General features: G+C 41.9%; 2 protein-coding genes and 3 long non-coding RNA genes across 9 annotated transcripts; 2 read left to right on the top strand and 3 right to left on the bottom strand.

Annotated features, from left to right (window-relative positions):
• Positions 1 to 14,216: 14,216 nt before the first annotated feature.
• LOC124268509 lies at positions 14,217 to 29,676 on the bottom strand. Its single transcript, XR_006896300.1, has 3 exons — positions 29,665 to 29,676; positions 16,209 to 16,211; positions 14,217 to 14,332 (listed from the first exon to the last, which is right to left on the bottom strand). It is a non-coding gene; the product is annotated as an uncharacterized LOC124268509 (long non-coding RNA).
• On the top strand, positions 15,813 to 35,764 carry LOC124268510. Its single transcript, XR_006896301.1, has 3 exons — positions 15,813 to 15,899; positions 24,794 to 24,798; positions 35,753 to 35,764. It is a non-coding gene; the product is annotated as an uncharacterized LOC124268510 (long non-coding RNA).
• A 4,803-nt stretch (positions 35,765 to 40,567) lies between these two features.
• Positions 40,568 to 41,272, bottom strand: LOC124268513 (uncharacterized protein F54H12.2-like). The gene has a single exon (XM_046703495.1). The coding sequence runs from the start codon at positions 41,270 to 41,272 to the stop codon at positions 40,568 to 40,570; it is 705 nt and encodes a 234-aa protein (XP_046559451.1).
• A 7,983-nt stretch (positions 41,273 to 49,255) lies between these two features.
• On the top strand, positions 49,256 to 50,019 carry LOC124268511. The gene is made up of 2 exons (XR_006896302.1): positions 49,256 to 49,555; positions 49,822 to 50,019. It is a non-coding gene; the product is annotated as an uncharacterized LOC124268511 (long non-coding RNA).
• A 2,600-nt stretch (positions 50,020 to 52,619) lies between these two features.
• On the bottom strand, positions 52,620 to 56,671 carry LOC124268508 (histone-lysine N-methyltransferase EHMT2-like). Of its 5 annotated transcripts, none has more exons than XM_046703487.1 (5): positions 56,554 to 56,671; positions 55,078 to 55,149; positions 54,716 to 54,772; positions 53,870 to 53,929; positions 52,620 to 53,390 (listed from the first exon to the last, which is right to left on the bottom strand). In XM_046703487.1, exons 4-5 carry the CDS (start codon positions 53,901 to 53,903, stop codon positions 52,774 to 52,776), a joined length of 651 nt encoding a protein of 216 aa, XP_046559443.1. In that variant the 5' UTR covers positions 53,904 to 53,929; positions 54,716 to 54,772; positions 55,078 to 55,149; positions 56,554 to 56,671; the 3' UTR covers positions 52,620 to 52,773. The 5 variants fall into 5 exon arrangements, with proteins under 5 accessions (XP_046559443.1, XP_046559445.1, XP_046559444.1 ...); XM_046703489.1 differs by lacking the exon at positions 56,554 to 56,671 and adding an exon at positions 55,866 to 55,896; XM_046703488.1 differs by lacking the exon at positions 56,554 to 56,671 and adding an exon at positions 55,547 to 55,769.
• Between the last annotated feature and the right edge of the window lie 3,497 nt (positions 56,672 to 60,168).

The following is a 60,168-nucleotide window of genomic DNA, read 5'->3' on the forward strand; positions in this document are numbered from 1 at the left end:
GGGTTAGGATGACCAGAATGTGACTGTAATAGAAATATGCCTATCAACCCAATGTAATATGTAGCATAGCATTTCAACGTTGGCCCAACGTTGGCAGTGGTTGGCAACTAACGGTCGGATTTCCTTCGTTGAACAGAAGAGTGATGTATAATTATTCGCCATGTGCGCGTTTGTCACAAAAATTTTACGATTGACATGCCTTGTTTTCAATTATCTAATCAATTTACATCTGATGTCTTGTCAGAATTCCATCTAATCCCATTTTGAGCCAGTCGAGATTATCACTACTCTCTTATCATACACTGAGGCATTCCAGACGACTCCTGAATCAACTGGGGCTCCGACACTGATATTTGCTCGATGTCTGGTCTGAATACCATTCAAACACAGCCCATTTTGAGCCAGTCGGGACTATTCCCGATCTCTTATCATACACTGAGGTATATCAGACGACTCCTGAATAAACTGGGGCTCCAACACTGATATTTACCTGATGGTCTGAACACCATCTAACCACAACCCATTTTGAGATAGTCGGCACGCTAGATCCGGAAGTGCTAAACCCCCTATTTTTTCCAAATCAGCTTCGCAGACTCCACCATGGAAAATGGAGCCATATTCCACCCCAGTGCCAACCAATGATAGGAACAAGAAAACATTGTAAGTTTAATAATTACTATTTATTAAACCAAATAGTTTTGACATTCGTATTTGCATAACCTTGCAAAAATTGGAAATTTTAACTATAAATTGTATATTTATATACTTATCCTATCTCACGATTTGCACATCTCTCTCTTGCTTCCACGCTGAGTGGAACGAATGAGAACGTTCCCTGTTGGCCTCTCTTGTCCATATGCCTGTGTTCCCCAGGCTGCTCTCCTTACAGGACAGGTCCCATGCCGAGCATGCAGCACGCTCCCCTATCTACCCACGAGGCTACCTCAGAGTGATCATTTTCTTCTTGGAGCTACCGCCGTAATCTGAGTAGCGGGGAGGCTGGCTGGACATACATCGCGTGAGACAGGATAAATATATAAATATACAATATATAGTTAAACTTTCTAAATTTTTAAGCTTATCCTATCTCACGATTTGCAAACAGGTATACATCTGGTCGAGATAACGGGAAGATCATTGTTTGGAATACCAAAGGTAGTAGTTTCCACTCCGTGGGTGACGGGACATGACAGGGCATCAACAAAGACATTCCTCACCTAGGGAATGTGTCAGGCTCTGACCACTATGATGAGTGAATCAATTAGCTGATAATATTGAAACATCCACTGAAGCAGATCTGCTGATCCCTGATGGTTCATGTGTCATACTACCATGGAATTGTCTGATTGAATCAACAGATGGGATGACCGTAGTACTACTGTCCAATGCCGAATTTGTTGATATGAAGGGCCTTTTCTCCCGATGACCACTGCTTGGCCACTCGATGATGGAGAAAGTGAGCACCCCAGCCCTCAAGAGATGTGTCGACGAACAGGTGTTGAGGACTGAATGAAGTTGTGCAAGAAGACAAATCAACTCCCTGGGGTTGTCGTCCCAGATGTGTTACCTCCAAATTCAGCTGCCACCCTAATTGCGTGAGCAATTTGATGGTGAACTACCTGTGGAGATGAAGGACAACTGGATCCTGCTGGGCTTGAACACAGTCGTCGATATAGCTCTCGAAGGCCACACCTCGACAATGCAGGTAGCTTGTAATGTTATCAGTTTGGTAACCCGAGTAAAACACGACAGGGCCGTAGATATGCCAAACGGCAGGAGCCTCCATTGGTAATGACGCCTCTTAAAAGTGAATAGAAGATACTTCTGATAGTCTGGATGTATCGGGATGTGAAGGTAGGCATCTCGCAGGTCGAGGGAAATGAGAGGTCTAGCAACTCTTGCCTTTGAGTCTGACAAACGGATATCTCCTGAGATAGGAACGTTCAATTATTGTGAGCTATCATGACAGTACTAATGGAGTGCTGAATGTTGTAGGTTCGGCACATGGAGATTGTCAGTCAATCTACAAGAACGTTCACATTGTAAACGAATTGGAAGAAATTGACTTAAAACCATTTGCAAACCTTACGATCGGCGATGTCAGGATTTTTGGTTGACCAAACAAAATGATGGTTCACCAGGGAGAAATATAGATAGTAGATCGCTGCCTGGTGACCGTCCGGACAAAACTGCAGTTACCTCTGAACTCAGTGCTTGAGCTAAGGTAGAAAACGGAGTAACCCCAGTCAAAGTCAAACCGTTTTAGGGTGTTTCTGTCACGCTCGATAACCAGTCTCTCTCGGCTGGCAGATGAAATTCCGACACAATCACTCTCACCGGGAATGGCACCATTCGTTGTTAGTAGCAATTGAAGGCTGTACTTGATATCCTACTCATGGGACCAAGACAAGTCTGCCAGTGCACTTCATAGTCACTCTAATCATCAACATTTCTGGTAAACAAACAGTAGTCCGCCATTTGCAACCGTAACCCACGATGCAACAGTGAAAAACATCCGGACAAAACGGTCTTCGGTTAACCGGTCAAGTCACAACCCATAAAATCCTGGCTAAGCGATGCTGGCTACTTGACGAGATATCACTGCTACCATGTGCAGAAACTTGCCCCTTCTGTCCAGAAACTTGCTGATGATGTAAAGGGAAGGGTGCTGAAGCTGACGAACCAGGCAATAATTGCACCCAGCGATACACCAAAACGCTGTTATGAGTAGTCTGTAGTAACTTGACTCGGGGGAAGCGTCGCAAAATATTGGATAGCAAGCTTATCTAGTAATGCACAAATGGGTGGTTATAGAGCTGATATCTACCCTGAAAGGTAGATTCATTAAACCGAATCATTCATCAAAGATGAAGATCGGAAGGTAGATTAAATCTGGAATGAGATGAGCCCTGGTCATGGAGGAGTCTTGAGATCTGGGATCATCAAAACATCAAGTGCCGAGCTTAATATGTCTAGATGTTTGCGCTACTGATATCAAATGTGAATTCGACATGGTGGCGAAAATCTGTAAATAGCAAAAGGCACCATTTTGATGAAAGACATTGAACAGTTTTTGAGTTGTGCTCCGAAAACGAACCCCATCCCTCCCTTTTGAGACTAAGTCCAAATCGTTTCCATGAAAACCCAGAAAAATAAAAATGCCAAGAATCTGTAAATGGCAAAATGCACCATTGTGGGATCTGCCTCACATATCTGCCAAGTTGGGCCCTTTTAGAAACTTTTGTGGATCGAATGTTTTCCCCTACGGAAACTATAGATACTTATTTGGCAGAATTGACCAAGACGGCTATCCTGTTAGGAAAAACAGATGCAGATTGAATGGACGCCTTCGTTAGGGGACTGGATGACAATACCAGGCGACATGTGTTAATGAAACAACCCACTGTGCTGAACGAGGCAGTCTCATTTGCGCGACTGGCTAGATCAGTCATTCCCCCGTCAGAAGACAGTACGGACGTTATGATTGCAATAGATACGCTGAGAGGACAGATTGCTGAACTTTCGGCAAAACTCGCTCCGGTATCGTCACAGATCAATACTTATGAGTCCCGACAGAATCAATGTCCACAGTTCCCCAGACAATCCAGGTATACAGATCGAGCGTGGCAGCCCACTCATCGATGGACAGACCCCATTCAAGGACACAACATGCCCCGTGGAAGGCAGTGTTACAGATGCGGTGGTGAGTATGATTTTTCTCATTCTGATTTCTGTCCCGCACGGAATATTCAGTGCCATTTTTGTCACAAGATAGGACATTTTCAACGAGTATGCAGGGCTAGGTACCAGTCAGGTAACCCAACTAGCAGATAGCAATTAAAGTCAAGACGACGCAGGAAGTTTTCCCATTGTACTGAACACAGGTTTGACCATACTTATTTGACACCACAAGGTTGTGATTCTCCTCGTTACCATCAGCCGAAATCTAAAGTTTCGCAGACTATATTTGAAAGCGACAACAGGCTTAATACAATTCATGTTGTTTTGGGAGAAAAGTTAGTTTCATCAATTGTAGATTCAGGCGCTGGTTCTAGTGTCTTAAGCCTGGAAGTTTTCAATGATTCAGGCATATGGAAAGAAATCCCTATTCAAAAGTCAGATGTGCCATCTATTCAAGGGATAAGTCAAAATATAGTGCCAGTATTAGGGCAAGTTGTACTTCCCATCACTATTGGTGTTTTTCAGAACAGAACAATGTTTTCTAGTTGTTGCAAATTTTGAGTCTCCCATGATTTTAGGCTTAGTTTTTTTGATACGTCAAGAGGCTGTAATGAATTTTCAATCTTATACTTTGGCTATTCAAAATGGTTCAACAGTTGTTCCAATGAGGGCGAATGGTACTATATTACCACCTGTTGCTGGTAAACAATCAATCCCAACGAATTCAGAACACATTCCTGCTCGCTCGCGGCAAAATGTCACAATTGCTCCCCCATCAAAAATGGAACACTGCCTAGGTTTTACAGTTCAGTATCGACCGGGCAAACACTGGCATCCCACAGAGATTCTGTCAAGCTTTCCGTTTCCAGAATGTTCACCGAATTCAGACAGTGGTCTTCCCCAGTCGGATAACTACAACAAGATATCTATTCCAATCGCAGCAGATTTGTCATCAGACTTGTATGATGACAGCTCACTTAGAGTAACCGCTGTCCCGACAGGAGATTACTCCACATCACACAGACAATATGACGAGTCCAATCAATTGGCACCGTGTAGGAGCAAACGACCACGTTATGACAATCGTAAACGACAGAAAGTTCCTGGCATGCTAAACGGTTTAGACGGTTTGTCAACCACAGACATAGGCCAACTAACCCATTTCCAGTTGTCGGTCATTACAATCAAATTAATAAATTGCATAAATCTGATACGGATACAGACATCATAACCCCCATTTCTCAGCCGTTAACATCGGACATGCATAAAAAGTCACCTTGGATATACAGGAATACTTTGTATAGCAAAATGGATGCGAGCGTAGAATACTCAGTGGAAAGAAATAGTCCAGGATTTACCAGGAGAACTGCACTTTACATGAGGTAACTGCACATTACATGTGGTTACAGATGATCACGAATTCAAAATCCCCGAAGGAGACCTATGATTATAATGATACTGAAGTCGTTTATTGAGAAACGAAAGAGTTAGAATTTTTAACAAAATATTTGAAATATTGTTTCTGACAAATTGTTTTAATTCGTTACCTTTTTAGTTATGACACTGCAAATATCATGCCGAGGACTGATCACCCACACATTGATTTTTGCATGTGTTATATTTCAGGATTATCACTATATGATGCTATACGCATGGTGCTAGCCCATGCTATAGATCATTCTTTACGATGTTACATGATTCAATTGTCACAAGGTTACAAGTAAATAGAAGTGTGCAAAATGTCGAGTATTGGACTAATGTCAGCAAAGATATTAAAATACTTATTCCGCATATTAAAACTTTTCAACAGGATTCACGCACGAAACGAGCAATTCTTCCATTTATCGGATCCATTAGTCGTTCACTTTTTCGTACTGCTACAGTCGAAGAAGTAGAACGGCTGGCGCAGTATGTCAAACAATTATCAATGCATGTAACTAATACTTCTCGTGTTGTACAAGTGCGTCAGAACTCGTCATTTATAGCTAAAACCAATGACCGTATTTCTTCCGCTCTAACAGGTATTGAAACGAATCATAGGGATATTTCTAAGGTCGCCGAACAGGTACAAGATGTAGAAAAAAGTAGTTTTATTTCTATGAAAATTTTGCTAGATCGTCTGACATTTTTAACGAATATTCGACAGGAAATTGACGACATGTATCTTGGTATTCAGCAATTAGTTCTCTAACGTTTGAGTCCATCTTTGCTCCCAGTCACGGCAGTAAAGAAGGCCCTAAATATGATTAAAAAACGTCTCAATGCAGAATATCCGTTGTTTCACGTTGCTCACAAGGATCGAGGCTATTATTATCGGGAATGCACTGTACATTGTTCTAGAACTGGAGATTCAATTTTAATTTCGCTCATTGTTCCTATCCAGACTCATTCAACTCTCCTCGATGTATATCGAATTAATTCATTTGGCTTACCAATTAATCAATCAAGTTCACATGTCACTCAGGTTATGAATTTCGCTGATTATTTGGCAGTTTCGGAAGCGAAAGATCAGTATATTGAATTTTCTACCAGGGATTTTCAAACATGTTTTTCTTAGTCCCAAACCAAACACTGTACTCACCTGCGCACTTGCTCTTTTTAATCAGGACGCAACAGGAATTAAATCCTTGTGTGATGTTAAATTTAGATTAAACGGGCTTGGTTCGATGGCTCTCGAAATCGAACCAGGCCTTGTTCTTCTCAGTGGCATAAAAACTATTATATTAACCTGCAATGGTCGCATTGAGAAGCGTCCAGCTTGTCAGATTTGTATATTCGAAATTCCTTACCGCTGTGGGTTGAAACTGGATAAATTCGACATAGACATGAGAATTCATCACTGTGAGAAAAAGTCAACAACTTCAAAATTATATCCACCCAGTCTTCTACTCTTATCGGAAGTTTTCAGTTCGTCCGTACTGAAACCTCTCCAAACTTTACAGCCTCTTGTAGAAGATTCTGCTTTTAAAATTCTTCATTTATTAATCGAGGATAAAGTTTTCGATGAGATTCGGAAACAGGACGAAAAGTTTCAACTTGACTTACGCCTTATTGCCCAGCGTATGAAAAAGGCACAGGTGATTTCGGATAATTTAATTGAAGATAGTTGGATGGATTCCCTTCCATCCTCTGCTTTGGATTAGTCGTTCAGCGACCCTTATCATTTAACGGCTAGTTTTGCCGCAGGTTTGTCCCTCTTTTTATTAATAATTGTTTTGTATTTATGGTTGAAAGTTCGACGTTTATCTTTTGCTTTAACGATACTTACAGCAGGTTCTCCAACTAATGGTTTGACAAACTGGAAAGCACACCAGACAACCACCCCTCAGAATTATTCCCAACTATCTTTTATGTCTTTGATTAAATGGATGTTTTCCTCATCATATCGACAGTATTTCTGGTGTTTGTTTTACTTCTTCGAAGAGTCAAGAAGTATAATCGACCGGTTACGTCCTTAGTTTAACATTTAACGACTTCTTTTGCTTGTCATGAGATTATTCTCTCACAATTGTATCTCTGCCCCCGTGACCTTACGTTGTCTGCTGCAAACCCTTTAACCAACTTTCGTACTCAACGAGTTTTCTTTACTCATAACTTGTTATTCGATAGTCCCAACCTGCTCGTTCAGACCCCGACTCAATCGATCTATGTCTCTGGTAAGATTGCTATCAGTTGTTTAAAGGCGTGGCAATTAAAGCGATTCCTCCCAATGTTTTTATGGTTTTACAACGTTGCGTTGTTGCTTTTCCATTGTCGGTTAATTAAACCCTAAAACAGATGGGATATCCACTTACCCATTTGATGATTATTGTTACCATTCATCTGTCATTTTTCTGGTACCACTTTTTTCAAAGTGGGCACAAGCCGATTGAGTCACGTGTTCATAATGTTAGACTGTCTCCTGCCAGACACTATGGAAGAATGTTATGGTCACAAAAGGAATATTCAATTACATCTTAATACTCGTTCGTATGACAATATTGTATCACTTTTCTGAGATAATACCAGTATCCCACCAACACGCCTCTACGTCGCGACTATATTGGCCTGATGATTCTGCCTCCAGATTGTAAAAAGGCCAGAATTAGATATTACTGCTTCCTTAAAGCTGAATTGAATATCTTCTTCCAACTCTATTGTCTTTCTTCATTCTTCTCACCAATCAGATGTATTACCCGAATATTTTTCTCGTGGTGCGGATACTAACGGTTTCCCGTTTTCATTTCACTAATGTGATTTTCTTACTTCTGTGTAAATTGAAGTACGGTTAAGTCAGTGTTTTCAACTGTACCTATATTTATATACCTGTTCACGTATCCATGTATACACAAGGAACACAAACAGAATTCTTGTTCTATAGTCGATTTATAACCAAGTTTCAATGTATGCTCTCAGTCCATCACATATTTATAAATGTTGTTCGTTCTTGCTATTTTAACTGCAAAGCATTTACTAAATGTGGTGTTAGTTAGATGTTCTTACCCTCTTACATGTATTACAGGGTTAAAATAACATTTTAATCGGCACGACATCAACAGTCACGAATGTTGATATTGTCTACTGTGATCTGTACACAGGTTGACACATATTTGAGCGTGTCATGTTTAACATGTATTGATGTTGTATCCAATATACATTGTATATTATAACCCTACTCATATTCGTGGTGGTTTAACACTCGTTTCAAGTGTTGTAGATTGATGGCTGGACCCCATTCGGACGGGAGAACAGATAAGCTCCTCCCGACTGTCGTTTGGTCTACGCAACATCGATAATCTGGTTCCAAGCTTATGCTGTTCCCGGCGAAAACTCTCACACGGGATGGGACGCTGAGCATCACGCTGCTTACGAAGGCTCCTCATGAGCGATCAAAACTGCAGTCATCTACGATGATTCCCTGCCTACCAGTTGCGAAAGCAACAGGGTTCCTCTTAGCGAAAGCCAAGTGACTCACATTCGCAGTGTGCAGAACATTTCGTCTCTTCACTTGGATGCATAAGCCAAGAACTATGCTGTGCGATCCGATCAGGCCTTGTGTTTGGAAATTGACTTTGTGGTGGCCTCGCACACAGTGTATTGTGTTCAGTGCATAATGAATGACAATCGGAACATGACTCCTTCCGTAGACATTTGTCAGTGTATTCGATGGACGGGACAGATGGACTTTTTTGTGAATGGTGGTGCCATATTTGGCCATATCAGGGACATTTTAACATTTCGTATTGACTTTAATTGAATGTTGTGTTTTCATCTAATAATATGATATATGATGTTTATGCTTTGTGGTTACCCGAAGTAACATAGGATTCCTCTCTTATTCTTTGGCAATAGTCACCGTGTCTACGAATTTTCTTACTTAATTAGTGAGTTTGACATGACTTGTCACTTCTTATCAGAAATTACCGATCCTATTTTGGTTCGATTGTGTATGTTGTGTTTAAGTTTTAACCTATCCGACCGGCCCTCATGTTTACTTTACCCGAGCTGTGGGCAGCTCTTGTCCACAGGCGGAGGATGTTATAAGGTACAAAATGCATCCCTAAATCAGTAAGAGAATTACATCGGACTCCGTATATAGAGTTACAGTTGGGCTCATGGTGGATAACGCCCAGACATTGTTGGGAGACAGAAAGTCTGAAGAGAATGGCGTTAGTCGTAAGTTAGAAATATATACGTCGCTTGAGACAGAACCCAATAATAGATCAACAAGAAGGGGAGAGTTACCGAACTTTTTTCCCGATAATTTTCCAATCATAATATTCATGAGTACTGGGACGGATATAGGATTAACGAATCAAAACGATGGGTTGAAACAGGTGATCAGGATCAGGCCAGGCCCGAACCATATAAAAAGATAGGTTTGGCACTGAGCGAGTGGTGCGTGCTTTTAAGTGACCGAAGCCAGTCCACGTCACTCAGTTGCCTGTGGGGTACGAGCCTATCCTGTCTGTTGATGAAGTTGTAGTTAGAGATGGACTGAGACAGAGTAAAAACTATGTGAATATAAACTTGGTGTTGCGTTTATCTATGAATGTATGTGTGCCAGTACATGAATGTTATGAGGCTAGTTAGGAGTCACGGTCGTCTGACCCCTCACTCCTGTATGGTGTCCTATAATTGCCATCGCGTGGCGCGTAAAAAAAGAACTACGTCGTGGGCGACGTCGCCCACGACGTCGCATAAAAAAGACGACGTCGCCCACGACGTCGTGTAAGACGTCGTCCACGACGTCGCGCAGAAATACACAAGAGAGATCTACGACAAAAATACAAAATCGACGTCGTCCACGACGTCGAAGGCGACGTCGCCCACGACGTCGAGGTCGACGTCGCCCACGACGTCGCGGGCGACGTCGTGTTTAGAAATTGTTATATTGGAAAATCGGGGAATAACCTTTTGTGGTGCAGTTATACTGCTATTGATCTCTAATCACTGATTTCATGTTCAACATTACTACTTATTTAAGTAAACCAATCAAGGGTAAGCGCCAGAACACCTTAAGCAAAAAAATTATGTCAAATTTAGTTGATGCTTGATGTTGTGAAAACGGTGTTGTTTTTAAAGGATCAAAACACTGGTTTTCTACAAAATGTAAAATGTCTCCACTCAGGAAACGAAATATGACTTTTGTACCAGCGGGTTGACATGTGAACCAGCGGGTTTAGTGAGTGAGTTTAGTTCACTCAGTTCATTAGTAGTGAGTTATTCAATTTCTTACATAAACGTGCAAGCTATAAGAATGTTGGAATTGACAGTTTTCATCATCATTTCCACAAATTCAGTTATGGAAAATGCACAATAGATTTCTTTATACTTCTCGTGGTGGAACATACATATATGTAAATGGTTATATGTTTATTGTGAACAAGAAGAAAATGGGAAAATGGATCTCGTGGAGATGCATTCAGAACGACTGCATATCAGTCTTAACAGTGAACGACATAATTTCCCAAGTACCTGGAGACCACAACCACGGACCTGTACACAGCGAAGTCAAAGTGAATCTTTTCGACTGTACCAAAAATACTGACGGCCCCCGCACAAACAACAACCTCCGGGGTTGCAATTGGCATGGCCGTCTCATGAAGGTTGTGGTAAAACAACATCCCACCCTATTCGAGATGGCCAAGTTCCTGGAAGATGAACAAGGACTGAACGAGGCAAAGATGCTTCAGTACAATGCCGGCCAAAGACTGACCCCAAATAGAAGTACAGAGATTTGGAGGAACGACTAGATACCTTGAAGTTCAGGCTTGCAAATAACCACCCGACATTGATGGAGTACCTGGACAATGACAGACAGACAGTCACACAGGCTTTATTCAGTAGTTAAGGCCCAGTGGCCCAGAGTACAATTGAAGTTACTCAATTACAACTATTGGTCACGTGACATTAAATTATGATTTTACATGTGATTTACGGATGGACATCAAATGTTTCATGAAAATGGCAACAGATTTAATAATATCAGCATTATTAGAATTAAGTACATTGAATATCGTTTGTGGGGCATCATTAGTGCATTTTAAATACTTCTTTCGGCAGGCAGAGAAAGTCTTACAGACTAATAATAAGTGTCGTTCGTCTTCAGTTTTACCAGAAGAACAATAAGAACATGATAAATCTTCCAATATATTATTATCTTTTCTAAAACGTTGTATTTTTAAGGCATGAAGAGAGATTTTAAATTTACAAAAAATTCTTAAAAGGGACTTATCATTAAGAACACTGACATATTTTGCAGGTCCGAACATCGATTTACATTGTGAATAATGACTAAGAAAACTCGATGAATTGACTGATGCGTACCAACTGTGAATATATATCTTTTATTCGTTGTTTAAATGTTGACAAAACATTTTTATATCACCCACATTTTGCTTAAATCAAACATGAGAAAACTCGCTTGAAAATAACATATTTCTCACATCTGAAGCCCATGAATACTTTCCACATTTATCCAGTGATAACAATATTTGACAGCTTTGATAGGGGTAGCGATAATCAGGCATTCTTATAAGTTTAATCCAGTATCTAATAACTCTCATTTGACTCTCAATATGCATGTTATAGCATCCTGTTTCGCCAAGTATGGCTTTATTGGAAGCAAATATACCTTCTGTAAGAAATATTTTAAAATAAGATGCATGGACATTTTCAATGGCTTCGAAATAATTTGCTCCCCATGTTATATGGGAAATTATGACATGATTATATATGTTAAAAGAAATATACTAAATGACAACCTTTTGTAATATGTTATAAAGGATCAAAGAAAGTATACATTTACACAAACACACATTCTTATGTGTTTTCATTGTATTCTAAACCGTAAACAACACCAGCCCAAATCCGATAGCCAGCGCGTATGCATATGCTTAAATTTGCTAGTACACATGAAAGGCAAAATGGTATTATATCTACTAGTACCTAAATACTTCTTTATAGAGTCTCAAAGCGTAGTATTTTAAGCAAACACGTTGCTCGAAGTGCAGCCTTCATTTCTATATATTCTGAACAAACACACTGTGTCACAAGCGTTCGGTCCGGCTTGGCTCGAGTCGTCTAAAGCATCTAACACCTCAAAGGTGTATCTTTAATTGTGCTTAAATCCATAGATTAGTATTATATCTACCTACATATCCCATTGAAATGTTACAAAATGCCACATGTAAAGGTAACTGCTCCGTTAAAGTGAAGCCCTTGTCTGCCAACCCTCAAAATAGCCTCAATCAAAGTGTTCAGTCTGTTCGGCCCGACTTGGCGGGCTGTCAAAAGCAACTTAAACCTCACACATGTATCTTGAAATGTGTTTAAATCCATAGATCAGTATTATATCTACCTAAATGCCACATTGTGATGTTACAAAGAAAACTGGGTCTATAAAGTGGTATTTAGATAGATATAACTATATTCATTGGATGTAAACAGAATCTAGGATTCATCTGTGAGACTTCAAGATACATGTGCGAGGTTTAAGTTGCTTTTGACAGCTCCGGCCAAGTGGGGCCAACAGAAACTTAACACTTTTGATTGAGGCTATGTTGAAAATAGAGAGTGAGTGAGTGAGTGAGTTTAGTTTTACGCCGCACTCAGCAATATTCCAGCTATATGGCGGCTGTCTGTAAATAATCGAGTATGAACCAGACAATCCAGTGATCAACAGCATGAACATCGATCTGCGCATTTCGGAACCGATGACATATGTCAACCAAGTCAGCGAGTCTGACCACCCGCGCCCCGTTACGACAAGCATGGGTTACTGAAGGCACTTTCTAATCCGGACCTTTACGGGTGAAAATGGAGAGAGAAAGGGGCTGGAAAAGTGATATATAGGTAGATGTAATACTAATCTGTGAATTAAGACGCAATTCAAGATACATGTGTGAGGTTTAAGCTGCTTTTGACGGCCCGAGGTATGCCGGACCGAACAATAGTGGCGGTGATTATGTTTAGAGTGTGGGGAAGAGATCGTTTCATTTGCAGATGGGTATGCCTTACATACAATGAACAGTGGCCTTCTAGGGTGGTATTTGATTGGATATAGGTGTAAAAACATTTTCGGGTCGACAGAAATGTTTATCGGGAGTGACTGAAGCATTTTTTGCGTTTTAAATCCTGTTTCGTTTAACGATTCTTCTTTTAGACGTAACCTTGGTCAGCCACGTTCAGAGGCCGATAACCACTCGATATAGTCCGACGTCGCCTGCGACGTCGACCACGACGTCGCTCACGACGTCGCCCATGACGTCGCCCACGACGTCGTTCACGACGTCGCCAACGACGTCGCCCGTTATTTTTGTAGCCAAAATATATTTTACAAAGCGCGACGTCGTTTTTTTTATGCGACGTCGTGGGCGACGTCGCCCACGACGTACTTCTTTTTTTACGCGCCACGCGATGGCAATTATAGGACACCATACTCCTGGACTTAGCATCCTGCAACGGACCAAGCGAATGGAGCGCCAGAGCTACCATCTCCCAAGAATATGTGGAACGACCATAATTAGTAAGTAATTGGGGTAGGGTTTACTGAAGCCCAAACGCCAGTTACGACAATACGTCCACACAAGAAGAAGAATGATCACTCTGAAGTAGTCACGTGGATAGATAGGGGAGCGTGCTGCATGCTCAGCATGGGACTATTGACCTGTCCTACAAGGAGGGCAGCCTGGGGAACACGGGCATTTGGACAAGAGAGGCCTACAGGGAAAGTTCTCATTCGTTCCACTCAGCGTGGAAGCAAGAGAGAGAAATGAAAATCGTGAGATAGGATAAGTTTAAAAAAATGTAATTTTGGCATTTACACTTCTCTGAACGAGACCTTGACTAACATTTGTCAGGTTAAATTGCTGACTATGTTATTCTGTGATAAGGTGTTTCGATCTGAGAGGGTGGGTTCAAATCACATATGGGATAGACTCAAGCCCCACCAGCAAAGTACTAGTATCTGTACTTTACTGGGAAAGTAAATTCCCAAATGTAACATCCATTAGAAATCTTCTGAATATATTTTAAATTGATCTTATTCTTGAAATGTGTGCCATCTCTTCCTTGTCCTTTGCTGCTGTATTTTCTGCTTGTTCATCATTTTTTGTTCTCAGCTGAACATAAGAGCATTCATGCTTGGAAATCTGTAGAAATGCCTGAACTGTCTCCTTTTCTGAAATATGACAAAGTTTTCAAAATTATGTTAACACATCAAGGTACAATTCTAGTAAGTATCATCACACAGCTTCTAGTCCTATAGTATTTACCCAACTCCCGAACTTAAGGTTTTATTAGGACAAGTAAACGTTTGCCATTTTAAAGATTTAGCTAATTTGTTATCATTATGAGGACTTTTGGCCTAAATATACTATTCACACTTTGCTAAGGATCAAATTATTGGTTCAACAGAAAACTATGATGTGGGATGTAATTTGGTTTATATATCTAAGCTTATTGTAAGAATGGATCCTAGGTTTCAGTATGTCATTTAATGTTGTGGATCCCATACCTGCTATTGACAGGTGTTGTGTACTTGTAAATGACTCGTTCCATGATTTGCAAAATGGTTGATTGGTGCCATGAAAACCATTTTAATGGTTACTCATGTATCAAGTGCATACGGTTAGATTCAAGAAGCTGTTTGCCTAAGGAGGGGTTACTATATTATTATTTATCCAGTTTTAAATGGATACAATTTCAAATCATAAATCTATGTTTAAGTAAAGTTGGGAATTTTTGCGATCCTTAGCAAAGCGTGAGTAGTTTATGTTAGTTTCTGATCACTGCAATATTCAATATAGCAACGTATAGTCCTTAAATTACGTTTGCAATAAGGTAGAATATAAATAATTCTATAAAGATGGAGCCTTGAGTATTGAGGAAACTTTAAATCTCGTACCATGGCTCAACATTGAAAGGGAGTGACTGCCACTGTCTATGAGAGAAATGATCGAGGGTCAACATTAGTAATGAGTGAGTTTACGTTTACGGTACTTTTAGCTAAATTCAAGCAATATCAGGGTAGGGGAGACCAGAAATGGGCTTCATACTTTGAACCCATGTGGGGAATCGAACCCGAGCCTTCTGCATGACAAACAAACACTTTAACCACTAGGCTACCCCACCGACCGTCAACACTAGAAGAAGTAAGCACTTCATTAAGCAGATAGAGACAGAATGACTGAATACCACCGAGAAAAGGAAAGGTAGGAGAAGGATGTCCAGATAGATACTGGTTAATTTATTGCGTAGTGTTTATCAAACAAGTGAAATGATGATGAAACCAAAAAATTGACGTAATTAATTTGCAGCAACATGCACATGTTTTGGTATATACTCAGATAAATTATTACTGCAATGATAAAGTAATCAAGGCAACAAGAAAGTAATTGAACAAAAGGGAAATTTTGATTAAAACAACATTTTGATTGACAAAACTGGCAGCATTAGGTTTTTGTAAAACAAAGGTCCGAACTGAAAATATGTAAGAAAAGAAAGAACATATCTGATTCGCTAACTTCTAAACCAAGCTTCATAAAATTCTCCATACAATTGGCTCTGTGATGTTTCTCCAAATCCCCTACATGTCATGCATGATGCAGTTGGAACCAGTTGATGAAATATGTCAGCAGTATGTCAGACAAGTTCTAGCAGTGCTGAAGGCTAAGGGTTAGTTATCTAGTTAGAAAAAAGACATGGTATGTTTTCAGATTTGAGAGTTTTGTTGAGTGTTTGATAAACAGAAATTACATTTGGAACAGAAAAGTTTAGCTTGAGGTTTGAAATGTAAACAATATTGGCATTGACTACTCAATGAAAACTACAAATCTAGAAACTTGGAAATTTTAGATATAAATTGTATATTTTTAAACTTATTCTATCTCACGGTATGCACTTCTCTCTCTTGATTCGACACTGAGTGGAATGATGTTAACTTTTTTCCCTTGGCCTCTCTTGTCCATCCGCCCACGCACTCCATGCTGCCCTCATTATAAGACAGCTTCCTAGCTGTCATGCAAAACATGCGCATGCACCACTAGCTACCCACGTGACTATCTCTGAATCATCATTCTCATTTTTCGAGCCACTGGAATATCAATCTTAGAGAATTTGCGTAGAGGGAAGGATGGGCGGAAATCCGTCGTGTGAGATAGGATAAGTACATAAATATACAATTTATATTTAAAATTTCAAAATTTTAAAACTTATCCTATCTCACGGTATACACTTATCCCACGGTCGGACGGCTGGACGCAGATACCCTGTGTCTTGTCAGTGCGAACAGTAGAACTGTGTAGATTGGAAAAAAACGTAGATAGCGATGCACAAGGGAGGCCTGATACGGCTAGTGCAACTCCTATGCTTGTGACGAGTTCCTCTGAACTCCTTGGCTCACTAAGCACAACGCCTCCCAGGAAGATGGGTGCTCCCGAGTGATGTGGTGTTCAGACGCAACCTCCGGAGAAGGATGCAGCTCAGTGAGAAAGGATGTCCCTTCGCCACGATTTTCTAGTTACTCGCTGAAATTAAAGTCATAGACAATAATCGGGCATCCCGTGCTTTCGAGAGGAGCCCCACAGAAACCGACCAGGGGCGGGTGAATGAGAAGCAGTTTTAACGTTCAGTTCCAGTCAGCATTAAATTGACCCTCACTCCTGTACATAAGCTTAGTCAAAGGATGAGCCTGGCAACTTCCGAGTCGGAACGCAACAAAATTCACTGGAATTCGGGAGTGACACACTTCACTGACGTAACTGCTTCGAAAGATAGAGGTCAGGAGTAGTGGTTAGCAGGCCTTTTGCCGGAAATTTTCCAATGGAGATTAACATAGGATTTACTACCCCCAACAAGTCGAGACAAATCACGCGAAACGAAAGAACCCGGCGATCACGCGACCCCCCTCCAACCCGCCGTCTCCCTCCTGATCACGCGACCCCCTCAACCCACCCCCCCTCCCTCCTTTCTCTCTCTCCTCTCTCTCTCTTCCTCTCTCTTCCCCCATCATTCAAAAGCCGTGTGTATAATATCACAATCAACACCCATCAAAAAGGTATTTGTCGCACAAAGCTGTGTGTATATTGTCATACTGTAGCATCCCTCACGTGTTCCGCGTTAGACATCCCTCCCACTCATCTACCCCACCCACATACACAAACCCAACTGCAACCAATAGAATGCGGTTTTGAACAAGGCGCCCCTCTTCTGTAGGATCGCCCCACGATGATGTTGGGGTGTGAATGGTCGGGATCTATGTGTGATCTTTATTGTCTCATGTCGGGTTGCATTGTATAGTCTTCTTTGCATAATTTTTCTTCAGTTCTGGAAAACCGAACACTTTCATTGTTGTACCGCTCGTGCAGACTTTTGTGGTACTCATCATATCGGGGTTCGTAACACGTAAAGTCACACCCGCTACAGTGATAAACAGTTTTTTTATCGGTTGAACTATCCACAACACGACATTGTACTCCTCTTTTCTCAACTAACCGCTCGAAAACCACGAACCAAGGTCGCCGTAAGTCATCGTCATCACTATCATCACTGGAAGGAACACCCGGTGTATGAACGGTGGTATCGGGTTTTGCTTTAACAACAGTAATTTTGCGTGGAGCAGACATTCTCATCAAATACAGAAAACTACCCCAACCCACTCATACAAGGGAAGTGAATGAAGAGTCGAAGGAGAGGTTTGCTTTATTATGAGAATGTTGATACCAAAATAGTGAAAGTTATAAGTATAATAGTAGTGGTATTGATCGAGACCTCAATCATACCTACGTCAGAGGAGGGTAAACACACTTTCGGAGTAAACAATCACACCATGGCGACAACGTATGGATATAGTATAGTTAGTAATAATGTTCCAATTGAAGTTGAATCGCTTACCAAGCGAAATATATATATGACAGCGCTGATTTTACCACAAAGCCAATACCCTCACAATGCAAACAGATTATACTTCATCACCAACATTACTAGGAATTAAATATTTTTGACATCTCGAACAAAACAACCACTTGGTGTGGAGACGAGCTCTCGTATACGTGATAAATCGACCCCATCCATCTACATTACCCCCAACAAAAAGGAATAACAGATTTGACATCTCTCGATCCGCCTTTTGAGATGGGATGTTGTGATCGTATAATATGCTTCGCCTATCCAACCGTGTGACCCTTACCCCCTTCCTATCGAATCATTGACAGTCAATCAAAACCCACTCTTACAAAGTTTGGAGGTCGTGAAGGTATGCATACTTTTTGCGTGGTTATAGCTGGTTATTATTAAACGTTGGTCCTCACCACTTCATTATTCTGTTGGTAAGGAATAATTTGTGAGACCTCTCTCCTCTACCATGCAAATCTGTTAGGTTGACACCAGCTGTTGTATACAGTATATACCATGTATCTCTATCGCTTAATCATGTGCGTGAACTTTGCTATCCCGCTGCTTGCGAGAATACCTGAAAAGTGGGTGGGATTGATACAGATATCACTTATCATATTTAGTATACTTACACCAATACCGCGAGCACACCTCCGCGATAGATCATGTAAAAGGTCACTCATTTTGTGTAACAACAATCAAACTACTTCTGTCATTTCATGATTTCCATTTTCATCTACATGTGGTGGTCAGGGATTTGTGAAGTGTTGCTGCTGTTCTAGTCATAGCAAGTGTCAAACAAACAGGTGTAAATGCTTCTAAAGTCTAATATTTCCTACCACGATAGTTTACCTCACGCCGATAATGAGACATGTTGAAATTGTGATCCCTTTGGTTAGCTTAACGTTACTAAGTGCAAATCATGAAATGACTGAATCTGAGTGTATCATATATTAATAATGTATTACACCCCATTCATCAACATAAAATATAATACACAAACAAAATGCACAACCCTCCCCCCACTTCATTACCCGTGACCACCATCCAAACACCTCCCACATCCACCTCTCCCATCATCGTGCGGACAGTAATGACCAATCATTGTCTTGGTGTGACGTAATTAATCAAGGAATGACTCCGCGCGGGTTGAAGGTTATCTTACGTATATAAAAGGTCAGGTCACCGGACACTGCTCACCTTACCAGTACACAGCGACTGGAGACAGAAAGAATGAGAGAACTGTTGACGACCACCATCCTCATCACCATGACCCTGGTGATGGGTGCAACAGCGATGGACAACAACGCACCAACGTTGCCTCGACGTTGCATCGTGCAACACAGCATCTTATTAAACTGTCTAGAGACCTGATCGGGGGCTATCACCCGAAAAATCGTGCGAGTGCGGGGGAGTGGATGGCGTTCACCATTCTCCATTGACGGACATGCCTTCCCAAACCTGAAGTATGTGGAGCTGCTGCACTCGACCGTTTCATGCAGCGACATTACGAAACCCGACTACGTCACAGTTAACGTTTTTGGGCGGGTTATATGCCGACAACAGGTAAGCATTATCTTTCTTTCCAAGGGTGGTCCACACACACTAATAGAAATAGTTATTATGTGTGTTTTACAACTATTTTGTTATTTCATGTTACAGTCGACGTCAATCACCTCCCCAGGAACAACCCCCATCAGTGCAAGCTCAACAGATTCTACAACCACTCCAACAACAACAGGTTAGTAAAATATATATATTGTGTGTGTGTAGGTGTGAGTGTGAGTGTAGGTGTGTGTGTGTGTATGTGCAGGTGTGTATGTTATTTTTTTAACCACAGCCATTTCTATTATTACAGCTACCGTCTTATTACCACACCATCCACCCCATGCTGCACGCACACACGCACGCGCACACACACACTCACTGACGCACACGCACACGCACACGCACACACGATGCGCACGAGCTTAGTTCTCCAAGCAGCAGTTGAGTACGGAGGGCGAGTGTTTTAAACTCATAGGTAATGCTGGTTATGGAGGTGTTCTCCTCCACACAAAAAAATCTTACATCGCGTTTGTGACTTCCCCACCACCCGGTCATATATATATGCCGCTTGGTAAGCGTTTCACCTTTGCTGCATTAATATGAGTGTTGTCTTATTACCACACCATCCACACCATGCTGCACGCACACACGCACGCACAAACGCACGCACGCACACACACACACTCACGCACACGCACACCAAAAAAACCAAAAACGTGACATTATGTAAACATTCTCATTCATATTTATTATAATGCGCTAATCAGATACATTATACACACACAAGATATGATTTATATATAGGAGTACAATACAATCTGTATAAGCATATTACACAATCAAATAAAAAACAAAAACGGAAACTGTGATAAAGTTCACTGAGAAACGTTGGAATGTTGACATTCATTATGTCGGGTTTGTTCACTTTCACTTATGTTGGGTTGGTTTTAACACCATTTTTAGGGGGCATGTTGATATTCCATCATCCCTCACCTCTCGTTTACAATATAGATAGGACAACCCCATTCGTCGCTGTCTGTATGTGAACACTGTGTTAAGTCTCGCTATGAAACCAACATTTTCAGAACCTCTGCTCTGCTGGTCTGTGAGAACGGCTTTGTACTTCTTTAAGGGATTCTCTATACGGCGTTGGCACAGTCCTTTTGAACTTATTTTCATTCGTTCCCCTTGAACGTCTTGTTGGAGAACGTATGTTTTTGAATTCAGACATATCATTTGGCAACCTTGTGATTCTAACTTAAACAACCCGTGTGTTCTCTTGTCGCGTTGAGCATGCCTCCCGCAACACGTCCTAGAGAGAAAGTGAGTGTCACATCATCCTGGTTGCAGAGCCCCTTCAACATGTGATAATATTCAGACAGTTTCTGAGGTTTTATAACGTCATCAAGACACTGACCATGGATAGCGAAATACAGTGAATCTGTGTCCATTTGTAAAAGCTCAAAATCAGCCCTGTCCACGAAAATGTCTAAGAAATCATAATAGAACTACAACATGCGTTGTTTGGCGTACTGCAGGATAAAAAATCCTAAGACGATTGGAAGATCCATGGTGATGCGTCTCTTGGCGGCTATAACCTCTAAGTCCTTGGTGTTTAATTGACAACAAGGAGACGAACAGGGGATCATTTACCGCTGTTTTAGCATTGTCATTGAGTGAGTGAGTTAATATTTAACGTCACATCGGCAATATTGCAGCAATATCATGACGAAAACATTTGATATTGAAAAAGAATATATATATATAGACATTATAAAAACCTGCCGACAAAGGACACTAAAGCAACTAGAGTATCACAGATATATATGTAAAACTAGTAATTAAATCTAAAACATAGTAACTATAGGGGACAACACAATATAAAAATGGGCTATAGATCGCCAACAACTGAAGGTAGATCACCAGACTAGGAGCCATGGGGACTTACATTACTTTTGCTACCTGCATGGACCCTAGTTGGATTTACACCATCCCTTCAGCCATTGGCGACAGAAGAGATATCTAGCCATAAATTAAAAACACACTTATTCTACGATTAAAAACCTGGTACACTTAGATTGACTAAATGTTTTGGGACTTACGTACCCTCTCAGGAGGACAATAATTTTACAATACTTCAACCCCCTTTGAGGATACAGCCACTAACAATCTCAGTTGCAAATCTAAACTACCAACAATAAAATATTTAACTATTTACAAATCAGTCAACAAATCTATTTTTTTTAAAAATGCAATAATTAAATGAGAACTGACATTATTAAAAAGATCCTTCAGAGTTTTGGATTTGAAATAGATATCCCTTGTGATGGAATATTCAGTGCAGTCAAGCAAGACATGCTTGACTGTGATCCTTTCATCACAAGGGATACAAAACGGAGGATCTTCGCCTTTCAATAAATATTCATGAGTATATCTGGTATGACCAATGCGACATCGTCGCATAATGACCTCCTCAAATCTGGACTGACAACCCAAGTAGGTGTAACCAATGTAGGGTTTTATTGCATATAATTTATTAATACCTACTTGGGTGTCCCACTTCTTTTGCATTAGATTGTGGATGTATGTTCTAATGCTGGCTTTATAATCAGAGTATGGGATAAGAAGTGGTGTCACAGATTTGTTGAGGGCTGCCTTAGCAGCAATATCAGCCATTGTGTTCCCAGAAATGCCAATGTGGCTGGGTAACCAACAAAAGACGATGTCGCATTGGCCAGTAGCAAGTTCATTGTACAATTCAATAATTTCTAATAAAAGTGGATGTTTGCAAGAAAGATTTTTAATAGCCTGAAGACACGAAAGAGAATCTGAAAAGATGATATAGTGTTTATATTTACGGTTTTTTTATTAATATATTTAAGAGCTGTTAAGATGGCGTTTGCTTCTGCTGTAAATATAGAGCTGTTATCAGGTAATCTAGAAGATATTGTTCGAGATCCAATGACAGTGGCACATGCCACTGCGCCACCGTCCTTGGACCCATCTGTAAATAAGGATTTGTATGTATTATACTTGATTTTTAATTGATTATATTCTTGTTTATACTGTAATTCATTAGTTGCAGACTTCTTAAACTTTGTCAGAGTTAGGTCAACTTCAGGCCTCACCAGTTGCCAAGGAGGAGAAGAAAGAAGACGGGAAGGAGATATACTTTCCAGCTCAATGCCGGCAGCAGAACTGAAGGGCTTAATTCTATGCCCAAGAGGCGGAACAAGAGACGGTTTTTTGTTGTATAAATCCTCGTAGAGGGGATTAAAAACATAGTTAAATGCAGGGTTAGACTCGCTAGAATATAGTTTAGTTATGTATTTTAAAGATAATTTGATACGACGTTGTGTTAGAGAGGGCTCATCTGCTTCAACATATAGACTATCAATAGGAGAGGTTCTAAAGGACCCAAGACAAAGTCTTAGGCCTTGGTGGTGGACAGAATCAAGTAGTTTTAGGTTGCTTTTGCAGGCTCCACCATATACGATGGAGCCATAATCAAGTTTCGAGCAGACCAATGATCGGTATAGGTGGAGGAGGGTAGCTTGATCCCCTCCCCACTTTGAGTTGGAAACAACTTTCAACAAATCGAGTGCCTTCAGGCATTTGGCCTTAAGCGATTTAATATGTGGCAAAAAAGTTAAATGGGAGTCGAAAATTAGACCCAAGAATTTGGCCTCCTTAACAACTTTGATGGGAGAGCCATTTAAAGATAGTTCCGGATCTTTATGCGGCTTATATTTTCTACAAAAGTGTAGACAATTAGTTTTGGACTTGGAAAATTTAAAACCGTTTTCAAGACACCATTTATTTATTTTATTTAAAAACAGCTGCAGTTGCCGTTCAATAGTATGCATATTCTTACCACGACAAGAAATATTAAAATCATCCACAAAAAGTGATCCCTCTATTGAATCATTTAAAACCTTGGATAAACTGTTGATCTTGATGCTAAAAAGTGTGACAGACAAAATACTGCCTTGTGGGACACCCTGATCCTGATTATAATGGTCAGACAGGGTAGAACCCACGCGGACTTGAAATTGCCTGTCAGCTCTTTTACAAAAGATTCTAAACGCACTAAATGATCGATGGTACTACGTTTTTTACGGAAACCACATTGTATATTAGTTATAAGGTTATTGGTTTGCAAGTACCAAACAAGTCGATTGTTGATCATGCGTTCCATGGTTTTGCAAACGCAGCTAGTGATTGAAATTGGTCTATAATTAGAGGGATCTGTATGATCCCGTCCAGGTTTAGGTATGGAAACAATAATAGCATCACGCCACGAGGAAGGAAAATTTCCAGATGTTCAAATGTCGTCAAAAATGTGTAAGAGCGTCTCTAAACATGATTCAGGTAAGTGCTTCAGGAGTCGATAATGTATGTTATCGGCCCCTGAAGCAGTATCATGAGCCTGATCAAGAGCAGTATGTAGCTCATGTATCGAAAAGGTTTCATTGTAGTCTTCCCCATTATCTGAATTGAAATTAATAGCTTTCTTTTCTTGCTGTTTTTGATATGTTTGGAATTCAGGTACATAATTAGATGAGGAAGAATGTTTAGCCAACGTCTCACCAAGTTTATTAGCAATATCAGATTTATTAGTAAGTAATTCGTTTCCGTCTTTGAGATGGTGAATGCTAGACTTAGAGCCCTTACCCTTGATTTTCTGGATGATATTCCACACCTTGGATATAGGTGTGCGAGAATTAATTTTTGATATATAATTTCGCCAAGATAGGCGTTTACTTTGCTTGAAAGTACGTCGTGCTTTGGCGTTTAATATTTTATATTTGTCCAAATTGTGGACCATGGGATGGCGACGGAAATAGTGCTCGGCTTTCTTCCGTGCCTTCCTAGCCTGTTTGCAGTCATTGGTAAACCATGGTTTTCGTACGTGAGGAATTGCAGAGGACTTTGGGATACACTCATCAGCTATGTTATTTAGTTCATCTGAAAAAACATTTTATGGCATCATGAATGTCATTAAAAAGTTCAGGTTTCAGATTGTCAGCACAGAGAGCTTCATATAAAGGCCAGTTGGCCTTTTTAAAATTCCACCTTGACGATGGAGGAACATCAGATGGATTCACAGGTGTCAGTATTGTTGGGAAATGGTCACTTCCACAGAGGTCATCATGGACCGACCATTCGAATTCACTCAGTAGGTTAGAGTCAGTAATAGACAAGTAAAGAGCTGAATATGTTCCTGCGCCAGGATGTAAATATGTCTGTGAACCGTCATTATAAATGCATAAATCATTATTTGAAATAAAATCCTTCAGTAATTTACCTTTGGTGTTTGTATTAATACCACCCCAGAGTGGGTTGTGGCCATTTAAATCCCCCATGATTAAACAGGGTTTAGGTAGTTGATCATATAGAGCTTGCAGATCGGTTAGTTGAACAGCTGATGATGGCGGAATGTACAAAGAGCATAAAGTAAAAGCAACCTGTAATGTGAGTCGGACTGCAACGACTTGAAGATTTGTTTTAAGTGGAACTGAGCTATGGATAATATTGTTCCTCACCAGGATGGATGATCCTCCAGAAGCTCTATCACCCGGAGGAGAAAAACAGTGATATGCATTGAATTGACGGAGGTCAAAAGTATCTGTCTGTTTCAGATTGGTTTCTTGTATACAGAACGCTGACGGCTTAAAATCTTGGACAAGTAACTGTAAATCGGCTAAATTATTCCTCAGTCCTCTACAATTCCACTGTATTATGTGTGAGGACATTATGTCTTCGGAGGATGGACTGGGGATCTACCCCTCACCTTCCTTGAAGGCGACAAGCTATGTGTCCTACCATGGTCTTGTTCGGACACATCCATGTTGTCAAGGGATCCAAACTTATTAAAGATTTGGATCGGGTTTTTGTCCCCTTTTGGGGCTCTGCCACTTTGATTCCTTCTGGACTGTTCAGTGTTTGGTTTTGACTTGCTTTCACGGTTGTCTCTGATTTAGATGATTGTTTCTGAGATACTGATGTATCCATCTCAGAAGATGCTTTGGACTGAATGGTTTGGGAACAGGACGTCACTTGAGAAGGCTTCACCTGGATTTTAGTAGACAGCAACGTGGGAGCAGAAGTCGAAGTCCAGGTATAATCTGTCTGGCATCTGACTGAAGTAAAGTCAACTTGTACCGGTTTCGAGGCTTTAGTAGAAGCAGAGACGGTGGTAGCATAAGTCGGACCTGACTGTTCTTGGGCAAGAACAGTCTTTTTCGCTTCTAAGAATGAAATATTGCGCTCGTGTTTCACCCGCGAAATTTTAGATTGTAATTTCCATGTAGGGCACTCTTTGGATGAAGACGGGTGGCAACCAGAACAGTTGACACAAACAGGAGGTTTGTTACACAGATTGCTGTCCTGACATGTTCCAGCGCATCGTTGGCAAGCAGCTGGACTGTGGCAAGACTTGGACCCATGACCGTACTTTTGACAGTTAAAGCATCTCAAGGGGTTAGGAATAAATGTATCCACTCTCAAGTTGCAATAACCTGCTTTCAGAGATGTGGGATGAACTGGAAGACAAAAAAGTGCATAAATAGGTATTTGTTTTAATAATCTCGTTATTCTTTTTGACCGTGAACCGTTTAACATCAGTAACTCCTTGTGACTGCAATTCTACGACGATGTCAACTTCATTCATATCAGCAAGACAACGTCCAATATCACGGACGATGCCTTTGCTTGTATTCAATGTCCTGTGAGGGGACACCTCAACAGGAACATTTGCCAACGATTTTGTGTTCAGCAGAATTTGAGATTGTATCTGTTTCTTACACTCAATGAGCAAAGAACCAGATCGTAGCTTTTTAATCTCCTTAACATCACCTGCTAAACCTTCAATGCCCTTTGCCACAGCAAATGGGTTCAACTTGAGAGGGCCACCATCAGGAGCACACATGACGAGGAAATGAGGCCAATTGTCAGGGCTGGTGAGAGATGTAGGAAGCTCATCCTCTGAGGAAATCGAATCATCGGATTCGTAGGAACGTTTTTTGTGTGGGGGGTGCCATGGTAGAAATATATATGTTTCATCCTCCTAGATCCTCACCCACCACGGAGTGTCAACAAGGACGATGTCTCATGTCTATGGATCTCCAACAGACGACACCAAGGATACTAGGAGGGTATACTCAAGCAGGAAAAATCTTACAAAGATATGTCCCACCGGATTGGCCCATGAGCCACCGCCTTCTGGCATAGGACTCTAGGCAAATTAACAAATCAGTAATCATATTTTCACCAAATATTTATCGCCAAGATCAAACAATATTTTTGGAAAAGATCAAATCAAATTTGGTGCAACGTACTTACCATGCACATGCACCATAGCCGAGTGAGGCAAGCAGCGAGCGAGTGTAGCCGAGCGAGGTACTGACTGACTGACTGACTGACTGACTGAGAGAGCGAGCGACCCACACAGACAAAAGAAGAAAGAAAGAGAAAATAAAATATCAATCAAACGCTAGGACCTCCCTCCTAGTGGTTGTCAGGGGAGCATACCACTCGTTGTCGTGTGTGTGTGTGTGTGTGTGTGTGTGTGTGTGTGTGTGTGTGTGTGTGTGTGTGTGTGTGTGTGTGTGTGTGTGTGTGTGTGTGTGTGTGTGTGTGTGCATACAAAGGTTGTGTGTTGTCAACGCAAAAACACTCACTGGCAAATGAGAACGTGAGAAATCGTACCCTCTCACTTTCTCGTGTATGTAGACAACGAAACCTACTCAATCTAATTCACAAATATCAATCAAAACTCGATTATGGTGTTTCATAAGCATGATGTTTTAATGCGTCATTGCAACGAGTGGGTGTGTTTATATGTATGTTAAAGTGCTGACACATGACAACCCGTGGACGGTAGGGTATATATATATATCAATATGTGTTCTCTATCTCCCAAAATTACATCTTGCATTTTTACGAAGCAGGGGGGTACCAGTTTACTAGGAGAAATGGAAACTCCACCTATGTCACCTTTCTTCTGCGGGGAAAAAAGACCTCACAGCTTGCCCACCCAGGTAGACGACTCGGTTGACACTACACCGGTTAAACTCATCAGGAAAGGGTTGGTTTTCCACCAGCAGCATGACGAAGCCACAATCGTTGACATAAGCAGTGGTGAAGAAGGGGAGGGGGATACCAATAAAGACCATAAACCGTTGAACAAAGCTGGGCAAAGAAGTAGCGAACCTAACCCATCTCGAAAGGAAGAAGGTGGGAACGCGACGGATGATGACGACGATACCGTGATAATTTTGGATGATGATGATGATGACCTTGACGACACTGATAATGATGACAAACTCTCTTGCTCTTCATCCTGCACCATCGAGCTAGATGGTGATGACAAGGAGTAAGAACAGAGGTTCAAATGGGGACAGTGGGTCGTCATTCAGGATGCTATATCTGCCACTCTTAAAGTAAAACTTGATGACGTGATGGTGGTCGTGGTTAAAAGAAACACCCAGAATATAGCCAGCAAATTGAAGATGCCCTGGGCCATAGCTAAAAAGGTGAGTATTAACGTGTGTGTGTGTGTGTGTGTGCGCGCGCGCTCCTTCTAAATAATATTGTGTGGAAACACAAAAACACATTCACACGCAATGCGTTGTGTGTGTGTGTGTGTGTGTTTTCTCGAGTTATTTTTCCTTTACCTTCTTTATCCTCTCACTGCTAGCTCTAATTTATTGTTTTACACCAACAGCTCGCGACCAACCTGGGGTTACTGAAACGGCAACTCACGACTGTAAGGAAGAGGTACAGGAAATGAAGCCGAGCTGTCATGACATCCGGGTTTATGCTCTCAGTTCGTCCCCGCTTTAAGGTGACGTATTCAAAGTTAAATAACTATTGGTACGTCAACATCAGAAGAGTTAGCAGTCGGAAGACTGATGCTGAGAAGACTACCTTCAAGAAAAGTAACGGGGTGTGTCTATCCGTTGAAGATGCGATACAAGTTGTTTCATACATCAACGCTGCACGTACGTTCAAAGCAAATAGGAAAGTAACCGAATAGGAGAGAGAGAGAGAGAGAGAGAGAGAGAGAGAGAGAGAGAGAGAGAGAGAGAGAGAGAGAGAGAGAGAGAGAGAGAGAGAGAGAGAGAGAGAGAGAGAGAGAGAGAGAGAGAGAGGCATTTGACCATGGTGGGAGGAGGAGATGGCAGGATAAAACCTCTCAACCTAATTAGATGTAAACGTTGCAATAGGTGGATTAAAGGAGGACGTAGCAAGTACGAAAACATTATAAACTGTGTATTTCGAGATGTAGATTAGAATGTTTGAAGTGTCATGCAACATTCGACGATAATACACGCTTCCATAAACACGTAGACAGCAACAATTGTGAATCAGTAGCGTCCACCTCTTTGGCGGGTGACAATACCATTAACAACAACAACAACAACAACCCTTCACATCTTCACGTTTGTGTGCATTGTGGGAGACAATTCGCTGGGAAATGGGGGCTTAATGTTCATTCCCGACTGTGTAAGCACGCCCCAAACAGGTCGCCGTTGAGGTGTCGGATCTGTTTCAAGCCATTTCCAGACAGACGAACGATGTGGAATCACCACCTCGAAGCTCACCCCCCTAACAATCAAAGGGGAGGTCAACATGAAAACAACGACAACGGTGAGCATGATAGCTTACAACCACAACCATGGTCAGCAAATGAACGTCAGAGACCTTGGACAGTCGACAGCGGTGAGATTGTACACCAACCATTACTGAGGAATTATACCACACATAGGGATATAATACTGCGTCCTCACCAGACCCAGGGCAATGTTCACCATACTTACAACTTCCCACTAAACGGAAATAACATCGATTCTATCGACTTTTCGGGACAACTCGACTACATATATCAAAACGAGCAACAATCGTTCAAGGTGAACGTAGCTTTCGGTATCATTCTATTGCATGTCGAAACTGGTGAATATAGATACTTCATAGCATATCGCAATAACCAGTTATTTGACAGACCACGGTTCGTCACAAACGCGAGTTCTATTCGACGGATTGTATCCAGTATACATCGGAAGAGCATGGATGATCATGTATTGACGCAAAGACCTGACACTAAGTGGATGCCCATATTCGTCACTAACGTGGTATATTCTGTGTACCTGACTAATTATGTTCTGGGGAGATGGGGTTCTGGTGGTGGCACAATCCCACCCTGGATTCGGAAAAAAAGGTGTTTGTTGTTGACTAAATCCCGACACGAGGACTCCCTGTGTGCGTTTCGTTGCTTAGCTACTCACCTAAGGATGTGTAAAAAACGGAAATCTAGGAAGCGAAAAACAAATGTCTCACCACAACCCACATGGAGCGGAGGCGAAAAAAACGCTCTCAAGCTGTTCCATGAATGGAGACGAACCATGAAAAAACATAAAACTAATAAGTGTGAAAAAACATTTTCAGGTTTAAAAGTTCCAGAAGACGTACCTGCATTTGAAAAGTTATTTAATGTGCGAGTGAACATTTTTGCCTTACAAGACATGGGGTATTCTTGTAGCCCCATATATCTGTCTCCCATTGACACACCTTGTGCTGCGGATGTTGGAGATCTAAATATGAATTGTTACAAAGATCACCTGTCTTACATCACAAACTCCAGTTCGTATGCGCGACGTTATAAGTGTAGACATTGCGACAGATGCTTCAAAAGACCCGGACAGGTTCGACAACATGAAAAAACACAATGCTGTAACAGGACTAAGCTGATATTACCTGGTGGGTACATGAAAACTCAACAATCGGTTTTTGAAGAGTTGCAAGATATGTGTGGTGTTAACATTCCCGATGAAAACAGGTGTTCTGATTTCTTTGTGATGTTTGACATGGAGGCACTACTGACAGCTCCCAATGAAAAAGCTGACGGAACAGGTAACACGAGATGGGTGCAAAAACATCATCCCATATCAGTCAGCGTCTGTAGTAACGTACCGGTGTACACTGTACATAGAGCCTGAGTGTATGGTATGCCCGGATACTGGTGTATTGTTGAACAGTATGGTGAAATACATGAGTCATATAGCGGATGAGGCTGGAAAACGAACAGAGCATAAGCTCGGGGGAGCGCTCAAAGCACTTACACAACAAATAGAGTTTCTCACAACACTTCGTGAACGAAGTGACACGTCCACGTCCCAGCGAGTGAGCAACTCGGGTAAAAACATGATTGTTCCTTCTCCCACAGGATGTGATGATGATGATGATGATGATGATGATGATGATGATGATGATGATGATGATGAAGAACCCCCATCGAAAGCTATGTTAAACAGGCTTGCGAAACCAAACGTGTACCACACACTGCTGAAGAAAGTTGTGGAAACTGATGCGATCACCCCTGTATACAACGAGTGGGATGATATAGACGATGCTGATGTGGAGACGTCGGTGGAACGTGGAGAAAAATGGACGCCATTACATGCTATACATCTAAAGAAACTACATCGCCTAAGAGAATGGACATTACTCTATTGCCGGCAGGTTCCTGTTTTGGGGTTTAACTCCTCCAAGTATGACCTAAACCTTGTCAAATATTTGGTTTAGGACAATGAAACTAGACCAGTGCAAGGGATTCTTTCCATACGACTTCCTAGACGATGTCAAACGATTGGATGAGCCAGGTATTCCCCCCGTAAAATCCTTCTGGTCGGACCTGAAACAAGTTAATACATTATTGGATCCAAATGAAGAAATGTACAACAACCGTCGTCGAGAAAGGGGAAGGAAGGAGTCTCTCCATTGAACAAAACTATGCCTACCTGCAGAAGGTGTGGAAGGAAAATAATGTGAAAACGCAAAGAGATCTGTTGATTTGGTACAACAACCTCGATGTCGAACCCGGTGTGACAGCAATATCACGTCTGAAACATTTCTATTGGAAGGAAATAAAAGTGGACATCTTCAAAGAGGCTATTTCTATACCAGGTGTTGCACGAAAACTCTTGAATAAGACAGCCAATGATTCCGGTATTGGGTTCTCCTTATTCGATCAAAAGGATAGTGACTTATACGAGACTGTGAAGCAAGACATATGTGGTGGACCTTCACTGTTGTTTACTCGCTTCCACCAAACAGGTGAGACCTATCTGCGAGGGGATGCAAACAAGCTGTGTGGGAATATAATCGGACTAGACAGCAACGCATTGTACCTTTATTGTCTAGCCCAAGAACTACCAGTATCCCATTACATTCGGTGATTACCAACGCTGGATGGGAGGAAATTCACCTCTGTAAAGTCGTGTGAAAAATATACAGCATCTCATGACTGGTGAGACTGGTTGGCTTACACTGAACATATACAATTGGCGCACAAGATTAACACCGGCACTGAAAAGCGGGTAGGACCATACCTAATTGATGGTTATCATTTGCAAACAAACACCTGTTACGAGAACAACGGGTGCTACTGGCATGGATGTTCGAAACCGGGTTATCGTGTGGGTGAACGCATGCGAACAACACCAACATCACTGGAGCGAGCTGAGGCACGTCTTCAAAGAACGCGAGAGAAAGAAGAATATATAAAGAATGCTGGGTATAGTCTTCTGACTATTTGGGAGTGTGAATTTAGTCATATGAAAAAACACAATAGAGAGCTGATGAAGTTTCTGTTTTGCAAACAACATCAATTTTATGCTAAGTATGGAAACAAACCCTGTTGAAGGGTGTACGCGAAGGTAGCTTTTTTGGATTGGTGGAGGTTGACATTCACGTGGCTGCGGGTTTGTACAACCACTTTTCAGAGATGTCACCATTGTTCGTAACATGTAAGGTGTCTCATTCCTCTGTAGGTCCCATATGCAAGAATATGTGTCCAACCAATCACTGAGCACAAAGGATAGGATTCTCCTCGTAGGTGGTATGGGTGCGAGGAGGGTGTTGCTAGCATCGCCATTATTAAAATGGTACATGGAACATGGGTTAGTGATAACCAGAGTTCACCAAGCAGTTGAGTACGGGAGAAAAGACTGCTTTAAATCTTTCACGAATAAAGTCACTCATGCACGGAGAATGGGAGACGCTGACACCGAGTTGAGCCTGCTGGGGGAGTGTTTTAAACTCATAGGAAAAAATTGGTTATGGAGGTGTGCTCCTCGACAAATCGATGCACATGAACTGTCGGTATGTGTGTGGTGATGACAATGCTAAAACAGCGGTAAATGATCCCCTGTTCGTCTCCTTGTGTCATTTAAACACCGAGGACTTTGAGGTTATAGCCGCCAAGAGACGCATCACCATGGATCTTCCAATCGTCTTAGGATTTTTTATCCTGCACTACGCCAAACAACGCATGTTGTAGTTCTATTATGATTTCTTAGACATTTTCGTGGACAGAGCTGATTTTGAGCTTTTACAAATGGACACAGATTCACTGTATTTCGCTATCCATGGTCAGTGTCTTGATGACGTTATAAAACCTCAGAAACTGTCTGAATATTATCACATGTTGAAGGGGTTCTGCAACCAGGATGATGTGACATTCACTTTCTCTCTAGGACGTGTTGCGGGAGGCATGCTCAACGCGACAAGAGAACACAGGGGTTGTTTAAGTTAGAATCACAAGGTTGCCAAATGATATGTCTGAATCAAAAGGACTCAAAACATACCACAGCATGGTGTGGATGGTGTGTGGTAATAAGACAACACTCATATTAATGCAGTAAAAAGTGAAACGCTTGCCAAGAGGAATATATATATGACCGGGTGGTGGGGAAGTCACAAACACGATGTAAGATTTTTTTGTGTGGAAGAGAACACCTCCATAACCAGCATTACCTATGAGTTTAAAAACACTCCCCCTCCGTACTCAACTGCTTAGTGAACTAAGCTCGTGGGCATCGTGTGTGTGTGTGTGTGTGTGTGTGGGCATCGTGTGTGTGTGTGTGTGTGTGTGTGTGTGTGTGTGTGTGTGTGGAAAACACGCACAGTAGTGGCTTTCTTTTTTTAGTTTTATTGTAGAGTTACAACCCAGTAGTTATTCTTTGATTGTACAACAAGCATCTGAGACAAACAGACAGTACTTTTTTATATGTTATTGTAATAATAGAGAAACACATACATCTCTAAAAAAATAAACGACTGAATACACCTATACTCGTATACCCACAAACAAAGCCAAAGGCAAGTAAACACATAAATTCTATATATATATATTCATAATATAATATAATATAATATAATAATAATAAATAATAATATAATAATAATAATAATAAACACGGGCCTGATGATGTACGCCTCTTCGTGGTGGGCCTAGATAGGGGAATTATATTCCCTGAACTGAACGTACATCACCCAGTTAGGGCTGACCCCCCGAAGCTGGTTTTTACTGGGTTACAAATAGCCAAGAAGAACTTAATCTTTCAACTCCGCAGCCCAGTCAGCCTTCCTCCGGTGGAGACACCAACCATACTGGAGATGGGACTTGCCCCAGGGGAAGGCACAGAACCCGACCAAAATATCTTGGTCAAACCACCTTAAAACCACACTACTTGAGTGTGCGAGAGCGACAGGATGGCCTGAAAATCCACGTATCACTGGCAAGTCGCTGAAGCTGCATTGGGACAATGCCATGCCCATGTATGCTTCCCTGACGGAGCAAAATCTTCGAGATCAATTCCGGCAGCTTAAAAATCTCTTGCCCCGTGAGCCAGTTCAACCCACAACTGGTGCCCGTCAGGAACTCTTGCATGAACAGAATGCTCAAGTGGCAGCAGACCCAAAACTTCTGATGGACGTCCGTGTCAACCTCTTTCCTCTTGCTGATGGGAACTCTTCTGGCATAGAGCCAATTGGCCCCGAAATTTCGGATGCTCACTCTTCCTCTTCTTCAGTTGCAGATCTTTCCGAAAACCCTGTGTATATTTTGTTTCATTCTATTTATGATGAAATATTTGACATATCTTTTGAAAAACGGAGGCCAATTCAACAAACAAATGTATCTTTCCCCAAACATGAAATTAATTTATTATATGACATTATTACTATGAAACTTTCATCGGACTGTTCATGACATGAAGTTAATTGTTGTGTCTATACTGCCGCTCGAACCTTGGAGGAACTTCACACAGTTTCCAAAGAAAAATCATCTAATACTTAGAACAATACACTAAAGAAAAACCGGTTTCAAGTTAAACTAACGGAAACGAGAAAATACGTTTCCTGGATAGAGCTGTGCCTGAAACTAAGATCATCAGGGAGCCCAATATCGAAAGCGCAAAAGACAATTTGGAGAAAATTAAAATTGCACGGTACAGAGACAACAAAAGAAAAGGTACTTCTCTTTAAATTGTCGATTCCCCTTGAGGCAAAAAAATACAAGTTTGGACTGAAAAGAGAGAAAAAATGGGAAAAGAAAAATAAATTCATCAAACAAAATAAACTTTTTAGAAATAATGAAAAAAACACTTCTACAGGCAACTGGAAAACAAAGGGTGATGGTGAGTATGATGAACGGCCTTCCATGGATGCCAATGAAAGGTTCTGGAAACAGTTGTGGTCTATACCCGGCAACTGTAACCTTGAGGCACCATGGGTCTGTGATTATGACCATGCAATGCATGAGAAAGTAACTAGGTCGTTTGTCTGTTACATCTCACCAGATTGCCTGAAAAGTGTCATCAAAAAGTCCAAATCTATTACAGCTCCAGGGCCTGACGGTATTCGAAACCGGTATTGGAAACTGTTCCCCTGTGTCCAAACACCATTACTTCACTGTTTCAATTCTCTTGTGGACACAGGTGATGTTCCTCCATGGTTCTGCAAAGGTCGCACAATACTTCTCCCCAAGAAAGGAGACTTGACTGATCCCAAAAACTTCCGCCCTATCACATGTTTGAATACTCAGTATAAAATATTCACAGGGTGTTTGACAAACGTGTCATCCTACTGCTCTTCCAATGATATAATTTACAGAGAGCAGAAGGGAGCAAGAAAGGGATGTTTGGGGTGCAAGGATCAACTTCTTGTACAAAAAATGATTTTGGAAGAGGCTAAAGTATATCACCGCAACCTCTCCATGTGCTGGATTGACTACAAAAAAGCATACGACTCTTTTCCTCACGAATGGATTCTGAAGTCTCTTCATTGTATTGACCTACCTGAGCGACTACTTGATTTACTCAAGTCTTTAATGAGTTGCTGGTCGACTCAACTTGAGATGGAGGAGTTATTGAGTATCTTGTGGAAGATCAGGCCTACACCTATCTTGGAATGCAAGTTCGAGACAAGCTCCAGAATGCCGAGATTCAAAAAAAACTTCGGGCGGAGTACAAATCTCGCTCCCAAAGAAAATCTAAGAGCTCAGAGCTATTCCAATTAGAAATTTTCAGGGGACTCCTTTAGTCCTTTGCTTTTTGTTTGTTCTAAATCCTTTGAGCTTTCTGCTCAACAGAAGAGAAAGAGGGTTACCACCCCAGACCTCCTCAGCACAGATCCCCAACACCGCTTACTCATCTCCTTTACATGGATGACATCGAGGCTCCTTGCCAAAGGAGATACCAATCTGAAAGAACAGGTTCTCCTTGTCGAGTCCTTTTCTAATGATATTGGCATGACATTTGGACTCGAATAAATGTAACCTCTTCATTTTGAAACGTGGCAAGGTAACTAATGATGGATCGGTCAAGTTTACAAGGGGAGGAGTTATTGAGTATCTTGTGGAAGATCAGGCCTACACCTATCTTGGAATGCAAGTTCGAGACAAGCTCCAGAATACCGAGATTCAAGAAAAACTTCGGTGAGTACAAATCTCAGCAAAAGAAAATCTGGAGCTCAGAGCTCAAATGCTCGAAACAAGGTCAAAGCCACCAATACCTTTGCTGTGCCAGTCCTTTCCTATTCCTTTGGAGTAGTTGATTGGACAAAACAAGACATCCAGAGTCTTGACCATCTGACCAGAAGGATCATGTCTGATAACAGAGCGCACCACCCTCGTTCCTCTCTTAACCGTTTGTATATGCCAATCAATTCTGGAGGTCGGGGTTTGATTAATGTGGAGGCTCTTCATGATAGAATTTTATTGTGTACTTTTGCACTTATTTATTTATCGGATGATCCTCTAGTGATGCATGAGAAGACTCATGATGAAAGCAAGGAATTCCACAGCTATTTTAAGCGTGCCAAGGTTGTTGGACAGAATCTGAAATTTGAGGTTGATTTTGTTGATGGCGATGTACTGCTGGACGGTACAGCAATGGGAGTAAACCAGGTGAAGTCCTTTACCAAGTCTGCCCAGAGTCGGTCTTTTGTGGAGAAGCTTTCTGAGAAGCCATTGCATCGTGTGTACATGCAGTGTGTTGAACAGATTTGCAAACCCACCGACTCCTTCGCCTGGATGAAGTCGGTTGGTCTTAAATGTGAAACTGAGGGCTTCCTTTTTGCTGCTCAGGACCAGTCACTTCCCACTCGTAATCACCTAAATGTGATTCTTAAAGAAAATATTAACATGAAATGTCGACTTTGCAATGAATTTACAGAGACTGTACAACACCTTGTCAGTGGATGTCCTTCCTTGGCACAAACAGCATATCTTAAACGACATGATGGCATGGCTCGATGCTTTTACTACCGTCTCCGACATGCCTGTGGCTTTGACTCCGAGGTCCATCCATGGTACCACCCTGAACATGTCCAGGGCGTCATGGAAAATGATGCTTTCAAACTTCTGTGGAATAGGCCCATATACAGCCTCAGAAGAATTCCAGCTAACAAACCTGATCTTGTCCTGTTTGATAAAGCCAATGAATTTATTTATTTCATTGAATTTTCTGTCCCTTTTGACACCAATGTGATTGGCAAGATTAAGGAAAAGCATGATAGTATGCGGACCTCGCCTTTGAAATATCTCGCTTGCATCCCAAGTACACTGTCGTCAGGCTCCCCATTGTTCTCAGTGCCCTTGGTTTGGTACCTCCTGATCTCATGGCGCAGATCAGGAGAGTGCCCGGGTTCTCCACCGGGAGTACAGCCCTTCTGACACTCTGGGTAATGCAGAAGGCTGCAGTGTTGGGGAGCCTTCATATTCTCCGGAAAGTTCTTGGTGGGTTCGACTAGGCAGCGTTTCCTGGGAGAAGTCCCATTCGCTGTCTGGGCTGCGTGTAGAGGGGGCAAGGGCCCTGAGCTGATGATGAGCCTTACCAGCCTGACTGTGCCAGGATCACCCGAACCCTCTCTGCTGCATACAATCTTTAATCTGTAAAACATAATAATAAACACATATTATATATCTAGAACACACAGTCTTAAATACATAAAGCCGGCGACCATTCCTAATACGCATGTAGACACAAACTCGTATAGGCACACACAAAGCCGGTGGCAAGTAAAGCACATAAATACTATAACATATATAACAGTCTTAAGCACATAAATACATGGTCCATAGTTTTAGCTGGTGAGCAGTTCTAACAACACGCATGTAGACACAAAGTGGGAGGTGACATTCGGAGGCAACGAAAAAACACACACAGGCATAGATGAGAATAAAAAAACAAACATCCCCACAACACAATTAAGTTCAAGGTGGTGTGGAGATCATCAATAACGAATCAAGCGATGTATGGAGGGGATCCTTTTCCTCAGTTTCTTCTTTTTGAGATTCTTCCTCTTTAGCTTTCCATCACCCCCGCCCCACACCTCCCGCAGTCGGGGGTCAACAATATGTGTATCATCATCATCATCATCATCATCATCATCAGACCCGTGAAGATCCGGGGTAGAATAGGTCTTCAGCAACCCATGTGCTTGCCATAAAAAGGCGACTCTCTTGTCGTAAGAGGCGACTAACAGGATCGGGTGGTCAGGCTCGCTGACTTGGTTGACACATGTCATCGGTTCCCAATTGCGCAGATCGATGCTCATGCTGTTGATCACTGGATTGTCTGGTCCAGACTCGATTATTTACAGACCGCCGCCATATAGCTGGAATATTGCTGAGTGCGGCGTAGAACTAAACTCACTCACTCACCATCATCATCATCATCATCATCATCATCATCATCATCATCATCATCATCATCATCTTCATCATCACGACTATCATTATCACCATGACGGTGGTGTTGTAGTTTGTTGGATTCTTCATCTGGTGACATATACGAGTAAACATTATCACCTGTGTTTACAGTGTCTCTACTACTGGATAAAGAAGAACCAGTATGATGAGGTTCTTCACCACCTTGTTGGTGTTTCAACAGCAGTTCGTATTTCCTCTTTGGAACGAGCACCAGTTCTTGGGCTCGGATTGAGCTCATGCACATGATTTCCTCTTATTTTATTGTGTGTGCGACTTCCTCACCCTCACTAGGGAGTTCTTCTTCTTCCTCTTCTTCACCGCTACCTACTTCTCCTTCCTCTTTCGCTATGATGGGAGAGCAACTTCCTTCCCCAAACAAAGAAATGATACCCGGTAACTCCTTTCTAATTCCCACCAATAATTTCCTAGTGTTTACTCTGCTCACCGACATGTCTGCTATAAGGCGTAACTGTTTTTTCTTCTTCCGGAGTCTCGTTTTAGAGTCCTCAGATAAAGAGATATTTCCTCGTAACATATTCAGACAAATCTCACACAAAGAATCTACCAGTTCACCAGGGAATATATTAGTTCTGAACTGGTACTTCTTGCTTCCTTTGGGTGAGAGATCTATCAACAAATAACCGTATGGATTATGTTCCGTTGCTCTTTCATACGCGTCCAGAAAGAATGCCACCTTCCCCGGGAGGATCTGTCTACCAATGGTTGCCACCTGCGATGCGTCTCTTCGGTTCTTAAAAAGAATAATGAAATGTGAGTTCAGTGAAAAAGTCCTGGCATACTTCTCGTAGCATGTTGATGGAAACAGGTTTTGGCTGATAACACAAACTGAAATGGTTAAGTGGTGACTCATTGTTGTGAATAGTTTACACATGCTCGGACTGCGACAGACTTCCTCAATAAGGTCATCTATGACCAACAAGTTGTGTTCGTGTTCCTTGTTGCTCCATTCTATTATATCCTCTTCTTTTGGCAAACCCTTATGAAATTCAACCTTCACTCCCTCGCCCCCTTAAGTCGATGATTCGATGCTGTCATACAACCGCTGCCACATAGAGTAACAGTACATTATCTTTGTCAACCTTGTGTCAAACATAGCGTGTGCGTGATCTATAAGTCTCTTCGCGAACGAACTTTTGCCAGACTGAGTTGCCCCGCTTATGAAGATTGTGTAGGGTGTTCGAAAGGGGAGTGTAGCATGGTTAACACTTTCCATGTTGTTGTTCGTATAGTGGTTAGACTCTTGTGTATACATAGCAGAAGAAGAAACAGCTTATCCTCACATTCAACGATAGTGAAGTGGTGTTTGCTGCGAACTGACACAAAACGGATACCTCCTTGCTATATATTCATAAACATAACAATCGTTTCCAGTATAGTTGTTGAGGGAAAATTGTTCAAGCATGATCTCTCTCAAACGCCACCCTCTCAACCGAAACAAGAGGTAATACACAACGTATTGTCCACAGGTTTTCCCCGAGAGACTCTGCACTCTGATGTGACTCCAAACAAGGGCTCTTCTGCTGATATGACGACGATGATGACGACGGTTATTGTTATTTATATCTTCCACAAAGTCCTGTACCTCTTTAAGTCTGTGGACTATTCCTCGATCGAACCCAAGGCTATCAAAAATGTCAATACTGTCTGTCTTCATTTACGTAAACAGCAAACCAGTGTTGACCATCCTCATGAGCTCTCTCTGTATTAACTGTAATAGCAGATGGATAATCCTCCCTCCTTGTCATACGCTGCGCTAGGTCTTTTGTTAAATGATTCAGGGCGAACACACCCAAAACGTGGTGTCTAAGTATGGGGTCGCACTGTATGATACATTCCAGTTGGTGAGTGTTCATAACTTCGTTCACCACAGCACTCCTTCTCCTCTTATAGGACAACGTTCCTGCTTTTCTCTATTTGAAAAATGTCGTCGAATTCTCCATAAACCACGCACGATATGGTCTCGGGAAGCTGTGTTGCAAACTGAGTTTCAAGTCTAAGAGTTCCTTGTTTTTGAAGGCATAGATATGTTCCATCATTGTTCTGACCGAACACCGGATCCAATGAAAAGACGTACAGTCCGTAGCCACCATGGAACTCATCCCGAGAAATGTCCACCCGATTAACCCTTTCTCCATCACCCATCATCCAACATCCAGTAGAGTGGAATAGATTGACGTAGGCTGGGATGTAGCTTCGCCCTGTTGCCACTCCAAAGCGCAGTTTCATTGGACCTGACTCACCGACAATGGTGCCATCGCAGAACAACACTATCTGCGATAAGTCCCAGTTGGCAAAGTTATAAGGATTCTTCTGGTAGTTACCCATCCCCGTAGCCTTGGAGGAGACAAACCCCGCTACAATCTTGTTTGGACGAATGCCTTGGAATATGTTATCCCACGCGAAGCTGGTTTGACCATTGACAATCGGAAACATCTTAACTTCCGTTCTTCGATAGGGGTATTTGGCTGGTGTCTTAGATAGCGCTTCATTGTGTCCCCATATGACCCCTGGGTTCACACACACTTTCATAACCTTCAGGATGATGTCATCGATTTGAACAGCATACGCAGTGTCCGTTTTGGTTGCCATGAGCAAGAATTGGGGAGTGGATCTGTACAATTTCACTTGCACGTCGACTTGGTTCAGTATGTAGCGTTTCATCTGAAAGAGGTCATGCATCAAGGGGGACTACACGTCGAACGTTTTACTCTGGGAAGTGAGTTCATACCTGCTGAACATGCCCAAATTATTCCCATTTGGGTTAGTTTCATCTAACTCTCCTGCAGTGTCCTTTGAAAAAAGTTGCGCCCCCTTCTTTGTTGTGCTGTCGTTATAATTGGTGTTCAAAAGCGTTTGAATGATGGCTTTGTAAGGATAGTGATTCGTTGTTGAGTTAATCAACCGACCTTGCAACCACACGTCTACTTGTCCGAAAAGGGAATGCAAGAAGAGATTTATTGGACCGCATTCTTCATTGCGAACCAGCTCTGAGTTGTCCACGTGAGTTATCTTACATTTGACATACAGGGATGACCTTCTGAGGTCGATGTATTCCAACCCGTTTTGTCCACTAATGTGAAATTCGATGGGTGCGGATGCAGACAGAGGTGATACTGGGCGACAATCTTGTAGATGGACCCTTTCAACAGCTGTTTGTGTTGGTGGTAGGTCGAATAAGGATAATTCGGGAGGTTGGGTTTCGGTGAAAAACTTGGGATCGTTTGTTAGCGCCGTCATATCCGATGACTTGTTATGCTCGTCTCTAGGGTTTGTTGTTTGTTCGGTTTGTCTTTTTTGAGTTGAGAAGAATGGTTTCAGTTAATACCCAAAGATGTCTTCAATGGTTCTCTTTCTCCCGGATCCACGCTTCAGCTTGTTCTTGTTCTTCTTCTTCTTCTTCTTCCCACTTGTGTTCCTACTCTTCTTCTTCTTGTTTATCACTGTGGTTGTTCGCTTTGTGAGGTGGTTTGTCCTCCTTCTTCTACTTCTCCCTTTCCCAGAGAGCGTTCGTCTTGCACTACTGCCTACGCGACGTTGTCCGCGTTTTTTGTTGATAAAGTCCATTGCGCTTGTAGAGACTGACTCGGGGTGTCGTCTGATCTCTGCCTTTGCTTAATCTACGACCTGCTCACTTGGGGTTACTATTCTTATGTCCTTTTGTGGCATGACCTCCTTGTCAGTGACGACTGTTGTTGACTTTGTAGTAGAAAAGGTAAGTGGAGGGGGCAATAAATCATGTGATGTTGGGCTTTGTTCCAATGTGATCATACTAGAAGCAGGTTTGAACCTGATTGTGTTGAGGGGGTGGACTGTTGTGGTATTGCTCCTCTTCCTTCCCTCAGCGACGTCATCATAGTATTTTCGCCACCTAGATATGTTTGGAATGTATATACCATCATCGCTTTCATCTTCTTTTCCCTGGTTTTCTATTAAACTATCTGACATGACTCCTCTCTTCGTTTTAGTTGAAGGGTATGACTAAACCAAAAAAGGGTATCGTCTCAAATGAAGTGTCAATGATGACACATCTGTTAAGAATGTGGCTGCAGTGCCGCACACATCTGTTATGTATATGTCGATCTGTTGAATAGTGTCATTGACGAGTCGAATGCTAATATCATATGGATCATCTATTTTTATATTCCACGACTGTGTGGTTGTGGAATATGTTGTTGATTTTACCCGTCGTAGAAGTGGATGCCGTTCACCATCCACAATGATTGGTTCGCATATGGAGCAATAGATGTAGAGCATGTCATCTGTTACCTTGGTCTTCCTCCTTCCTTTTGCGCGTTTAGCATAAAATTCCTTCAAAGCAACACTCCAATGACCGTCCAACTGTAGAGGTTGCTGAAGATATAGGGAAAACCTATGTGGTTGGTTGTCTGGGAAGTATAAAGCACTATTGTTGCTGTGGGCAACTATCCATTCGTCCTTCATTGTGATATGTTATCCTTTCTTTGTGACTCACTTCTTCATACAGGCGTTGTGTTGGGGTTTTTTTGTTATGTGTTGTTGACTCGGGTTTATGTGATCTCTTTCGCGTCAACCCACAAATTGAATTTCTTTGGGAAACCTACCCATTTAACAAGCGCTTGCTTGATGCCTTTCTTATTACCTCCCCCCTTCACTGTTCTGTATTTTAGAATACTCTCTATATGCCAAAGTGTTTCCTTTGTTGTTGTTTTTAAATTTGCTCAATTCGAATTGATAAAATGAACCTTGGATTGGGTCTGACTGCAGAGCTTCAACACTGTATATAGGAATGCCATCTCGTCTCTGTCGACTCGCAACTTTGAAGACCTCTTGAGTCCATTTCTCTTGGTACTCTTTTTCAAAGGCTCTCTTGCTCATGGATAGTCGCACTAGATCTCCAATCTTAAACGCATATCTCTGAACGTGTGGTAATTTTGTTTCCAGTTTTACCTCTCTCCTCACGTGGGACGGTGTTTTAATCATTGATTTTTTACTGTCGTACGTATCCAACCATATGCGAACTTCGTTCGTGTGATTAACATCGGCTGGAGTTCTCCCGTTGGGAAGTGATCTGTGTGGACGGTGGTTATAGTTGTAAACAATGTCCTGTATAATGTTCATGTATCTATACGTCCTCTTGTACATGAAATATCTGTATAGCATAGTTCTCAATGTTCTAATAAAACGTTCGGCATAGTTGGCTTTAATATCATCATTTTGTGTAACAAAGTGTTTAACATGAAACTGACTCTGAACTTTTTTCACAGCATTATTTCGGAACTCCATGCCTTTATCCGTCCTCAGCGTGAACGGCACCCTCGACCCCATATCTTTTCCGATGATTTGTTTTTTATTGGTTTGATCCATACAAATCTGGAAAAACAGTCAATGATAATAAGCAGGTATTTTACACCCTCGTTGCTACGCGCTATGTTTGACACATCGCATAAGTCAGCGTCTGCTTGTACCCCGACTCCGCTGACTATAACTCTATTTCTCTTGAATCTTCTACATGGAGCTTTGTGGAGGGTATGCGCGTCTTGCTTGTTAAGCCACTTCCTCACACGTTGCAACTTGATGTGGGGGTCCTTTCTTTTCAAAGTCTGTTCAAACTTTTGATATCCTCCAAAGGCACCTGGTTCCTTGGGGTCATAATACCTACGAGCTAATATCTGGTGAGCCATACACCTTCTCCTTCACCCCCACGGATGGTGTGTTCCTCCTCTTCACCCTCAACACACAATGATAAAGCTCTTCTTGCCAATGATCTGTTTTAAAAACCGTATCGCGATAGTCCCTGCATTCATATTTTAAATAATACAACGGTGATGTGGCGCGCAGACTAGGGATGATACTTATGTAGTCTCTCCACTTGGTCATAACGGATTCTTCGTCTATAGAGACTAGTGCTTGCCCGACTGATTCACGTGACGTTGATTTCAAGTCTTGGAAAATGGTGTGGGCATAGGCCAACGTCAATAGATGATGTAGTATTCGCGCAATAAGAACCGAATCCATTTCGTGGATGTGGTATATGTTCGTACTTTGCGTAGAACGTGGGTGGTGATTGAAGTTTGTTTAATGCGGTGTTGGTGATGTTATTATAATTCTATTTCATCCCCGTATATCGTTGTCTGTGTGTGGTGATATACACACCACACTCCACAAATATTCAAACCTTTGTTGTACCCTCCCAAATGTGTAAGTGACTCATGGTTGTGATTGGGAAACCCCAACTGGATAATAGCCGTGAATAATTGACACAACAGCTATACAATATTTTGTATACATATCACCCTGGGAACGTCATTACTCACAGTAGGTGACAATACCACAATATTCAGACATCATTTCGTTGTAACCTCCCAATGTGTTAGTGACTCGTGGTTGTGAATGGGGAACACCATCTGGATAATAGTCGTGAATAATTGCACAACAGCTATACAATATTTGTATACATGTCACCCTGGGAACGGGTGTCAATAGCACTGAAAACACCCCAATGTGTTAGTGACTCGCGGTTGTACCCCAATGCGTTAGTGGGGGTGATTACAAAAGCGATTTGAAACCTACAGTGATTAATGACGTTCCCAAGGTGATATATATGTATACAAATATTGTATAGTTATTGTGCAATTATTTCGCGTGATTTGTCTCGACTTGTTGGGGGTAGTAAATCCTATGTTAATCTCCATTGGAAAATGTCCTGCAAAAGGCCTGCTTACCACTACTGTCAGGAAACGTGAAATGTCGAACCCTTCCACATTGTGATACAGAATCGTGCTGCAGATTCGTCCAACCACCGAGGTGTCTTAGTATAAAACTAAATGAAGTAGTTCTAACCCATAGGCAATCAAAACATAAGGCAGACATCAAGTTCAGACTTATATTCCGGAAAATAAAGGGAAGCAGCAACTGCATGGGACCGTCCCCTATCTGCTTTGTTGGGCTTGAAACAACTGTTTGCGAGAAACAAGGTACAGGCCGTGGACGTCCTTGACTGAGAGGTCCCAAAGGTAGTGGAAGGAGAAGACTGAGTCCTTCCGTAATGGCGTGGAGAGAGCAGTTACTATGCAGAGCCATCGTAGATGCTAACGCCTGTGTCTCATGTGGATTGTAAGCTGTCGGGGCTGGTGACCAAATGAAGTTGTAAGCCCGTAGGATGGTGGCTCTCATTCAGAAGGATAATGTGGTGCGAGACTCTTCCGCCCTGGATGTTGAGGACAACGGAATGAAGCGCCGCTTGCGGAGACGGCAGTGATCTTTAGAAGCAGCAAGAAAAATCTACAAATCCCTAACAGGGCAAAGCTGCAGTTCTTCATTGTTATGCGGCCCAAGGGTCGTGGACAACAGTGGGATGGTAAAAGTACGATCGGGTTGTCCTGGCAACTGATTCTTGCTACGAAATCCCAACGGAGACAAAGGAAGACTCTCCCGTTCGAACTGGACTCTGTTCAGAAATCCGAGCAGCTGTAGCCAAGGTTACAAGGAAAACGGTCTTGAAGGAGATCTTCTCAAAGTCCTTCTGAGCTAAGGGTTCATAGTTCGCCAAGGCCAAATGACGCAGCACCACAGATAAATCCAATGCAGGAGATCTAAACGTCTTAGACTGATCGGTCAACTTGAAAGACCGGAGTAAAAACTGAAGCTGAGGAACCATCGAAACTTTAGAGCTTGTGGTTGTACCCAGGACCGAGTTGATCGCAAGCGTAAGCATTGAGCCCTTCCCACAAAATCGCCAAAGCATCGAGATCCCCTGCTGGTTGGTCTGGTATCAGCGAGACAAACTTCTGGAGCTAAAGGTTGAACCGCGTGGAGGATAGTTCGACTTGGTGCCTTGATAACGGGAAGACCAGTTCCTGAAAGGTCTGTAGGTTTAATTGCCACTCTGTGGGAGACGGCCGATCAGAGCAGGACAGCGCATCTGGGATGACATTCCTGACTCCGTGAATGTGTCTGGCTTGGGCATCGATAGGGAGGGAGTCGATTAGATGGAAGAACTGATGCGCCACCTGAAGAAGGTTCGCCAAACCTGTCAACCCGAGATGGTTGATGTACCAGACGACCGTTGAGTTGTCTGTCTGAATCAGCAGGGAAGACCCCCGAAGTCCATCGCCCAATATCGAATGGCGAGAAGAACCAAGAACTTGAGTTCAATGATGTGCAAGTCCCGTTCTGCGGACGACCATAGCCCGGCCGTCTGATGATGAAGAAAGTTAGCCCCCCCGACACGTGAGGGATTTCGCGAGGAACAATGATGAGCCGACATGAAGGACAACATTCTGCTCGTCTAGCACGGCTGAAGCTGAAGCTACCCTCTGGTAGTTGGGGCTTGAGCTGACGTCAGAAACCCTAGCAGCTGCCACTGAGATAGCACGCTGGAGGAATGCATTGAGGGGTCATGATGCACCTGCATCTTGAAGGGGTCATAATGCACCGATGCATCGATGAAGTGGAGTCTCTGGATCGATGTTAGCTTCATTACAGCATGTACACTAGCCATCCTAACTGCCAGAGCAGCATGGTGGTGAACTACAGTTAGCGGCGAAGTACTATCAGATCCTGTAGTGCCTGGATGCAATCATCAATGTAGCTTCGAAGATGAAGTTGACTTTTGTAAGTGAAGGCTTGAGCTTAGGTGAGGAGACCCAGCAACTCTTGCCACTGATGAAGGGATATCTCCTGATAGATTGCTGAATGTAGTAGATTAAGCGCATGGAGATTCTCAGTCAATATACAGGAACATGTACATTGTAAACAGGTGATGAAGGTCGTGCGATCGGCGATCTGTGGAACATTAGTTCACCAAATGAAGTGTTGGTCCGCTGGATGGAGTGATAAATGTAGTAGACTAGATGCATGGGGATCGTGAATCTACCGGAACGTTCACAAAGTTGTTGAAATGATGAAGGTAAAAGAAGACCGGCGACCACGGGAATGTTCATTGGGAAGACGAAGGCAGTAAACAGGTGCCTGGGGACTGCAGTGACCTCTGAACGGAGGGTTTGGGCTAAAGTAGAAAACCCGAGTAACCCAAGTTGAAGTGTTCTGCGACGTTTCTGTCTAACACTCTCGGTAAGCTGTCTCTCTCGGCTGGCTGACGAATCCTGACTAATCACTCTTACCAGGAATACACCGTTCATCGGCACTGGCGATTAAAAGCTGGGGTTATTATCCCCTGTGTAGGACCAAGACAATTCTGTCAGTGCACTTCATAGTCACTTTCAACATCACAATTCTCCGGTAAACAAACAGTAGTCCGCCATTTCCAATTGTTACCCTCAATGCAACAGTGACAAAAATCGGACAACACGGGCTTCCGTCACAGCCCATAAAAACAAGTAAACGGGATGCTCGCTACTTGACAAGACATCACTGCTGGTACCATGTGCAGAAACTTGACCCATCTGTCCAGAAGCTTGCTGGTGATGGAAGGGTGAGGAAGATGACGAATCAGGAGGCCATGATTGCATCCCGAGATACACCATGACGCTGTTACGAGTTGTCTGTAGCAATATCTTTTAAATTATTGCAATATATCGCAATATGAAAATAAGACCAATATCCATCCCTAGGTAATATATAAGATGAGTTGCCCAAAAGGTCTACTGATAATATATGAGATGTGTGTTGCCAAAGTTGTACTGATAATGTATGATGTGTTGCCCAAAGATCTACTGATTGTATGATGTGTTGCCCTAAAATCTACTGGTCATATATAAGACGTGTTGTCCAATAGTCTACTGATAATATATATGATGTGTTGCCCAAAGATCTACAGATTGTATGATGTGTTGCCCAAAGGTCTAATGGTAATACATATGAGGTGTTGCCCAAAGGTCTACTGATCATATGATGTGTTGCCCACAGGTCTACTGATAATACACGAGGTGTCTCCCAAATGTCTACTGGTATTATATTACAGAAGTACATGGGTCATTGGCTACGTCCGTTTACAGTGAAGAAACAGCAAGGGTACTTATTCAACGAGGGTATGTTTTCAATACGTGACCCGGGTTATTTTTCAATGGTAATAATTCAACGTTGAAAAAGTACCCGTCGGGTACCTTTTCAGCGCGGATCTGTTTTCAATCTTACACCGCCATATCGCCGAAAGTTAGTGAGAGCCCAAAAGTATTGTTATGGCGAACACTTATTGCTATGTATATTTGAAAAAAAAGAGTACAAAACGTAATAGCAAATATCTAGACAATAATTTCTTGGTTATTACTGAACACAATATCCAGGTTTTCGAGAATTTTATAGAAAACCCCGTGTCGCCGAAAGGTCGCAGACGTTATGCACGATATGTTTGTTCTTTCAATAACAGCACTGAAGTTTTATGAAAATACAAAAGAAGCACAGCCGAAGGTCCTGAGACTGCCTTCTATCCAATCATCCACTTTGGGATAACTATGAAAGAAAATTAACATAGTTGTGACATGCAGATATTTAGGCGGCAGAAATATATCCTAAGCTGTCGCCTAAAGGTCGCACAAATGTCGCCTAACGCCCTTTCCAGAAAAAATATTCGTGTGTTTTGTATTATTTTCTCCTAACGCTAAATTGATGTCAAACGGATATTCGTATTGTCCACATTAAGATACACGATAAAACTATCTAATTGTTTAATATCTATTCAGGGCATTATTTAAATTGTAAAAACAGTTTATTTTCTGTCGAAAGAGTGGCAAATTTGGACCGTGAGACCTAGATATTTTGTTTTTTTACAATCACGGAAATATATAGATATTAGAGAGGTTGAGCAGCGCTACGTGTACACGTACGCCTACGTGTGATAAGGGGATTCCCCTGAATGCCTGTGTATTACGTCATCACTATTTGCTGACCTGTCATCCTACAAGTTCCCTCTGACGCCTACTTCGAAGGATACACGTGAAAACTTGTGAGCTTGTTTTAAACAAACAAGCTGAATAGACTGTTGTATTGTCAAGATAGTGTGTTAAAATAAGTATCAAGGTATCATCCAGTAATAAATTAGTGACCATTTTCTGTGAAATATAACGCGTTTTTTGCAGCCGTCTAGACACGAGAGTTAACCTATCGCTAAAGGAAGGTCATCATTAGAATCGTTGATATTAATTATTTATCATGAGAGTATGTTCCAGACATGTGTCTTTATGAATAATTTCGTATTTCAGTATGGCACAACGCAAAACGCAAGTCAGGTTTTCTGAAAAAGACGATGTCAAATTGCCGAGGGAAGTGTTGGCTGCCAACCCGTTCAAAGACAAGGGAAAATGGCAAACAGCAGCAGACAACTTGACAAGTACACGGTCAGACTTCAAAGTCGATGCTAGGCGAGTTAGGGAGAGGACGCACTTGATGTTAGACCACTTATGCAAAGTAACAATGGTTTATCGATGTTTTTGTTGTTTTCTTGACATGTAGGGTCTTTAATATGTATTTGTGTTCTCTAAATCCAGATCACTCGGATGAGACAACCCCTACTAAGAGGAGAAGTAGTACCAGCGTACTAGACTACCTCAATACTAAGTCAGAGCAGGAGGCAGAGCTGAGAAGACAAGAACTGGATATGAGGAAGGAGGAACAGAAACTTGAGAGAAAAGATTTGAGCAGGAGAGAGAAGAGCTGGGAGACAGAGCATGGAGCTGAGGGGAGAGAGAAAGCTGGAGAAAGACAGAGTTGTTTGAACAGAGAATAGAGCTGGAAAAAGATTATTAACAACAGAATTATTAAGAATGAAATGTACTACACATTCAAGAGAATGATTGTGTAACATGAACTGTACATGTAACAGATTTGCATTGAATAAATATACAAATACATTGGAATATAGTTATCTTTACAATCAATATTTCACTACCAAGGGCATAGCTAGCGTATTCGCAAAAGGAAATTGCCTACACATAATTGCTGTAACATTGAAAGCACTTTGTCTTCATTTCTGGTGTCTCCCGCCGTGATATTGCTGGAATATTGCTTAAAGCGGCGTAAAACCATACCCACTCACTCATGAAAGCACAGGTCTCAAACAGTTATAATCTAGTTTAGGTGCGCATGTATTCTTGAAGTGATGGTGGATCGAGCTAAAGGAAAATGCTAGTTTCAATTCCATACAGGCAAGTGTGGCAGTTTGTAAGGATAGCAGCAACTTTGTAATATTTACCAACTGGCTGCAAATACAGTTTTTGGTTCTTCTTGAAATCTAGAAATGCAAATAGTGTGAGCAATTTGCCCAACGTCCACTCAACACAAACTCTGACGGCTGACATATTCTTGTTGAATAGAGCTTGATTAGCTGTCATCACGCCTCCTCTGTGTGGCGCTATTATGCAAGGTGAAATACGCTGGGTCACCATATACACAAAACACATCATTGTTTCGAGTTGTCATTATTCTCTGACATGTCCTTTTCAACCTCGCTTTCTCTCAACATACCAGCATCATGGCGTCGGCCTTCAATGGGGCCATAAAAATGGGCTATCATTCCATTGGGTGTTACTATACTCTGGTACTTCAAACCATGTACACGTTTATGTCCATTGAAAACGAGTTTTTGGTTTTGTTGAGGCCGGCATATCGGTCGCACAGTACCATCAATAAACCCCCAGCAGTTAGTGAGAGGTGAAACTTGGTAATGAATGGATCGAGACATATCTTCTAGATGACCATGTGATAGCCAAGGTTTGTCCAGATTGTCTAGTAAATGACTGTGCATGTTATAAATGTAATTTAAAACAGTATTAAAAATGTGCGACAATTCTGAAGTCGATCTGCCAAAAAAAGTGCTTTAAGTCTTCAAGCCGATTTGGATAAGAGAGTCTTCTAAGGAGAATGCACAGACCATCAATGCCTGAACAAGTTGTACGATTCGAGCAGTGGAATTCGTCAGGTAGCAGTAGGGTTTCTTTAAGTGTGAATAAATCTTCTCTAGTAAATCTGAAGCACTTACGGCACTGATCGTCACTGAGTTCATGTAATTTGATATATCTGTCGGACAAAGTATCACCTCCTTTCAAAGCAGAAAGCAACAAAATATCATCGTTATCTTCCACGGCAGCCAAAAGATTTATATTTGCCGCCATTACTAACTAAATTCACACGATTGTAAGCGTGTTACAGACTTGTTTAAGTCGGAAAATTTGACCAATCAAAAGTCGATTTACATATACCAGCACATGTACCCGTACACGTAAGATTTACTCACGGTCACTAAAGTTTGGTAGCGTGTACGCGTACGTGTACGTGTAAGCTACACGTAGGCGTACATGTACACGTAGCGCTGCTCAACCGCTCTACTAATGAACATACCAATGTCCTCGTTCTCCGACATTGCAAAATACATAAAACAAGCATGGTGCAGTTTTTACAGTAACTTCCTTATATTTGAAGATACTATCAAATGTGAGAATTAGACACCGGGTGTCTTCCTTTTTTCATATCAGAATGTAGTAGCTATATATATTAGTTCATTTATTTTTCTACATGACAATAGCTGTTTCAATCGGCACGTTAAGAGAAAGTTATTGAAATAATTTTTTTAAGTAGTCACTTATTCGTAATACTCGAACAACACCGCTCCAACATTGTTGCACTTTTGTATCTGATGAATGAATCCAAGCGGATCCGTGTGCTATTAATTATATCTAGTGTGTAACGTCACAACAACCTCGCAGAGGTGAGGGGCGGTGGAAATAATATGACGTCATCAGCAGTGTGACGTCACTGTACATTTGGCGCCACGTCCTTTGGCGAACCTCGGCTCAGTCTGAGGTCACAGAGTGCAGCGAGATGTAAACAAACAGTTTGTTGTGTGTCTGTTTCACGATTAATGAGAAAAGTATCACACAAATTAAAACAGAACTACATGACGAGATGCAGGGTTCATATACCAACGATATATCATCAATATTTACAGGCAACAATATCCTTACCTGATCATGTAAAGTTCCATAAACAACAAAATGTCTGAAAATGTTCTCAACAAGTTTTATTTCTCCTCAAACACAACAAATATTCTCACCTTCATACTGAATTATAAACAACGCGACGACGTGAACGGCACACACCACGTCAATGTCAGTAACGACATGTTCTCCATCACTGTCTACATCAACACTACATTCACTTCACTGTGTACCACGTGACACCAGGAGATCCGACAGTTGATGATGTGGCCTGCCTCTCGCCACGTCGGCCGCTGTCTGCCCGTTGTTGTTCCTGACGTTGATGTCCACCCCGTCCAGAGACAGGACAAACTCCACCGTCTTCCTGTCTCCTCCCAGACAAGCCCAGTGAAGGATCTTGTTACCGTCATCGTCCACCAGTGACACATCAGCATCTTGACTCACAAGGAGCTTCACCACATCCCTGTGTCCCCGCCATGCTGCCCACACCACCGGTGTCCATCTCCTCTCTCCTCTACTGTTGATGTCCATCCCGTCCAGAGACAGGACAAACTCCACTGTCTTCCTGTCTCCTCCCATACAGGCCCAATGAAGGATGTTGTTACCCATATCGTCCACCAGTGACACATCATCACCTCGACTCACTAGGTGCTCCACCACATCCCTGTGTCCCCCCAGTGCTGCCCAGATCACCGGTGTCATCCCGACCTCACCTCTACAGTTGATGTTAGTCCAACCTGTGTCCAGGATCCGCTTCACCTCCGCCAGCTTCCCCTCCCTGCAGGCGTCACGGAGGTCGTCGTCTGCCTGGGCGTCTCTTTGTGCGGGTGTAGGTGTTGCTGTAACACAAAGTAAACTCTGTACACAGGTCGGACATCTTCATCTTACAGCTACATTGTTCACATCTTACACTGATGATACAAAACACTCGATACATCATCTATAGATGCAGCATGGCTGACAGCAACATGGCGGGTGTACAGGGAATCACAAGAACTGACAGCAACATGGCGGGTGTACAGGGAATCACAAGAACTGACAGCAACATGGCTGGTGTACAGGGAATCACAAGAACTGACAGCAACATGGCGGGTGTACAGGGAATCACAAGAACTGACAGCAACATGGCGGGTGTACAGGGAATCACAAGAACTGACAGCAACATGGCGGGTGTACAGGGATCACAAGAACTAGTTGATGTTTTCACACATTAGTCATTTACATGATTAGAATGTCATCTAACAGTTCTAACACAGTTCTGTGTGTGTGTGGAGAGTGGTCTGCCCACTACAACACACGTGACATTGTCTTCACCCACCTCGTGTGTCAGGTCTGGAAGGGGTCCCAGACATCGGTGTGTCCCCCTCTCCGCTCGTGGCTGTGGAGACAAACAGGAGGGTTAGAATAAACACTGTGTTCATCAGTCTATAAGTGTGGTCACTGATGCAAGTATTGAATGTATTCTGACATTATATACATTGAATGTATTCTGACATTATATACATTGAATGTATTCTGACATTATATACATTAAATGTATTCTGACATTATATACATTGAATGTATTCTGACATTATATACATTGAATGTATTCTGACATTATATACATTGAATGTATTCTGACATTATATACATTGAATGTATTCTGACATTATATACATTGAACGTATTCTGACATTATATACATTGAATGTATTCTGACATCATATACATTGAATGTATTCTGACATTATATACATTGAACGTATTCTGATATTATATACATTGAATGCATTCTGACATTATATATATTAAATGTATTCTGACATTATATACATTGAATGTATTCTGACATTCTATACATTGAACGTATTCTGATATTATTACATTGAATGTATTCTGACATTATATACAAAGGGTATTGTGCTGATTAGGTGTATCCCCGCTGATGTTAGATTACAGAGGACAGAAAGATGTATATCAACTACCTCATTGTAAAGAATATATTCTATATGAAGTGATAATTTCACAAATGATAAATCTCTTCACTAGATGACACAAAGGTTTGTTTCTGAAACAGAAAAAGCTTTCTTACACATCTGATGAGCTGACAATATATCATGCATAGTATTATTGTATACACAATGCGACTAGCACATCTGGTCCACAATATTCCCCCACCTACCGTGTACATCAGACTCCTGTGAAGACCCAGGTATCAGTGCTATCCCCTCGCTCCAGGCTGCAACACAGAACATGTTATGGAGAATACTTCAACACAGAAAATGTCATGTAGAATACTTCAACACAGAATGTGTCATGTAGAATACTTCAACACAGAACATGTCATGTAGAATACTTCAACACAGAACATGTCATGTAGAATACTTCAACACAGAATATGTCATGTAGAATACTTCAACACAGAACATGTCATGTAGAATACTTCAACACAGAATATGTCAAGTAAGTGGGGCAACTAAGAAAATCATTCTAACAAATTCACCTTAGATAACAACATATACATAAAAGCGTAACACTACCCACCACTATCGGCCTGGTTGGATCCCCGCAGCGTCTCTCGCCTCCCGCACTCTATCTGTGTTTCCGAGACAGGTGCTGAAAATAACAATATAATATGTTGATTTATGTGTATGGTATTTCTTTCCACCCATTCAGATGGAAGTCTGTTCCTGCAATCTCCAAAATGACGCACTGGAGGAATGGAAGTGTCTGGGTTCGAGTCTGGCAGAAGGGGGTTCGTGAGCTCAAATGGCTTGGACTTTATACACTTATCATATTACTGTCGTATTTTCTAAATAATGCAAATAATGAAAATGCTGCATACGCAGTCATTGTGAAGCTCACCCAGTGTTTGCTTCCATCAGTGCTATTATTTGAAAACTAGGGCGAATGTTCAAACTGACTGACATGGTTTACTATGATCAAGCCTAGAAACCGGATCTCAAAGTTATTCATAAACACGCACACCTGTACATCAATATTGGACAATTACCCGTAAATAGGAGTCACCTAGTCGCGTGTTGTAACCTCATCAGTGACAGCCTTCGAGACCACATTTCAAACAGACAGTGTTTCTCGTTTACTGACGAAAACCTTTAGGAAATATTGGTCAGACAGAACTGTGTATACTAAAATTGCCTCGATTGTCGAGAACTAGATCTCCACACTCGTGTCAATATTTCCTCATACCATGAAATCAATAGTTCACTGGGTTTTTTTCCGTCAGTAACAACAATAAATCAAGGAAACACAGAACAAGTTGGTAAATTGTAAGTGCTGTCGTCAATCATGATGGACCCATCCATACTTACATACAGTGAGTGAGTTGAGTTTTACGCCATACTCAGCAATATTCCAGCTATATGGCGGCGGTCTGTAGATAATCGAGTCTGGACCCGACAATCCAGTTATCAATAGCTTGAGCATCGATCAGCGCAATTGGGAACGGATTACATGTGTCAACCAAGTCAGCGAGCATGACCACCCTCAGTCGCCTCTTACGACAAGCACAGGTTACTGCAGGCTAATATTCTAACCCGGACCTTCACGGGTCACTTACATACAACCTGTACACTGTTTACACATACGTGTATAGTGTAATACATACATATGTACACACATTATCAACATATACGTGTATAGTGTAATACATACATATGTACACACATAATCAACACATACGTGTATAGTGTAATACATACATATGTACACACATAATCAACACATACGTGTATAGTGTAATACATACATATGTACATAATCAACACATACATAATGTCGACAAACTGTCGCAAATAAAGATTACAACACAAACAGGAAGAGTTGAAACCTGATGTCTGGTTTGTCAAATGTTGGAGATATTTACATGTGTTTGGTCCCGGTGTCCGTATGAAACAAGTACCTGCTGCCTTATCCCTACAGTAGTCGTTGTCTATCTTGCTCTGTTCACAACCTTATCTATTTCCCTTATAGTTCTAAAAGTATGATAAACAAACTTACCCCACTACTGTCCTCACACAACAGACACATCTCACTGCCAGCCTGGAAATGCCCTGACTAGCGACACTAGTCACGCCAAGGGGCCAGCTATGACGTCATTGTGACGTGGCTTATTGGAAGCATGGAAGCTTATTGGAAGCTCACTTGCTTATTCAGACCCGTGTCAGTTATATTCGCACACTGGACGTAACTTCCATACACTTACATGTTAATTTAGTGTAGCATAAATAATTTTCATGAATTTAATTTTCGTATGATCCAAGACAAATTTTGCACATTTGTGAGGAACCATCTTACCTACAATCACATAATTTCAGTTTAATTTTCCGTTGCTTATCTATCGAATGGCAACAATTTAATCAACATATGTAAACAACAGGTGAACAAAAATGTTTAACATATCTTTTGGTTGTGAGTAGGATATTGTTAAGGGAGGTAATTCTATTTGCCCACTTGACATCAGCTGTTGCCGGGAGAAGCTATGGTTTGGCAGTCATAACATGATGTAACGTCGGTGCCGAGAAAGCTACCGTCGTAATGCCTATGCAGACTGTTGAAACAATTGTCTTGTGATTGAAAAGAACATTTTTCACTGAGGTCTGTGCCAAAAATGATATTGTTATACTATTAATCGGCATTACACACCGATTCATGTAGCTGACTTGTCGTGATTCACATGTAACTGTCGGTAAACACAACTCTTGTGCCATTTGACTGAAAACATGACATTCCTACCGTTAGAGGTACCTGACGAGTAGTGATAGAGGTACCTGACGAGTCGTGATAGAGGTATCTGACGAGTCGTGATAGAGGTATCTGACGAGTCGTGATAGAGGTATCTGACGAGTCGTGATAGAGGTACCTGACGAGTCGTGATATAGGTATCTGACGAGACGTGATGCACATTTTTTATGCACTGTGGGTAGACACCATTTCCATTTAAATATGAACAGCAGACAAATTGAAATGTTGACACAAGGCCCCGTACTCTGTATTTCTATAGCGTTTATTTATATCCATAACGCTCTTTCTCTCACGCTGTCGCAACTGAACTTGTGAAGTCACAACAAGTAAGATACTTCTGTAGTCTGTATCAGTATCCATTACACTGTTACTCTCCGGCTGAATGCATACTAATTCAGACTTGAGCTCGTCACTATATGGCTGGAAAATTGCCGTTGTACACATTTTAAGTGCAAAGTCCAAATGAGTTTTATGTTAAAAACATATATATTCACTGCATTAATATTTTAAAACAGGAAATGTCATAGCAACAAATTCAAAAGCAAGCAGTTCGTTATTTACATTACATAACTACAATTTATGATACAGATCAACTTCCCTCAGGTAGTTAACAATGAGATGCCCGCTCACGCGGGAAAACAGATCTTTCAGATTTGTGGCATCATAATGGGCATCACGTGCAGTTGAAAATTCTGCACAGTCAAGCAGAATACATGGTGGTGAACACTTCATCGCAAGAGACACACATGGGAGGTCCATCCCCATCTGTGTTCAGCAGATAGTCATGAGTAAACCGACTGTGGCCAATACGACATCGTCGTAAAATTACCTCATCACGTCATTGGTAGTCATTGGACACGTAATTTCGGAGATAATTGCTTTGGAAATTGAAATTTTTGAATTAATTTTGAATTATCTGCCCTTTGCTATTGGGCATAGAGCCTTGAGATTTTTGCAGAAACAACTTCAGCAGTGTCGGCACCTTGTTGATTTTTTCAAGCGATTATGCCTTGCGGCAAGGAGCCTTAAAAATCGTAGCACAGTGCTTTTATCGGTGCAAGAGAAAAGGCGGAGACATTTACTGTTTTTTAACGTATAACACAATTTTGGAAAACATTTAGCAGTGTCCATTTCTCAACCGCCCAGGTAGTTGCACTTATATTTATACCACCGGATAGGAAATTTAATAGTCTACATTTCTGTGTAATTTTATAGCCGTACGGAGATCCAGGACCACGCGAGCGCAGTTCTCGCACAACGCTCACTTTTCAAACCTTACGAAACTGTGCGCCTGAAAAAACCCTCGATATCCAGGGGGTTAACATGGCGACCTATGGGATTGTGCATTGTGGAACTATACGTAAGTTGATAACTGTGATGTCATTAGTTAAATAGTGGTCGGAAAATTGAACTGAAATTATGTGCGCACAGCAGAGATGATTTCAAATTGGCCTGTCAAATTTTACAAAGATCTATCCTGAACTCACTTCATGAAAATTATTTATTCTACACTGAAATAACATGTAAGTCTATGGAAATTACGTAAAGTGTCCGAATATATAGAGTCCGTTATGTAAGCCGTTCACCCTCCATACTACAACACCCCTCCCCCCATTCAGCCAAGCCTCCCTATTTTATGCAGTGAAGTGGAATCTACTCGACTTACAGACGCAGTCAGCGTTAACATGAATGTTTATTTTGAGTTGTTGCCTCGTTTTGGGTTTTTTCTTAGATTTTGTTTTGGTGCTGTTTTGTTTGGGTTTGGTATTGTTGTTTTCAGTGTGTGTGGGGTTGTGGGTGTGTGTGTGAGTGTGTGTGTTGTTTGTTAATGGCAACGCTGCCCTAATTTTTGACTTTTAGAAAACAACGGTACGCTTGAATAAAATTAATAAAGCATGTTGTGGTGTGCATTTAATTGCCCTTTGAGGTCTACTTGTTAGGTCGGGACCAAACCAATATGTCACAAACGCAATAGCACTGCGGCAGAAACCAGAAATGTGTTTCCCTCATAGTACCCATATGAGGAATCGAACCCGAGGCTTCATCGAGACAATCGAATACTCGAAACACTTGGCTACCCGACTGTCACGCGCCACACCGTTAATTGTGACAGTACGAGCATGGACACAATGCAAACTACTGCCTTGGGCTTACTGCATCTGTCAGCAAGGACGTGAAATACTGAATGGAAGCAACGCCTGGAGCTTACAGCATGGTGTCGTCCTGGACGTGAAATACTGAATGGAAACAACGCTTGGAGCTTACTGCATCTGTCAGCAAGGACGTGAAATACTGAATGGAAACAACGCCTGGGCTTACTGCATCTGTCGGCAAGGACGTGAAATACTGAATGGAAGCAACGCCTGGAGCTTACAGCATGTGTCGTCCTGGACGTGAAATACTGAATGGAAACAACGCTTGGAGCTTACTGTATCTGTCGGGAAGGACGTGAAATACTGAATGGAAACAACGCCTGGGCCTACTGCATCTGTCGGCAAGGACGTGAAATACTGAATGGAAGCAACGCCTGGAGCTTACAGCATGTGTCGTCCTGGACGTGAAATACTGAATGGAAACAACGCTTGGAGCTTACTGCATCTGTCGGGAAGGACGTGAAATACTGAATGGAAACAACGCCTGGGCTTACTGCATCTGTCGGCAAGGACGTGAAATACTGAATGGAAGCAACGCCTGGAGCTTACAGCATGTGTCGTCCTGGACGTGAAATACTGAATGGAAACAACGCTTGAGCTTACTGCATCTGTCGGGAAGGACGTGAAATACTGAATGGAAGCAACGCCTGAGCTACAGCATGTGTCGTCCTGGACGAAATACTGAATGGAAACAACGCTGGAGCTTACTGTATCTGTC

Source organism: Haliotis rubra, unplaced genomic scaffold, assembly GCF_003918875.1.
Source record: "Haliotis rubra isolate DU_JTF1 unplaced genomic scaffold, ASM391887v1 Scf1387, whole genome shotgun sequence".
NCBI lineage: Eukaryota > Metazoa > Mollusca > Gastropoda > Lepetellida > Haliotidae > Haliotis > Haliotis rubra.

What these genes read in the sequence shown, in the direction of transcription:
- LOC124268513 (XM_046703495.1), bottom strand. Translation starts at nt 41,272, where the DNA reads ATGGCAACCAAAACGGACACTGCGTATGCTGTTCAAATCGATGACATC.
- LOC124268508 (XM_046703492.1), bottom strand. Translation starts at nt 53,903, where the DNA reads ATGTCTGGGACCCCTTCCAGACCTGACACACGAG. An exon ending in TTCCAGACCTGACACACGAG is followed by an intron (nt 53,391 to 53,869) that starts GTGGGTGAAGAC and finishes TTTGTGTTACAG; the next exon opens with CAACACCTACACCCGCACAA.